At 32.6% G+C, this 54,421-nt stretch overlaps 5 protein-coding genes and 1 non-coding gene across 6 annotated transcripts; 4 read left to right on the top strand and 2 right to left on the bottom strand.

Moving 5' to 3' along the window:
* Positions 1-4,955: 4,955 nt before the first annotated feature.
* On the bottom strand, positions 4,956-7,018 carry LOC133287576 (small ribosomal subunit protein uS11-like). Its single transcript, XM_061485212.1, has 6 exons — positions 6,962-7,018; positions 6,349-6,468; positions 6,233-6,278; positions 5,656-5,741; positions 5,334-5,463; positions 4,956-5,216 (listed from the first exon to the last, which is right to left on the bottom strand). The coding sequence occupies exons 1-6, from the start codon at positions 6,962-6,964 to the stop codon at positions 5,149-5,151; spliced, it is 453 nt and encodes a 150-aa protein (XP_061341196.1). The 5' UTR covers positions 6,965-7,018; the 3' UTR covers positions 4,956-5,148.
* Positions 7,019-24,401: 17,383 nt separating this feature from the next.
* On the top strand, positions 24,402-25,986 carry LOC133287621 (cytochrome b561 domain-containing protein At4g18260-like). The gene is made up of 4 exons (XM_061485263.1): positions 24,402-24,536; positions 24,757-24,921; positions 25,383-25,531; positions 25,644-25,986. The coding sequence occupies exons 1-4, from the start codon at positions 24,402-24,404 to the stop codon at positions 25,984-25,986; spliced, it is 792 nt and encodes a 263-aa protein (XP_061341247.1).
* Positions 25,987-27,681: 1,695 nt separating this feature from the next.
* TRNAF-GAA (transfer RNA phenylalanine (anticodon GAA)) lies at positions 27,682-27,754 on the top strand. Its single transcript has one exon. It is a non-coding gene; the product is annotated as a tRNA-Phe (tRNA).
* Positions 27,755-28,483: 729 nt separating this feature from the next.
* Positions 28,484-33,323, bottom strand: LOC133287585 (urease accessory protein G). Its single transcript, XM_061485223.1, has 6 exons — positions 32,994-33,323; positions 32,426-32,486; positions 30,989-31,190; positions 30,712-30,833; positions 30,496-30,600; positions 28,484-28,835 (listed from the first exon to the last, which is right to left on the bottom strand). The coding sequence occupies exons 1-6, from the start codon at positions 33,269-33,271 to the stop codon at positions 28,752-28,754; spliced, it is 852 nt and encodes a 283-aa protein (XP_061341207.1). The 5' UTR covers positions 33,272-33,323; the 3' UTR covers positions 28,484-28,751.
* A 5,214-nt stretch (positions 33,324-38,537) lies between these two features.
* LOC133287604 (uncharacterized) lies at positions 38,538-39,923 on the top strand. The gene is made up of 3 exons (XM_061485242.1): positions 38,538-38,674; positions 38,942-39,308; positions 39,411-39,923. Exons 1-3 carry the CDS (start codon positions 38,538-38,540, stop codon positions 39,921-39,923), a joined length of 1,017 nt encoding a protein of 338 aa, XP_061341226.1.
* Positions 39,924-49,748: 9,825 nt separating this feature from the next.
* On the top strand, positions 49,749-51,784 carry LOC133287614 (uncharacterized protein At4g18257-like). The gene is made up of 3 exons (XM_061485255.1): positions 49,749-50,147; positions 50,266-50,580; positions 51,280-51,784. The coding sequence occupies exons 1-3, from the start codon at positions 49,861-49,863 to the stop codon at positions 51,452-51,454; spliced, it is 777 nt and encodes a 258-aa protein (XP_061341239.1). The 5' UTR covers positions 49,749-49,860; the 3' UTR covers positions 51,455-51,784.
* Positions 51,785-54,421: the final 2,637 nt, after the last annotated feature.

Below are 54,421 nucleotides of genomic sequence, written 5' to 3'. Positions count from 1 at the left end.
TGAAATAGTAGTAAGGTTGCTTCTTTATGTTCTGAAGGTCACTGGTTTCAAGTTTAGGAAACAACCTCTTTGCAAAAATACAAGGGTGAGACTGTGAACCGACCATCATCCTTACCCTTTCAAAGTCAAGGAATTGTGTGCACTGGGGTTCGCCCTTTTATTCTGCTACTATAAGTTTTACAATTTGATAAATTAACATAAAAGGTGATGATGGTAACATGATTTAGGAGAAGTATACGCAGAGAAAACAAGTTTGAAAGGTATCTTGTTCTCATAAGAATAGTACTAGGGATGCATCCGAGCAAACAGGAGGTGATTAGAATCATAGCTTAACTGAGCATCAAGTTATACCTGATTAAGAGGTGTTTACAGAATTTGTTTCTCACCCTTGACAGCAACCTATAATGTATCTCTTAGAAATTTTAATTTTGAATCCCTAATTATATTTAGGGGTGGCAATACGGGTCAACCCGACACGACACGTTTTTGACCCGTACACTATTTGACACGACCCTGACACAACCCGTTTTGTAAACGGGTCACAAAACACGAACCCTAACACGACCCGTTGCGAGTCACGGGTCGACACACACGACTCGCAAAATTTAAAATTTAAAAAAAAGTGGGATTTTTTGAAAAATAAATAAATTAAAAAAATAAAAAAATAAAATAAAAAAAGATTAGCTTCTGTTTCTTGAGATTTTTAGTTCCTTGTATTCTTTTCTATACTAAACAATGACTATATATATCAATATATAAATGAATAAAAATAATAATATAATAAAATATTTAATTGAAAATTAAAAAAATGACACTGTGCGGGTTGACACGCGAACCCGCGGGTTGACATGTGACTCGACACGAAAAAAAACGGGTCACATTTACACAACCCTGACATGACCCGCCCTGACCCGCGGGTTGACACGACATGTGATTTGGCAGGTCGGGTCACGGGTCAACTTGCGGGTCAATACCTGTATTGCCACTCCTAATTATATTGACCTTCAATGTGCTAATGTGTATATGTGTTTTGTTAAAGGATAAATAACTTTGTTAAAATATATCTTCTTAAGTGAGGAAATTACAATTTCTTTTAACCAAACATGTGCCAAATGTTGAACTGTGACAGTATTGGTTTTTCTTTAGCCTTTTGTCTTTACAACCATCATTTTTTTTTTCCAAAATATTGCAAAATCTCCTTAAATGCAACTAAATTGTTGCATATCCTCATTTTTTATAGCAAAACCAGTAATGGTGACAAACTGAATATATATGAATCATCTTACATTTGCTTCTGTTGCTTTCCTTTTATTACAGGATGGTAAATAATTGTCAAAGGATAAAGTGGACAGAGATGTATAAATTAAGGAAGATCAAGATAACATAAATATCATGGCATAAGTGGAATGAGTTATCTTGCAAAACCACTTTTAAAGACTGCTTCTTCTGTCTACATAGTTGTTAGTCTAGTTTCATTTGATTTTTATTCTAATCATTTCTCATTTTGATAACCTGCTGCGTTGGTCCAGACCGTGGGAATTCATCTACTTGTGCTGCTGAAGCATCAAAGCAATTTTATCATAGGTTGTACTGATCTGCTAGTTTCAACTTGGGACCCTAAGTGTGTTTGTGAGTTAACATTCATGGTTTGGTTGGACTATGATATTTTGTGGCTCTATCTTGTGAAATGAACACATGGCCATTTTCAGATTTATTAGACTTTGAAAGATAAAACTGTGAACTTTGTTGTGGTGATCCCAACTTTTTGAAGGATCCGTGTGGCAAAAATCCTTACGGGAAATATATTAATGGGAATGAAAGCTGTGCCTTTTATATTGATTGGAAATATCTTGGTTGACATTCTAATATTCACCAGTGTCGTCACTGGCTAGAAAGTTGTCACATTTACTTGTTTTCTCTGACATTCTAATATTCACCAGTGACATCCTATATAGTGCTAAATGAGCCAGGTAAATTGTTGTCAATGTATCACAAAACTGGATCGTTCTTTTAGTTTTTATCGTTGTGTTTTTATTCTGAACATACTATGTGATGCTTCCTTCTATTTGTTTCCGCACATGTAATATCTATGTATTATTTTCCCACAATATTTTACATATTTTACTCTAGCTTTCTATATCACCACACACCCATGCCTTGTTTAAGTCTGAGATTTTCTATAATGTAGTAATCCAAGTAATTATAATTTAATCCTTGTTAGACCATCATTGAACGAAGTTAATTGTGGTGCATTTCAGCATTTGTATCATCAAAAATTAAAAAGTATATATTGTGTTGTATCATCAGAGCAAATATTATTTGTTTTGAAAATATAAAAACGGGGCTTCACTTATTTGCTTAAGCTTTTAGGTAAGATGATTATTTATCATGGTATCAGAACCTATGTGGCGGTCACAAGGTTACAAATTCGATTCTCGTCACCTCCCACTTTTTAGTGGAATTAAGTCAGTATAAGGTAAAACTAAAAAAAAAAACATGTTAATATTCACTATTCAAGTTCAAAGGGCTCTTGCGTGAGCGAATGTATTAAAGAAATATAAAAACCATTGATGGAAACCTTCACTTATCAATTTAAGCTTTTAGGTGAGATAGTTATTTATCAATTTCTTTTATGCTTCATGTAAGATTGAGATGACCAATTATCTCTCTCATCATCTGGTCGCATGGGAAATATAATTTCTTTTAGCGATGATGCCAGCTCTACCTAGACATGGGCCAAGTGGTGAGGGATGGTTGGGGTCTGAGTTTTAGGCCCAGCGGAAACTAAACAGAGAAAAAAAAAAGTGGAAAATGTAGACATGCATTTTGTATTAATATCTTGTTTATGTTCACTTCTATCTCTTATTTTATTAAATATAACTCTTAGCAAATACATCCTTTAAATGTACATATTTATGTGTGTTCTATTACCTAGTAATTGTGTGTACTTTTTGTGTTGAATAATGCTGTTGGAATGAGGAATTAAATGATGAAATGAATTGTAGTTTTAATAGTGTAGTTTATCTCTCTTTTCTATTTATAGGTGTTGTACTTCAAGATAACTAAGGGCTTGCAGCAAGCACGGCACAGCATTTTTCGAATAGCACCCTTCCATAATCATCTACAGTTATGTGGGTTCAGAGAACCAAATATTGTATTAGATGCATATCTTGTATCATCTGTATTGGCTTTGCTAGGGAGCTACGTGGTTCTTGTTTCAGCATAATATCTTGATAAGGCTATTTGCTTATCTTCTGTAATTTGCATCGGATAGATTCATGTTCTGCATTATTTTATTCATTACATATATAGAAAATGTTTTGTGCACATTAGTTTCTATTGTGAAACTATAAACAAAAGTATCATCTTTGGGAGGGGTTTAAAATATCAATCTTGAAATAAATACCCAGAACTATAAACTACAGTCTCATGGTTATTTTAAAGTTTTTTGCACATGAAGATTTAAACAAACAGCATTCCCCGAGTAAGAGTCGTTGTAAAAGATAAAAAAATAGCCTTAATTTTTTTTTTTCTACTCTTGCTCCAATTTATTTTTCTTTTGGAATTTGCAACAAGCCACAATTAAAGTAATTACTCAATAATTTGTTTCACATTTATGAGTGAATTAATTTAAACGAGTCTCACTGAAACCATACCTTAAACGTGGGTGATTCCGAAGCTAAGACATTTTGTTTTTCTAAATCATTAAATGTGTACCAGAAAAAAAAGTTACAAAGACATCTCCTATGCGGACATCATCTTGAAATAAATACCCAGAACTATACATTTTAGGTAGATGGTCGTTGAACTTTCAGAAACTTGTAAACAGGTCCTTCCCTCCATTAACGCAAATCATCCGTTAGCATAGCACATGTGGCACATTATCATTTGCCACACATTTTCAGAGCAGGACTTTTCTTAACTATGGATATGTTCATCAACAAAATGCTCAAACTAAAGCTGGGAAACCCTATCCCTCGTGTTTCCAGATTTTCAATTGTTGATCCTTTGGAATTGATACCAATAAATAATGGAAGAAATCGAAATTGCCAAGGGAAGGAGAAAGAAAAGTTGAACTCCTAAAATGTGGTGTACTAATGCAAATGGATTTTAATTTTTAAATAGAAATCTAATTTAAAATAGAAAATATATGCATGCGATTTGTAACCATATCGACCGGAAGGTAAAAAGCATCTCAAATTAATAATTACATGCAATGATTTTGTCCTTTTTCTAGTCTCCGCTTTGATGATTTTTCTTACGATGTTTGCTACAAGCCAAGATTAAAGAAATTGTTTGTGGATGAAATAATTTAACTTTTCAACTCAGTCAAATCATGCCCATACCGAGTTATCCGTAAGATAACCCTACCCGTTACCAACTCCACTGAGTCTTCGCAGCTAAAACAACTCCTTTTAACAGATTCATAAGAGAGACAATATTTTTACTACCAAAATTTTTTACTACTAACTTACTACCTATCTGATCATCATTGAATCAAAGAGAGAGAATGCTAAAAAAATTTGAAAAAAAAAAAAAATATTAATTCAATGATGATTAGATAAGTAGTGAATTAGTAGTAGAAAATTTTAGTAATAAAAATATCCCTCCTCTCAAAATAAAACTCCAACTAAATTGAATATATAACTACAAACTTTCCATCAAAACTTAAATTCAAGGAGCGGAGATTCCCACTACTACCAATTGAAGCTGCTTCCAAATTTTTAATACAGCTGCGTATTTTGTGTTAAATCTCATCTGTTGATTTAAATCAGATCTTACAATTAAGATAGTAAAAGTTATAATCATAAGTCAGTGATATGAATACGAATAATTCTCCCATATTATTAATTATAATTGTAACAACACTTGGAGGGTTGGGATTAGTTACTAACATTAACGGGCATTTTATCAAATACGCAAAGAGATGGAAATCACGGAGCAACACAACTATCAATAGTAAACTACAATAAAATAAAATAAAAAAGAACTCAGTTAAAGTAGTTGACCAATACATTGAGTCAATAAATAACAATAAAGTTGCAAAATGAAAACTTTCAGCTAAACTTCAATGTGACACAATATAGTCTGGCAAGAGAAACAAAACACGGGTGACCAAAAAAGTAGCTCCAGCCATAATACCATAATTTAAAGCCGTCTACCCCTTCTACCACTCTTTCTCCGGGTGCTATCTGAGGGAATTGGTGTGACATCCTCTGAAAAATAAAAAATGAATAAACAACAGTAAGACATAAATCATAACAACTGGTAAGACATAGAACATAACTACTACTTAAAATTGGAGGCAAATTCTGATTACGAAAAAGGAATACCTATGCGCCCAATTTTCATACCGGACCGAGCCAAGGCACGGAGAGCAGATTGAGCTCCAGGACCAGGGGTTTTTGTCTTGTTTCCACCAGTTGCACGAAGCTTGATATGAAGAGCAGTTATGCCCAGCTCCTGCTCCAAATAAATGAGCCAATTTAACAGATTTTGACAGTTAATCAGGAAATAAATCCATATGAAATGACAATTGATACTGGGAAGAAAACAGGACATTTAAACTGTTGGAATTTATCAAATTCATAAAGATGAAAGAAGCATCTTGTCATGAAAACCAATATAAATAAAGAGGTAAAAAAATCTGATTACCTTGCATCTGGCAGCAACATCCTGTGCTGCAAGCATAGCAGCATATGGAGATGACTCATCTCTGTCAGCTTTAACCTTCATTCCACCTGGACATAAGCAAAGAAGCAAATTTCAAAAAAACAATAGAAGAAAATTATATCCACTGAAAAAAAAAATCAGAGACTTCAGAATGTTATCTAATATATAAATGGAAACTAGGTTTGGTTATGTTGATTGAGAAAATCAAAGTCATTAAGATAATAAATAATAAAATTGTCAAGAGCAGTATCTTCAACTTCAGGATCAAACTTATATTTACAATTAGTTGAAAGTAGAAACGGTTTCTTAAAAGTAGAGTTACTCAGCCCAAACACACAATCTTACAAAATAGATACATTGTCGGGAAGGAATTGCAAAGAGTGAAAAACAAAAAATTTCAATAAGAAAAACAAATGCACCGAATTTAATGTATAACTATTTCAATACAATGTAAAAAACAATTGAAAGTTTAACTGGAAAAACAAAATGTAGCCACTTTATGAGAATCTTTGGTGTATTACTTCCTGGCTTCATGCAATGTAAAGAGAAACAAGCTTACCAGTAATGCGGACAAGTGTTTCCCTCCCAGACAAATCAGTTACATGCTGCAATCATGCAAATCATCCGATCACAAGAATTCAAATGAAGGATTAAAAACAAGCTGGATATACTCACAATGAAGGTGTCATTAAATGATGCAAAGATGCGAGCCACACCAAAAACATGTTCACCATCTCTGACAGCAGGACCAAGAGTCACATTTTCCTCTTTTGGCTCTCTAACCTTTCTCCTTGACTGCAGGAGATAAACCACATCGTGTCAGATTTGAACTCAATAACATGCCCAAAGATTGAAAAAAACAAAACACAACCAAATTCTCAACGAAATTAACAAAATAAGTACTAAAAAAAATAGAAACGCTGCATCATTGTTTCACTATCATAAGCTATAACACCGCCCCTTTAATTTTGTTAGAACCAGTTATCAATGGAGTTTAGTTGACAAGTTAAAAACAAAAAATACCATCCAAATAATCAGATCTTGGAAGAACAAATAGGGAAAACACTCCAATAACAAAGTCGAATCAATTTTGATGCTCAATCACCATGACACAAACCTAGTCGACAAATTAAAATCAAAAGCCTCTAATGTTCACCAAAAACCAATAAAAAAAATCAAAAACAGAAATGCGAACAAAGCACATATGAAAAAAGACGGCATGCATAATCCACACGATTTGATGCGTCTAAACACACCAGAGACGTCACAATACAGTGTAGAAACATACCATGGTTGATGCTCTAGGGTTTATGGACGAAGCTTCAGAGTTCAGATCAGCTCGTGTGCTTTTGCAAATGGCGTTGCTTTCAATTTATATGAGACGATGGATTTAGGGTTTTGATTTTGGATCGAACAACGAATTCCTGTGGTTGGACATGGGCCCTTTAGGCCCAGCCTGTTAGCCCTATGAAACCCATAACAAAAAAATGTTACATACAGACACTAGAAATAACCTATTAGCAATTAGGTGGTGTTTTGTTGAAGTTTTTTTTAGGAGATACCTAGGCATCATAGATAGGGTTTCTTTGTTTTTCATGTTTGGTTCACAATATTACAAAATTTTGATAGGAAACACATTTCCTTAGACTTTAATATTTGTGTATAAAATGGAAGGAAAGTTACTATTCAATAAAACCACTTTGAACGTGGTATTGTGAGTTAGACTGCTAAATGAATAAAAGACAACCAAAAAGCTGACTGTAATATCCATATATAAATGCTCGAGACTTATGCTCAAACTACCCTTATCCATACTTTTGCATATGTCTTTTTTGAAGCATTTTCTAGGTGATAGAATGCAATTTCCAGTACTAATGGGTTGCTTTCGATGATAAATGCTCTTATTGTCTTGCTCCCTTATCTGTATGTGTACTTCTTCTTCTTCTTTTGCCAATTTCTTTTTCTGAAAATTAGATTGAAGTTAGATTCCAACAGAAGAACATGGAAAAAAGAGGACTTGTTTTGTGATCAAAATTGGGTTATTTGTTGGTTTACAGTGGTACACACAATTTTTTTATTTTCCCAAAATTTTAAAAATAAGGATATTTTTGTAATTGTCACTTATTTTCTCATCTATATTTTACCTCAAACCAAACATAGACTGTATAAATCTTACCTAATTTGCCCGGTAAAATTTTTTCCAACCAAACTCACTTTCCAACCATTTTCCTATCAATTACATTTCCTTAGTATTCAAAAATTTCTCCTCAACCAAACACCCTGAATTAAATTGATTATGTAAGAGTTTTATACTCAGAGTGGGATAATAGCTTCTTGAATTAATATATATATATGGAAAAAATATTTTTTCGGCAACTTGAGATAAGTTTATCTTCGGCCACCCCAAAACTACGTCGTTTTATTTATTTATTTCCTTATATTAATTGATTCACCTTTGAATGGTTATGATTTCTTTTTTTTTCTCTTCCTTCATTACCATTGATCCATCTTTGTACCGGAGATAAAATTATCTTAGGCAGCTTAGAAACGATAAGCTATATATATATATATATATATATATATATATATATATATATATATATATATATAGGTAAAGGATTTCTCCAGTCAATGGAGATAAATTATCTTCAGTAAGCCCAAAATGACGTCATTTTGTGACGGAAATCAATGTATTTTTATAATTCTAATTTATTACAGGTTATATTAGTCTTTTTCATTATTATTTTTTAATCTTACAATCCAAAGACGTTGTTTTTGACTCACTGGAAATAAAATTATCTCGAGAAATACTTTTTCATATATATATATATATATATATATATATATATATATATATATATATATATATATATATATATATATATATATATATATATATATATATATATATATATATATATATATATCGTAGATAAAGTATTCATAATATTACTTGAGATGTTAAATTGTTCACGACAGATGAAAAGTATTTATGAGGGTATGTTTGGATTCACTTATTTTTCTTTAAAATTATTTTTTAATATAAATTTTGAAAACTGATTTTAAAAATAAAAAATAAAAAATTGTTTGGATATTATTGAATCTAAAGTTTAAAAAAAAAAAATTTTTTTTTTTGGTAAAAAAAATAAGATAAGAATATCAATAATAAACTTTTATAATTACAAAATTATTGCAAAATAATTTAAATTAAAAAAAGTGTTATTAATAAATTTTATAATTATAAATTACTCCTATAAACAAAATAAAACTAATTTTTTTTGAAAATATCTTTAAATTATTCTCTAATTTTACTTTTAAAAACTAAGAAATAGTTATTAACTCAAGAGTCATTTTAACAAAACAACCATTATCAAATAATTTTTAAAAAAATAAATATTTGTTTTTAAAAAAAGAAATAAAATGCGGCCATATGAATTTCTGTTGTGGATGTTGCCGTAGAGTTTTAGGAAATTTAAAGCATGTTATAGCCAGAAGAAGGTTTTCCTTCCATCCTACAATTCTCGTGGCAATATGAGTTGAGCCCGGCGGATTAACTCACCAAAACGGACGGGTTGAGTTGAAGTTTTCAACGGGTTCAACCTGCCGCGAGGCTGGTTGACCCGCCGGGTTATAAGTTTTTATTTTTTTTACACTTAAGTAGTATTTCATTTGTCATTATATTTTTGTAATATTCAAAAAAAAATTATCTTAGTACTTCCTAAAAATATACATAATAACAATTTTATTTACTAAAAATGTTATCTATATATGGAGACAAATGAGTTTCCAAAGAATATTTAACTAAATATTAGTATACATTTAAAATTGAGACTCAAAAAATTAAGAGAAGTGTAAAATAAAATAAAATAATATTATAAAAAATCATAAAATATAATTTATTTTTGAATTTTAATTAAACTGTTTTTAAACTGGCGGGTTGGTGGGTTGACCCACCAACCTGCCATAAAACAGGATGGGTTCATTTTTCAGCCCATATTTAATGGCGGGCCAACCGCGCCACCCCGTTTTTGGCGGGTTGGTGGCGGGTCGGGGCGAGCCAACCCAAATTGTCACCCCTATCTTCAATTCCCTTGTTCATCCTTTCCACATTCTTAGTAAAGGTGGCATAGTTGGATATGGAAACTCTTTTCTTGTTAAAAAATGTATCAAATCTTCAATTTGTCTTTATTATTTTTTCATGAAAAAAATTTCATCTTCAACATAACTTGAAATTTTTTGCATAAATGAACAAATACTGAAAATAAAATAATAAATAAGCACTACAAGGATAAAAGTGGGGGATTATTTGTGATAAGAGCAATGTTATCAAAATTGGGTCGAACTGGAACCCGGTGTGGTGAACTGGTGAAATAACAGGTTCAAATGAAGCAACAGACTCGTCATGTAATGAACCTGGTGAAAACCGATTCGACTCAACCAGTTTTTATCAAAAATCGATGACACGGTCGATTCACAAATAAACCAGCGGGTCATGTATTTTTAAAAAAGAAAACTACGTTGTTCTGCACTTTTGCTCTAATTCACTTTGTAACTAGTGGACGACCAACAACTCCTAAAGGAAGATCTGGCTCTAAGCATTGGGACCACATTCTCGCACTTTCAGAGCGTTCTAGTTAGCTTTCGTGGTAAATAGAGTTATTCATTTTGGATCTATTCGATCTTCGTTTCAATTCCACAATGTTGCTTGTGAGTTTTTTTTTGGTTTATTGCTTGGTATGTCGATACCTAACATGTTTAATGTAAACCGATGAGGTAATATAATTCATTGATTTTAATTTGTTGATTTTTTTAGCATGATTCACACCATAATTCATGGGTTTGTGGTAGTTTTACTTAAATCATGCTTCCTTTTAGGCTATTAACTCTCTCATTTGAAACCATGACTTTTTGGGGGGAAAACAGTACATAGGATTTTTTGGCTAAGAAATGAGGTTAATCTAATAATTGAAAGACCATATTGTAAAGAGTATAAAGCATGAACTACAACATACCTACTTCTTACATCACAAGATGATTATTTAGTATTCTAAATTGAGAATCATGCTTTGAACATCTAGTAGGATCCATTGGCTCAAATTCTTGCTCACCACGATTATATGCACTCAAGAAGAACCAGTAAGGTTGTGTTTATGATAAATAATATATTCTTGATAACAAATATCACGCTTCACACTAGTGCTAATTTATGTTTTAAAGTTCTAAATGTTCATACAATCATATCCTGATAAATATTCATAGCTCATTTTGAAAAGTAATCATTTTTTCAGCCATACATAATTTGTTAATAGAGTTTTGAGGATTGATATTTAATTAGATTAGCAACAAAATGTTATCAGTCTCATGTTTGTTTCCCTGCCCCTTTTTTTGGGGGGGAGAGAAATTTAAGAAACATTATTAGCATATTACTTATTGCATGCACAGGCAGAGTCAAAGACAACTATGTTGAGTTAAGTTATCAGTTACGTAGCACTGAACAATGCCACATAGTTAGTGCTGATAAGTCTGGCATATTTTCTTCATAGTTTTTGGTATAGATAATTTGTTACTTGTCTATTGAAATTAACCTTGTAAATGCAATGCAAATTATTTTATTTCTTTTTAGGCAAAATACATAAAACCACCTTGTACTTAGATGCTTTTTTAAAAGACCACCTTTTTTTAATTGGAATAATTAACCCCCTTATATTATAACATTTCAACAATTAGACAAATTTAATCATTTTTAAACAAAAGTAACCTTGTCCCCAAATAAGAATACCCTTGTTCCCAAACACCCCCCCCCTCATCGATGAGGTGTTGGAGCCTGGAGGTGACCGGAGGTGCTAGAAACATTGATGGTGATGGCGAGGATTCGAATGGAGGTGATGTTGGTTCCAATAATGGCTGAGGACTAGTGTCTAACACCAGCATAGGTGACTTGGTTACCGGTGAAATCGTCGGCAAATATGGTGCAAATATGATATTTGTTATAATTTTTTTCTCGGTTTTCACTTGAAAGGTGAATCAGATATACATGAACATGAAGCAGCGACCAAATGTATAATAATATCTTTGAAGCAATTTACAGTGAGAACTAAAAGTTGCCACCACGACGTTATACCACGTGCTGCTACACTAATGGCTAGTTTCGTTCAACACTAGCTAACAATACTTTTTTTAAGGTAAAATTCCAGTGGTGGTGGGTTGGGGGTAAGGGTATTTTTGTCTGAAAATTACTAAATATGTTTAATTGTTGAAATGTTATAATACAAGGGGGTTAATTGTTCTATTTGAAAGTAGAAGGTGGTTTTTTAGAAAGCACCTAAGTACAAGGTGGCTTTATGTAATTTTTGCTTCTTCTTTTTTGCAATGTAGAATAACTTATTATATATTTATAGCCAGGGATGTCATCTACTGAGCTTGAAGCACCGATCTCACAAGAAATATCATTAACATTCATCCCAAAAGTATCATTACATAGGAAAAACTTATCCAAGTAGGGCACGTTGTAAACAACTTGAGGAGAATTGAAAAATTATTTTATTGTGTCTGTATTAATGTTGTAAAAATCGACTCGGACTAGCCGATATAACCTGAAAACTGGTGAATCGGTCAGGTGACCAGTCTGAGCCTTACAATGGATCGATTATGCAACTAAACTGGTATGAACTGAATTGAACCACGTTCACTAAGCATTTTTTTGTAAAACTCGACAACCGGTATGATGACTTTAACTCGGTTCGCTTTCAGCGAAAAGGAAGTGGACAGAGGTATGCAAGCTTCTCGTTCTATGTATGCAGTCACGTGGTTTTTAAAGAGTAATTTCTCTCACATTTAGAACGATGTAGTACTCCTTTTTTATTCTCCCATACTTCAGTACCACTGCCATTGGAAGGCTTGTCTAAATTTTTCCAGGCTTAGCTTCACTTTAACTTTAATGAAGGAATTGAAACAATAACTTGTTGGACAACATGTATGAATTCAAGTTGTTCGTCCATGTAAACCTATCAAGCCATTCATAGGTAGCTGACGGATGAGAAAAGTGACTTCCAATCATCACAATCTGCAACGCTGATAGAGAATCCCCTTCCAGCTATACCCGTTTAAATCCCCTGCTCCAAGTCAACACCAGGCCCACCAAGCATGCCCACAACTTTGCATCAATGACAGGTCTGGTTCCAAATTTTTGCAGATGTCATGGAAGTTTCTGTATCAAAGTTAAACGAGTTGAATTCGATAATATGTTAACAAAACAGTAAATACTTTTTATGTTGTATATTGAAAAAAAGGTAAATTTTTATGTTAATATACACCATATACAACGAATATGGTGTATATTGAAAATCGTCAGAAAGACACACATAAAACATTAATTCTTTTAAGATTTATAAAAAAATTAAATTAATTAAATTCATACATATTTAATAAATAAAGACATAGTTAACTAGAGCAATAAAAAATATCAATGCTATAAATAAGAATATAATTATTTAATAACATATGCTACATTGGGTTGTTGGTTAAATTGTACTATTTAAAATATAAATTTATATACATCTATCCAGGTCATGTAGTTAAACTAGTGATCCACTGGTTGAACCAATAACTCAGTGGCCCAATATCCGACCAAGTCGATGACTAGTTCGGGTTTAATAACAGTGGTCTGTATTGTGATAAGATAACTAGGGGGTGGCATCAATCGGCTTAAGTACCATTTGGCTGGAGAAAAAAGGCAGGCAGAAATATGCAAGAAGGTTCCAGTAGACATTCGCTTTTAAATGAAACAAAATATTGATGAGAGAAAGAACAAGAAAAGAAAAGTCCAAGAGGAAATCAGGATAGTAACCCATTTGATGAAGATCCAGTGAGAGTAGTGGATGATGAAGTGCAGGAAAATCCTTTAAGAAAAGCACCTTTTATATCTCAAAAGGGGAAGAATGTCAATCATATGGGCTCTTATTTTATGCTTAGAACAACTCTTGGAGATTAACCTACGTTAAAAAGTGTGATGTAAAGTAAAGAAGACATATAGAAATGTGACATTGCCATCTCCAAATCGATGATTGATATTAGTGTGCCATTTAATGTAGTCAATTCATCATATTATCAGCCAATGATTGATGTTATTTGTAGCATAGGTCCAGGATATAAAGGTTCAAATTTTCACAAAGTTCATGGTTATTTACTAAACAAGTGTGTTGGAGAAGTCAAGAAACTTGTTCAGAGTTATCGTACTATTTGGTAATAAACTGGGCGTACTATTATGGCAGATGGGTGGACTGATGTTGTACGAGAACTCTTATTAACTTTCTAGTTTATTGTCCTAAAGGAACTATTTTCCTAAAGTATATTGTTGCTTCTCATGCTTCCAAGACGACTGATTTACTATATAATATTTTCATAGAGGTGGTGTTAGAGGCTGGCCCTGAAAATGTTGTTCAAATTGTAACCGATAATGCTGCAAATTATGTTGATGCTGGAAGATTATTATAAGATGAGTTTCCTAAGATATTCTGGTCTCCTTATGCTGCTCATTGCATCAATTTGATGTTACATGACATTGGAAAGTTAGAGGATGTAAATGATGTTGTGTCACATACTGCTAAAATTACCAAATATATATATAACCATTATCATCCATTTCATTTGATGAAAAAATATACATGTGGAAGAGAAATACTTCATCTAGCTCCAACTCGTCTTGCGACTAATTTTATTTCCTTGCAAAGTATTTTGGCTCAAAAAGATGCACTAAGAGTTGAGGTGACATATAAGAGATTGGACTAACTCAGCTTATTTCAGGGATGCCAAAAGCAAGAAAATATGCAGAACAAATCTTAGATTCTCATTTTTGAAAAAAAAATGTGCTGATATTGTGAAACTTGTTGAGCACTTATGCAAGTGTTGTGTATTGTTGACAATGAAGATAAGCCCGCAATGGGTTTTCTTTATCAAGCTATATCCAAAGCTAGAGATGAGATGATAAGGACATTTCAAAGAAACAAAAGGAAGATGGATCCTTACTTGAACATCTTAGATAGTAGTTGGGATTCGCATCTTCACAAAAATCTTCATGCCACTGGTTATTGGTTGAATCCATGTTGTCGTTACAATGCTGAAGAATTGGAAAAACATAAGTTCACAATATTAGACCTTTTGGATGTCATTGAGAGATATGCTTTGATGTGATCCTAATTTAAATTATAAGTTGACAAGTGAGATGAGAATATTCAAAAATGCTAAGTTAGATTTTGGAAGGTAATTTTCTAAACGTGAACGAAATACCGTGATGCCAGGTAAAATTAATAGTTGATATCTTTCTTTTTTTGTGAGCATTCATTATTATTATTGTTGAACAGTATTAATACTATTTTGTTTTATCATATGCAATATTCTAGATCAATTGTGGGAATTTTATGGAAGTGGTGCACCAAATTTGCAAAGTTGGCTATTCATGTTTTAAGCCAAACTTGTAGTGCTTTGGGTTGTGAATGCAATTGGAGCGCATTGGAATATATTCATTCGAATAAGGGAAATAGATTAGAGCATTAAAAGCTTAATGATCTTGTCTATGTTCGTTACAATTTGAGGTTGCGCAAAGGTATTATGTTTGTTGACTATTCACTTTTTTATTTAAGTATTTCTCCAAGTATTTTCTAATGTTGAAAATTAGGCAAATTAATGAATATAGGAATCAACTAAATCATCAAAATTATGATCCAATAAATTTTGAAATATTTGAGGACCACTCTAATTGGGTACTGGATGAGTCACATCCATACTTAGCAACTGAAGAAATTGAGACTTTACGGAATGACCTTGCAAATATTTCCATTCAACCATCTCCAAATGATAATGGTGTGTTTATTTATTGCATTATGATTATAATTTTATCGTTTGATCACTTTATGTTAATTACTTACTTACATGAAAAAATTACATTTATTTTAGATCAATTAAATTTGGATGCCGATGACGAAGATGAGGCACAAAACAACACTATGGAAAATGTAAACCAAACTCAAGGCAATGTTGGCCAAGCTTCAGACTTATTTTATGAAGAAAGAAAACATGAATTTGACATAACTTTCACTTCCCCAGGCATAATTATATGTTTTTGTGATAGATTTTGATTTGATTGTTTTGTCTTAGTAACAATAGTAGTTGATATTGTAGACTTGTGGTTAGAGCCGTCAAAACGGGCCAGGGCCAAAAAGCCCGCATATCAAACAGCCCGTACGGGCCAAAAAATTATATAACCCCACGGGTTAGGGCCAGCCCGCGGGTCAAAAATAAACTATATTTTAACAACACTTTTGTTAAAAGCAAATACAATTGGTGCCATTTTTGGAACAATATTTGGTTGTGTTCTGGGAATTATCACATGGTTGTCAGTTACAAAAATAAAGTATGGCAGGATAAACCTTGATACAACTGGAAGAAATGCACCGATGCTTGCTGGAAACTTTGTCTCTATATTAACTGGAGGAATTGTTAATATAGATCAGGATTACAAAAAAGTTAATTGCAACCTTGTCTATATCAATTACAAACCTTGTCTCTATGAATATTCGAGTTAATTACAAAAAGACTGTATAATACTACAATTCTCATATTTGACAAATAGTAGTAATCATGCAACAGTAACTATGCATATGCACATTACAAAAAAAGAGCATAAAACAACCTATGAGTTCAAATTTGTGAGCTAATGTGGTTGTTACTTCGAGGGGTGGTAGGGGCCATAGAGCACCCAATTGAAGCTCCACTATATTATCAAAATCTTTGCTTAAGATGTCAATTCGTTGAAAAACCTATCAGAAAAACAAAGCATAAATGCAATAAATATTACACATTTTTTAAACTTATTATTGAATTACATTTTGGAGACAAAAGCATATGCATAGGAATCAAATCAAATTAGATCAAAAATTTCAATAATCTAACATGTTACTCAGCCTCAGCTGCAGGTCAAAATGAATATATTTCTTTCGGGCGAAAAAAATAAAGAGCAATCATCACAAATATGTTTTCATTAAACCAACAGTTGACAATGAGAATCAGAGGAACAAGGACATTTATGATAATCTACAACTTGGTCAACTTGAAGGTTTCCTACTCCAGAGAACATGCAATCACACAAAAACAAATTAACATAACATCTGTAGGACCAAGAACAAAAATATTTAGAAATGGAAGCCAAATAGATAAATTCAACCTATTACTACAATTACCACATAGTTTTCCCTTTTTTGAGTTTTAACTAATCCCACACTCAGCATGGCAATAGTTATAGTTACTCAAGAAATTCATCATTTAATTTGTCAACACAACAATCAATAAAGCAGTTTCAAACAACCCATTATTCCAAATTGCACTTTTATAGTCATCCAATAAGACTGAACCCATATAGATCAAGATCTCTCAAAACAACCTCGAATATTCATAGAATTCCCATAATTAACTCACATCACGACATACCAAGCAGTCTAATAAACTTAAATTTTACATCATGTTAATACTGTCAATTTGTAAGATTTGCAATTGATCATCAAGAACAGTTGGTATATGCACCCTATATATTCGAATTGGTCAAAAACAGAGTACATGATTTTAACAAAACATCAAACACAAAACAAGTAGTAATTATTACCTCAGAATACGACCATATTTACCAACTGGAGATGGGTTTTTTTCATCGAAATCTAAAATCTAAAATGAAAAATACTGACTCTGAACTACAGAAAGGACACTAGAATGCATATAATCATGCAAAAAATATCTTAGTCAAGCTAAGAAAATAAAGAATATTAACATGTGAATTAAATTGATTATTGAACATCCTGATATTGGAGCTAAAATACATCAAATCTTACTCTGTTAATCCACATACAAGATAAAGAAAAATAGAAAAAAATACAAAATTAGAAGAAGAAGAACGAAACCATACTCTGTGAAGAAGAAGAACGAATAAGAACTGGAAAGAAATTGAGTGAAGAAGAACTATCAACTACGAAGAAGAAGAAATCGGAAGAAGAAAACCACGACAAGAGAGAGAAATGAGAAATTGGGATTTCAGGGTTTAGAAGAAGAAAAAAGTGGGCTGGCCCGCGATTAACCCCACCCTAACCCAAAAGAAATGAGGGTTAATGGGGCTAGGGTCAAAAATAACCCTCCCATATCTGGGCTGAAAAAAAGGGCTAAAAATTAGGGTTGTAGGGCCCAGCCCGCGGGCTGGGGGCTGTATTGACAGCTCTACTTGTGGTGCATGTTGAATTTTTAAGGATAAAACATGTATTATATACTTGTCTGTTCATTTGTTGGATAATGTTGTGTGATTTGTTATTTTTCATATTAGAATATTTGAAAGTAATATCATTTTTGGCATGAATTTGAGTATGTTTACGGATTTTTAAATATAAAATATAGATTTGCATATACTTAACTGGGTCAACTGATTCAATCAATGATTTACTTGTTGAACCATTGACTCAATAATTCAGTATTCCAACCAGGTCAATGACCGAGTCGATTCTGATAACATTGGATAAGAGAACATTTTTTCGCTTGTCGCTGCAGGTATTTTGCCTTTGTATTGGACCCTAATGATCAGTCGAGAACATGCAAAGCAAAACTTGAAAGGGATAATTGAGGCGGAGAGGATCCAAATAGATGGTGCAAAAGTGGTTCATAATCCTCTTTTTGAATCATTTGGGAAGCCCAATACTTTTTTTTGTGGAAGCCCCTGGATCAGGGTTCTTCCAATTATTTTAGTTTAGGGCTTTAGGCAAAGGCCATGGAGAAGGTTCCAGACTTTAAGGGCCTGTTTGGTGTAATGTATAAGGCTTGATAGTATAAGCTTATACTATACGTTATGACATTTTTAGTTGTTTGGTGTGACCATTGTATAGTATAAGCTTATACAGCAGGATCCCTTTATACATCAAAATGACGTATAACTTAATCAGGCCTAGGAGGGTAGGATTAGGCCTGATAAGGGGTTGATGTATTAGCCAATGCAATTCTTAAGAATTAATATATTATTTTAATATTAATATATTAAAATAATTTTTTTTCAATATATAAATTTTTAAAATATCAGAGATTTTTTTTATAAAAATTAATATATTTTTTGGACACACCGATCAACAGATTTCTATAAAAACTAATATCATCTGATATATTTAGAAGAATTATATAAACTCATTATTAAAAGGTTTTTTTATTAAAAATATTTATTTTTATCCTATCTAGTATTATACAGTGCATTACCAAATATTGGATGACATTATCTTATACAATATCATGCCAAACGTTGGATAATATTAAAATTTAATCAGATCTTATATAATCAGACCTTATACAATACTGTGTACCAAACATGCTTTGAGGAACCATGCTACCCTCTAACTTTGAAAGTAGCACATTGTTACGAACAAAATAAATAAAAATAGGAGAATGACTTTATTGAGGAAGCCTAACCTCAAATGGCTTTACTGAGGAAGCCTGACCTCTTGCACAAATGCTTTTTGGGATAACTTTTCTGATCTTGATATGATAATTTTTATTTCAATGTTTAAATAGATAATATGAGTCAATCATAAAAGTAACTACCTACTAATATCAAATATATTAATATCTAAACAAGAAAAATAACCACTCACTACTTAAATAACCCAATAATTCAGAAAATAATAAAAATAACATAAATAAAATCGTAACATTCTCTCCCCCTAAAATTACTCTTGTCCTCAAGAGTAAGTTAAATATCAAGTGACTGAATCATCTTCAATATCCACTCCTCCTTCACTTTCGTCCATCATCGCCTCTGCTTGGATGGTGAACAATTGTTTGCAGTGATGGCTGGAGTGAATGTGTCATTACAGCGAAAGCACCACCCCATTTGTTGGCGCTCAAATATCTCTTCAAAGGTCAAACAGCGACCGGGAGTCGAACCGGTGGAAGAGGCGCCACTGTCGAAAGATGCAGCACTGTTGGTAGGAGTGGATAAAGATGACCCCTTGGTGTTACTTACTGTTATGGTTTGTTGCACATTCTGAGTAGGAAATATGATCTTCTGATTGCGGATCTCGTATAGTTTTGCCAGCCCAATAGCAGATAAGAGGGTGTTGGGCCTGTTAGCCACCAAGACGTCCAACCGGTTGGATAATTGGTTGAACATCTCATTGAATTGCTCCAACAAAGACTGGATCGTGTCTTCCAATTTCGGAACACGTTTGTACATGCCTGAACTCTGATACCAATTGTTACGAACAAAATAAATAAAAATAGGAGAATGACTTTATTGAGAAAATCTGACCTCAAATGACTTTATTGAGGAAGCCTGACCTCTTGCACAAGTGCTTTTTGGAATAACTTTTCTAATCTTTATATGATAATTTTTATTTCAATGTTTAAATAGATAATATGAGTCAATCACAAAAGTAACTACCCACTAACATCAAATACACTCCATTAATAACAAAACAAGAAAAATAACTACCCATTACTTAAATAATTCAATAATTCAAAAAATAATAAAATAACATAAATAAAATCGTAACACACATCTTCATAGGGGCGAAAAATGACATGACATCATGTTGGATATAATAATTTTATATAATTATATAGAAATAATATGGTTTTATTAAAATTTGACATTTGTAGAGAGGAAATAATCATGTTTCTAGAAGGACATAAAAGAAAGAGTGATATTAGGTAGCTCTTGTTATCTCATGTGGGGTGGGACTCATTTCACCTTATGAATGTCGGGCAAACAAATTTGAATGATAACATAGCAGAATATTTTATTTTAATTAATATTACACGGATTTAACTCATTCAGAAGTCTCTTTTTTCTGTGCTTTTTGTCCCTTCTCTTTTCTTTTCAGTATTTCCTACTTCAAGATTAATGTCCATAATCTGCTGATTTTGGTACAAGTCAAGAACTTATCATAGGTATAGCAACGAAAATATTAAGATAGGATGACTTTCTAACTAGTATCAAATCAATATTCATAAATTTTGAAGCGGAGTATATTAAATATCCGTTTAAAAAGTATAATACCTATATAAAAATAAAAATAAAAATTCCAATCTCTCACTCCCGAGACTTTATCCTAGAAAAAGGAACCTGATGAAAATTTTATGAAATATTAATTTACGGTGATATTGACTTGATGCCAAATCTTTGAAAATAATGCAACCGTAATGATTGCCATTATTATTCCAACTTTGTCCTATTCAGTAGAATTATCAATTGATAATAGATGTACAATGTTCTGCCACAAACCATTTCTTATTTAAATTAGAGTAATGTTCTTTTTTGGTGTAGAGAGTAATGTTCTAACCCACTAGGGCTAGTCTAGTGGTGGTGGGGTGTGTGTAGTGTTTAGTGGGTGTGTGTTGCAGTTCGATTCCCATGTACTTCAAAAAAAAAAAAAAGTAATGTTCTTTGTTATTTAATTACAATTTATTTTATTTTATTATAATTTAAGTATATATAGTAATTACAGAATCAATTGACGAGAGATTATTTCAACTTAATCAATAGTTTCGAGTTCAAGTTAATAAATTTCTTCATTAATTAAAGATGAATTAAGTGAGAATGATATAAATGGAAAGACTTATAAACTTAATATCCAATAAATTAAAATATAATGTAATTTTTTTTTATGGTTCGGTTTTCTACTTAATTCATTGATAAAGTTCCTCCCTTTTGTCATAATAATTTTAATTTTTTTATATATTTATAATCTAATTTTTTTATTTAAATCTAATGTGAGATTATTTATACTCACAAAATATATGAGTAACATTATTCTTTTTAGAGTTGCTCTAAACTCGAGCTATATAGTGCCCGTTTCATATACCACACAGGCAATTCAAGAAATAGAAATAATTGTTAAGAATCACTTTAATCAAAAATTTTAAGTATTAGATAAGGGTCTTTTAATGATTTATATTATTCTCTAATATCTCTCATGCAAGAGCTCTTTGGACTTGAAGTGTAGATATTGCACAGGTTTAATTTTTGGTTTACCTTTTGTGTTTTTTATTTATTTCCACAAGTTGGGGTGGTGAGGATAGAACTCGTAACCTTATGGTTACTTAAGCTTTGATACCATGTTAAGAATCACTTCAACCTAAAACTTCTCTTTAAAGTAGGTATTAGGTAGGAGCCTTTTTAATGATTTATATTATTCTCTGATAATAATTATGAACAAATAGCTTTTCTCTTGACAATTATTCAGTAAGTAGTGAATAATCATTGTTATTCATTCCAATAAACATCACTAATCAAACAATAGATCAACCTGGCCACTTAAGCATTTGCCAATTTAAAATTGGGTCAAGCTTTTAATCAAGATGCCACTGATCTAGAAACACCACATGTGAGGTTAACAGAAACTAAAGATGAAAATGGATTTAGCGTAGCAAAAATGATGAAAAAAATATATATCATTTTAAAGAATATAAAGTTGTTATTTTAAATGAGAGAAAAAGATAGATCATGGAAAAGAGAATGAGTGAAATTTTTTTTGAAGGTGTGAGTCTCACTTCTTCATGAGAGTGAAATGACACAAAGTGTGTCATTTAAAATGACACACTTTTTTCCCCAAAAATGATGATTATTATTATTATTGCTAAATATTTTAACTTCGTCAAATGTGAAATGTATTATTTTGCTTAAAAAAAATGGAGGATTTTGTACAATCAGTATGCAGTTATGTACGTGTGAAACATAATATCTCTGTTAATGTTTGCATTCGTTGAAGGAGAGGTAAGAGAGCGGGTAATCCGCCCCATCAACCCTTCTAGATAGTAAAAAGATAAAAAAAAATTAAAAATTGTATTTCTCATAAATATAACAGATATGAAATACAAATCAAGGATGTTTAATATTTTTATTTACAAAATAAATAAATCAGTCTAACTAACAGATCAACTCATCTTACCGTGAGTTTAACCCATGACAAATCAAACGGGCGAACTCAATTGGTGACACCTTTTTTTACCACCCCAACGTGCAAGTACCAACTTTCAAAAAGTTACATGAAAATGTTGGCATCCTCGGTCCGTTTTCTTAAATATACTTAAAGAGGTGAGTCTACATGTTTTTCTTTCTCTTTCATCATTCCACTTTCTTTCTCTCTTTTGATATGAGAGTTGGAAACAACACTTACATTATGTTACATAACACTAATAAAATCCATATATGTCATGTGGATATTAGAGAAGGGTTTAATATTTCTTATGTCATGTGATAAATTTATTTCTTATATATACATAAAAATATATGAGGCTTGTATGACTCGTATGAAGAGAAGAAAAAAAAAGCATTATTAGCCTTACATATTTTTATATATGTATAAAAAATAAATTTATCTCTTATAACACTATAATAATTAAGAGAAAAATATTTATTCTTGTAAATGATATAATTTATATCCTTTCATTTTCACAAAGAGGTGAGACTCGCACCTTTATTTCTTTGTCAATTCTCTCTATCCCCTCTTTTATCTATCTTTTTCTCTCTCTTAAAATGACACAACCTTACGTTGCTTAAAATAAGACGTACTTTTTTTCAATAATTAAACCCTATTAGTGAATGCCCCTCGGAAGAAAGAGGTTTAGTACGCAAAAGATGACTGAACCACCACGTACACTCATTGGTCATGGGCGTTTTTAACATGAAATTGGCCATGTTAAATAATCATGAGACGTTGAGGTGGATGTTACGTTGGTGTCCAGTCGTTCTATCATGACTATTCCAAGGCTTATTCAACCAAAAAAGGGTTCTAAGAATAATTTAAATTGATATATTATTAACTTTATATTTATGCGGATTGTTGATTATAATTTATATGATTTGGCTTATTATAAACCTTACTATAATCAGATAAAAAAACATTAAGATACAATATAATATTTATTTTAGTGTGTGAGCGTAGCATTGTTGAAGTCTAAATACTCATGACATAAACAGTAAAAGAAAAAAAAAATGTACTATATGGGTAACACTGTCTCTGTAAAATCTGAAATCAAGTTAAGGCTATGTGGGATTGTGGGTATATGTAATTTGTTTTAAACTAAGTTAGACACAAAATCATGCACGTTAATTATTTTGGATTAAAGGAAATGCCCTGAAAAAGTTAAAGTAAACAAATGATTGAAGTAAAGAATACAATGGTTATGTCTCTTGATTTTATCCACCTTAATTACCATTACAAATTGTCCCCCCTCAAATCAAGCACAGCATGTATCCATAGGATTTTGACCCTTTTGTTTATCAATTCAACGCGTCCATGACAATATGACAATATGACATGGTATGCAAATGTCAACCAACCCCACATTTGAATTGAGATAGTATATATACACACCCTAACTTTTCCATTTTACTTTCTTCTGAATAAAAGCTAATATTTGCATTCAACTAACTCATGTTGGAAGAACCCATCGATTTTATGGCAATTACAGCATGTTGGCCTTTACTTAGTATATTCACATTGAATATCACCACTTTTTAAAGCTTCTTTATACATACAAAAAGTGGATGAAGTCCCTTCACCACATTTTAAAAGCTCTATTTGCCACCCCAGAAATCAATTATATCCTAAAGCATCTTTAGCTTAAAAACTGAGAGACAGAGAGATAGAGAAGATATAGGGTAGTGATTACTGATTAGTAGGTTTGTCTTGCTATCTTATTGTGCTATGATAATGCATATTTCTTGCAAACCAATGAACTTTGTTATAGTTTCGTTTTATGTTTTTGTTCTTCCATTCACTGACTGCACAGCCTTTGAGGAGGTGAATCATCTTGGTAGCAAAAGCACAAATAACGAAGCTTACAAGGTACACCAATTTCGTTGGAGTTTTCTATATAATTTCTTCATCTTCATCTGCTTCCTCTTTCTCAATGCTCCTAACTTTTTAAGCAGTCAGAAAATGTAACTACCTATCTTTATCTCTTCTCTTATTTTCTTATCTAAAGCAACCAAACAATTTATAATGACAAGTTTAAGGACTGGGAAACAAAACTTACATAATTAACTACTTCCGGTTAATATAGCAGGTAAATCATCAGAAAACATCTGATATTGCACTGCATGGATTGCTTCTGTGGGCATCAATGGGGTTCTTAATGCCTCTTGGGATACTTACAATCAGAGGGTCCAGTAAAGCGGAACCTGGATCAAGAAAGAGTAGAGTCCTCTTCTATCTCCATGTTGCTTTTCAGGTCACATATCTCTTCTGTTTGTTCTTCATTTCATATCAGCATTAGTTACATTCTTAATCTTAATTATTGATTCCACTTGCATCGAACAATTCATGTTACTAATAAATTAAAGCCATTAAATGCAAGTAGATCAACGGTTATATATATATATATATAAAAAGATGTGAGCTGGAGTATAAGATGCTTCTTGAAAGTTACATTATGTAATCATTGAAGTTTTCATCTATGTTCTACAAAATAATCATAACTTACTTTAACTTTAGTAGTGGAGTGTCAAAAGCTTTTTCTAATGATGTATTATCTTTTAAGCCACCGGTTTTCTATTACTTGGATTTGTTTCAATTAACAACAATATTATGATTATCATTTGATCAACTGAACTAGTTGGGAGTTATTATACATTTAAAGTAGATGTGGCCTTTCTTTCCTCATTGGATAGAGTATAACATTTCATTTAACAGATGCTTTCAGTGCTTCTTGCCACTGTTGGAGCTGCTGTGTCTCTGAAAAAGTTTGAGAATTCATTTGATAACAACCACCAAAGATTAGGCCTGGCACTTTACGTTGCTATATTGATGCAAGGCTTCATTGGATTTTTCAGACCACACAGGTTCATTCACAATATTGTCACTTTGTCTAGTAGCAGCACCCATTTTCTCTGTAAGGGGTAACTTTATATTGTTTTAACCTTAATGTTCCACAATTTCTAATTGAATTTGCAGGGGAAAGAAAGAGAGGAGTTATTGGTACTTAATACACTGGATACTAGGGACAATAGTTTCTCTTGTGGGGATCATCAACATTTACACAGGTTTAAATGCTTACCATAAGAGAACCTTAAAAGGGACAAGGCTTTGGACTATCCTTTTCACAATGGAAATCACATTCATTGGATTGGTTTACCTCTTTCAAGACAAATTGGAATATATGAAAAAGCAAAGAGTGATTTCAGGAAGTGAATCAACTTTGACATCTAACCAAGATATTCCTCAAAGGCAAAATCAAAAAGAGATGTTACCAGTTGCATGTGGAAAGAAAAATGCACTTGGAAATTTGTTTGACTAATTAACATGGGACTCTCTTTTAGTTTACATTTTTTCTAAAGCTTCCCTTAGCTAGTGGTATTGGTTTGTTTTCACTTTAGTTTTTGGTGCCTGCACTTTATGCAAGTGGGAATTGATTTTATGAAAGGTAAGCTGATAGAGTGCATTCATCAAAAAGTGAAGTTTGATTGGTGAATGTTACCCCCCCCCCCCCCCCCCCCCCCCCCCCCCCCCCCCCTTTTTTTTTTCTTCCCGCATTTTTTAATGTATATTGTTTCACACTGTATTATGTATATTATAAGTGTGCGTGTGGATAGTGACCACAAAATGTATAGATAATCGTTTTAGCAGTGTGTGAACTTATCATAAGTTTTGGAGAAAATTAAGTATGATTTTTGAAACACATGATTAGCAGCAATTATATGTATTTGTTTGTGTTTTTAAATTATGCAACACAATGAATATTTTTAAGGGGTGACAGATTTGCTATGCTTCAAACGAAAGTATGTGGTGTTGTTAATCTACTTGCTCTGCATATTCACGAGTAACGGAGTTAGGAATCATTAATTCTTTCGTCTCAAGCTGCACGCAATGCACTTTTCTTTTTTCAGGGTTTTTTATGCCGTTTATGTGCACTAAGCACACGTTATTTTGTACAGATATTATCGTGTTTTTATAATTTTAATTTATTTCAGAGTTATTATAGTTTTTATAAAGCTTTAATGTTTTTATAGTGAATATAGATAAATTATCTATATTCACTCCCAAAATGATGTTGTTTTGGGTTAAAAAATTATAATAAAAAAATTATTATAATCCTGAAATAATTTATAATTACAAAAATACTTTAATTTTTATCTCAAAATAACGTTATTTTGGACTAAGTGTATATAAATTATCTACATTAAGACTTTAAATAGTAAAAATAATAAACTGAAATTAAATGATTGAAGTCAACAATTAAAGTACGTATTTCCTAAACAAGATCGAACTCCTTCCAACTTTCTTTCTTTTTTTAACTTGTATTGAAAATTCTTATGTAATTCATATAAAAATAAGAGTAAACATCATTTTTGGTCTCTAACAAAAAATACGGTCCCTACTTTAGTTCCTTACAAAAATAAATTAGTCAGTTAGTCCCTAACAAATTCAAAGTAGACCCATTTTAGTCCTTTTGAGGGATTAATATAGGTCTTTTTTGAATTTGTGACAGACCACGATTTCAACTAAATGGATCCACTTTGAATTTGTTAGGGACTAATTGACTAATTTATTTTTGTAAGGGACTAAAGTGGAAACCATGTTTTTTTGTTAGGAACCAAAAATGATATTTACTCTAAAAATAGAATCCCTTAAATAGGCGTAAAAAAAATAAATTAAAAAATTAAAAAAATAAATAAATAAATAAATATCAAAGTGTTGGGAAAAAAAAAAAGGTGATTGTCCTTGTTGGTTGTTACAGTACACAGTTCTACTTCCAACCATCAATGATACGATATCCTAAGCCACCGTCCTCGTCCATTACTGCCAATAAGTGTCCCCCACCGACATTCATCCGTTCAACCCTTCAATCATTTTCCTTTTCTCTTCAATCTGATATTTTTTCGTTTTATAATAAATTTTTTTTTTAGTAGGTTATAATAATTCCTTTTTGCTACCTTTACGCAAAACTCTCAGAAATGGTGAAATATAATATGATTGTTAAAATAGACACGTTGCGGGGATAGCTCAGTTGGGAGAGCGTCAGACTGAAGATCTGAAGGTCGCGTGTTCGATCCACGCTCACCGCATTTTATCAATTTTTTACTTGAATATTAGACCGGGATAATATCTTCTTATTGATTCATTCCCTCATTTAAATAATTAATGATAAAATGACAGAAAGATTTCATTTTCATTTGAAAATTTTGTTACAAACTGGAAGAAGTTGTGGACTACAAACTTCAAATTGCTTAAAAGTGAAAAGGAAAAGAATAAATTAATAAAGGAGAGATGAGATGAATGAAAATCTTGCACTTGCAAAGGAGATAAGTCAGCTAGTCCCAACTCCACTCAGTTGACGGACACACCAAATCCCTTTGCCAAACACTGGTTCAAGAACATTGAAGAATTACTTCATGTACTCACTCTACTTGTGATAATCACTTCATGTCTATGCAACTGGGAATGTGAAGCATTAATATATTATTTGCAACATAAATTATAACAGGATACAATTTTGATGTTTAGTGAAACAACTTTTATACCTTCTTTACTTATAAAAGTAAATAATATATACAACCGAAGTAATGTACTTACAAAATAACTTAGGAGATTTATATTAAATCAAGATTTTTAACTTCTTAAAGTTGTAATTGATCTGCCAATACAGCACCTTCCTACAGGTGCACCGTAATAAACTCCACAATGTAAAGCTTAAAAATTAAAAAGGGGGGCGAAAATAGAGTGGAATGAGCAAATTTTAATGCTCAATTTCAACTAACTTGATTTGCCAAGTTCCGAGTTAACTATGCTTCGGTCTTTCTTTCAACCATATCACAATTTTATTGGATTAACTAATAACATGTTTCTGAAGTTGTTAATGTAACATGCACGAATAGACACAACATAATGGTCTGCTCCAAATACGAACATCATGTTTCTGAAGTTAAAAGTGACATGCACGAATAGATACAACATAAGGGGCCAGGTCCAAGTAGTGAAGATCATGTTTCCTAAGTTATTACTGTAACGTGCATGAAAGCCGAAAGGACCCAACATAAGAGGAGAACATTTTTCGAAGAAATATCAATGACGTTTCGTCTTTGTTGCTGCTTCCCATGCCTGTAAGACATGATTCACAATTTCCTCTACCCCAATCTTATGCTTCACCTGCACATAGAAACGAAAATCAAGTTAAGGAGAGGAGTAAAAAATTTGAAGGATTATGGTAAATCCTAATATAAGACCAAAATAAAGATATGTGGATGCTCAGAAAAGGTGATTAGGATGCTAAAAATTGTAAAGCTGGACAAAGATTCCAATGCTATAAGGTGAGTGGTGGGTTTAACAAGTCATAGCTCACAACAAGCTATGTTATTGCCGCCTTTACAATGTTGCAAGTGAACTGCACAAGCTTCTGTAAACTATATATATATATATATATATATATATATATATATATATATATATATATATATGAAAAAGAGTCTTCATGGTTCGGACAATGCAATAGTTATAGACGCATAAGTAAAACTTGAGTAAGAGAAATGATTCATATAAACATTGATGCACTTTTATAAATCAAATAAGATAAACAGACAGAAAAGTTTAATATGCTCTTGTCATCCAGAAAGGTACAGATTCATCTTATAGCATAATTCAATATTATATTTGTAATGGATTTGATCCAAGTATTTCAGAAATTGTACACTGTTTTGAAGTTCACAATATATGGGCGAATTACACACACCTTCTATGGTATACCCCAAGTTTCAGTTAAAAAATACTCACACCCTTGCCTGCTTATTTCCGACTCATAAAACAAATCTAAGATTTTACGACACAACACATAGCTCAATCAATTTACCATCTGATGAAAAATCTGAGGGTGGATCAATATCAATGGTTAGCGAACAACTCAGTTGTTTAAACAAGGGAAAAATGCAATCCAAATCCAAAGACAAAGTCAAAAAGGTGAGGTGTTTATTGGTTATACTCCTATACATGATTTTAAGGTTAGGCATTTACTTGGTACATATGGTTCCTTCTTGCTAACTACTGACAAAAGCATGTGTTGTCTTTATTTTATTTTAAATCATTCGCTTAAGTGTGATAAACTTCCAGAACCTACAAGCAAGCTCAGTAACTTGAAAAATAACATGGGAAAGAAGGCATTCATTTTTTCTTGGAAGTTGATACTTCTCTTTCAAATTTATTACTTGTACCAATTCTTTTATACTCAAAAGTTAATACAGAGCTAAAAAAGAATGAAATTGATTCAGAGATAAAGCTACAAACCTGATATCTACCAACCAAATTAAATCCAACATGCTAGTGTTTGATGGACAATATGCTTAGGCTAGCTACTCAGCTGTTAGGTGAACTATCAGACAGCCTATTTTTGTAGTCTTTGTTGGGATTTATAATGCCTATAGATGAGTATATTTCTACAAGATGCATATATGAGCTTTTGAATTTGCTAGTGCAGGTCAACTCTCAAATAGTATAATTCTACAAGATGCATAGATGAGTATATTTCTGAATCTGTATATTTTAAGCAATCATTAACTAGCAGATAAGTTAGTAGAGACTCTTGTTTTGTTTTCTGTAAAGGAAACATGTGGTTAAGGGTTAAAGATGACCAGACAGTATTGTTAGGGGGATATTAACTGCTGGATATATTTAATGCCACAAAGGTTGCAAGCATAGGAAAAAATAAGGACAGCAGGTCTAAGTGAAAAACTGAAGCTAGAGAATACCATGGGGTTTATGTGTAATAGACCATAATATAAAAACACTACTAACCCAATAAACAATGTACTTAACTAACCTGCGCAAAGACAAATGGCCCCCCATCTCTCATGCGAAGAGCATCCCGCTGCATGACTGCCAAGTCAGCCCCAACTGCTTGTGCAAGATCAGTCTTGTTTATCACCTGGAATTAAGTCCAATGAGTTCCAGACTCATATTTAAAAATCACATGCCAAGAATTGCATTGATGAATTTATGAGAGCCACAGTGTCACAACTATGCATATAGCACGTACAAGGAGATCAGCTTGTGTGATTCCAGGACCACCTTTTCGAGGAATTTTATCACCACCGGATACATCTATTATGTAAATGATATAGTCAGCCAGTTCCCTGCTGAAATTGGCGGCCAGGTTATCTGCAGAAGAAACTCTAGTGAATATCCAAAGTTTTTAGAACCAAACTTAATTTTAAAAGTGAGGACATATTTAAGTGTAATAAAATATTATAAGCGATTTTGCTTCAGATTTTAACTCAATTTGAAACAGACACTAATTATTTAAGTAAAAATACCTCCCCCAGATTCACAAAGAAGTATGTCTGCTTTGAACAAGTTTGAAAGCTCCTCCAGCGGCCCAAGATTAATACTGATGTCCTCCCGAATTGCAGCATGCGGACAGCCCCCAGTTTCTACAGCACGTATCCTTTCCTCTGGAAGTGCATTGTGTTTCACCAAGAACTCACCATCTTCTTTAGTGAATATATCATTTGTCACCTGAAATAAACACATTTCATCAATTCAAAAATGTGCACAAATGAAGTTAGGACCAAAATAGTTGCAGTCTTTCTTTTCTAGTGTATAAATATGTCCATTATTCACACCCTGGAACATATTTGGACTGCTAGTAACCTTATATTCATCCTTTAAACTGGAATATATTAAGAAATTTTGGAATCCAACCATAAACAATCACAGCCAGAAGGAAAGTGCAGCATAGAATCAAAGCTTGGAAAAGATATTCTTAAGAAGTGATACATAGCTCTAAAAGTTTTAAAAAAGCAATCAGTTTTACCGTCTGATGGGCCTGAAAGTGGGGAGTGAATTAGTTAGTTTTCTAGGAAAATCTTCTAGAATATTCTTAGAGGAGGGGATAAAAAGAGGGGGGATTTGTGGAGTAGGGGTAGGCAAGTATTCTGTTATTTTGGGATTGGGTGGCCATTGAGGCAAGGTGTCTCAGTAGCTAGGTGTAACAGGGGAGTAAGGGAACCTGTTAGTCCATTTCAATTGTTAATTCTGTTAGCGTAATCTGTCTTTCAGTGTAACAGTTGAAGTTGTTCTTGAATGAAATACAATAGTTTGTTTCTGTGAAGTCTCCATTTGGGATCGTGAAACTGTTTTCTGTTAAATTGAAAATAGGGTTCATTCACTGTCTCTTTGTTGTTCTTTGGTACAATGTCTTGTTCTCATAATTGTTTAAGGATAACTTTTTAAAATCTAAGGTGCATACAGAAAATAAACAAAGTTCTTTTAAATGAACTCTCTGCAAAACTCTAACCTCCATAAGTTGGCGACAGTGAAAAAGACCACCTGAATGCCAACATCCACTTCAATTTAATGGTGTATGTAGGCATGGAACAAAATTCAGCAACCACTTCAACAGGTTGCAGCATGACTAAACTGTGGTAAAAAATCTGATTCCCAAGGTAGATTAATTTCTAATTACCCTGAATAAATGTCAACAAACTTTTCTGAACCATTGCATCCTACGTTCTAGAAGATCCATATGTTGTCAAGTCTTCCATAAGAACATGAAAAACAGAACTTAATGGTTATCTCAAAACCCAAAATTCAACATTGATACTATTTTTGTGGTGATTCTATATCCAAAAACAACCAGTTTATAAACCTAGAATTGGAAGAGAACATAATCCTTAAATCATTCATGATCTCAACATTGAAAAATACAATATTTAGAGAGAAAAAGAATTAAGCTTTATAATGACACTTACAGCTGCGAGACTGTACTTATCCCGCAAATATTCACAAAGGGCCAACATTAAAGCTGTTTTCCTGCATGTTGTAACCATGACCCATCAAAATCCGTTACACACATTGAATACAATGAAATTTCAGGGAGACAAGTGAAAATCTAAGAGAGCACAGACAGAAAATCTTTACCCATCGTTTTCCATGCATCATTATATTTGAATAGGAATTAATTGATATGGAAGTTAAACCCAAAGTACCCAACAAAACTACAATGTGGATAAAAAAGAATCACAGGACTATCCTTAACAAGAAGAGCATCTACAATATAAAATATCAACGTCCACTTTACTATAATAATTTGAAAAAATAAACCTCAAATTATAAGTTTTGGCAAAGCTAATTAATTAAATTTGAGCTTGCCATAAAATTTTCTGAAACATAAAAAAGATAAAAAATTATATAATAAATTAGTGTGAAGTAATTTAATGATTTATAGACAAAGGAGATGTATGATCAATTATATGTTGATAAAATACACAATTTGAAGCAAGGTACAAAAATAAGGAAGGGAAAAGAGAAGATACAGACCCAGTACCCACTGGTCCACCAATACCAACAGTGAAAGCTCTTTCATTGAAATCCCTGTTGAGAAGGGGTTGAGCTCTTCTCCTGAAGTAACCTGGTGAGTATATGGGTTCGTGAGAATGCGGTGCTAGACCATCGTGGCTGTGGTACACCTTCCCATCTGAACCTACCCAAGATTTTGAACCTGCATCTCCATCTTCGTGGTGGTGATGATGATGATCATGTTCAGGCTCGTCATCATGGTGGTGGTGATGATGTTCATGCTCAGCTGCAGAAGCCATTCACTGTGAGTGCTACTAAACTGTGAAGTGCGATAATAGGAACGATAAGACTCTTTTGTACACTTGGTATAAAGTATAAACACAAGATTCAATATATACAAATGTTTTATGCAACGGATTATTCCACTTAATTTTATCTCCAATATAAAAGTGTACGAAATTATGTGAAGTCATTTAAAAGGAAAAAAAAATTACATATACTTTTATAAATATAATATGAAAAACAATAATCTATACTTCTTCTAGATTTATGTCCTTTTAATTATGAAAAATTATACTCTTATGATACATAAGATTTATCTCTTATGTTACACTCACACGTAAAAAGATATATTTCTTTCTTTTTTTCTTTTTAAAAACATTGGTGAACTTCACTCAATTTATCTCACAACGTAAAATAATTTTTTTCTTATAACATAAAAAAAGTAAAGCTCTTTAATTATTATCATTGTTCGATAAATAGAATATACTTTTTCATGTTACATAAGAAAAAAATATCTTCTATACGCTCGTCAAAAGAAGTACCTTGAATTGGTTTTTTTCAAAAATATGTGAGATTCACATATTTTGTGTCTGTGACTTCAAAGAAATTATTTTATATGATACGAGAGATATTTTCTCCTCCGTAAGTATAAATAAACAATTTTTGGGAAAATAAATTTGTTGCTGCTTGGTAAATATTAAATAGTATTGGACTCGTGAATTTTAATTTACTAATTACTGGCGTGAATAATGTTTTCTAACATCTCAATTACGGTTAGAAAATATTTCTGCAACAAATTTTTCATATAATATTTTTCTATGAATAATGTTTTTCTTTTTAATTATTGATATCTATGCTCCTTTTTTGGTGAAATTGCGAAAGTAATTTTACCTTTTTAAACTTGTCCTAAATTCATTTTGGATGACTCTAGTATTTAATTCCTTATTTTATTTTAGTAAGTAACCTTTGATTATTTTTTTGGATACACAGTAACCTTTTGATTTTTTTTTTTTGGTACATACCTTTTGATTTCATTTGTGAGAAAAGTGCTTTTTCTATAAAAATAATAAATAAAATTATCATTGATAATCTCAAAATAATATCGTTTGAGATTTAGAATAAAAAATATAGTATTTTAAAAAAAAAATTACTTTTCTTTTATAATATATTTTTACTAAAATACCATTTATTTTTTATTATAAATCTCAAAACAATTCTATTTTAAGTTGTGGAAAATAAGTTTATCTGAAAAATATTAATCTCTTTATTTATTACCCATTATTTTGTTTAAAAAGAATTACCCATTATTTGTTTAAAAGATAGAACAATTGGGACGTGTTTGACTGTGTTATGATTTTTTTGTTCTTAAAATTATTTTATAGAATAGTTAAAAAAAAATAGTTATTTTCTATTTTTTTTGTTTTAGAAATTAAAAATCAAAACAAAAAATAAAAAAAAACTCAAATATATTATCTAAATTTGATTCTAAAAATAAAAATATAGTTACAATTTTTAAAACTTTTTTTATAAAACAAATCTTATTAAACGAATTTTTTTTTTAAACTAAAACACTATTTTTAAAGGGTTTTATTAATCTCCTTCCATAGTGGTAGAGAGAAAATGAGTGGGTCCCACCATTACAAGAAAAAAGAAAAAGAAAAAAAAAATGGGGTGCGAAAATCGAAGTAAGAGAAAATGAGATAAGTTACCTCATGTAAAAGGAGTGTAATATTTTCCATTTTTAAAAATAGTAATCTAACTTAGAGGGAGGATATTTTGACTACCAAAAGTTTTCACTACCACCTTACTACCTATCTAATCACCGTTGGATTAACATTTTCTCTCTCTTCAAAAATTTTTTAACATTCTCTCTCTTTGATCCAATGGTGATTTGATAAATAGTAAGGTGGTAGTGGACACTTTTAGTAATCAAAATATCCCCCCTCTCTAACTTAGCCCAAGTTTTGCGTGTTTTTGTTTTTATTTATTATCTTGAAGTGTGTACCAAATTTTTAATAGTACAAACAAACTGACAGGTTATGTGATCATATTTCGGGATTTTTTAAAGTTTCCTTTTATATTTTTGGGTGATCCCTTTCCAATTTTTGGAAAGATGTGCTTTCCTCTAAATCTCTTACTTCTTTACAAATTTTCTCTCACTCTCTTGTCTTTTACAAAAATGGGACCATGTGTACAGGACCACTAAAACAAACCTCGATCATATGACTTAGCGCTATCGTGCTCTGCGCATGTGACACTGAGTCTATCAAGAAAACAAGAAAAGAAACAGCATTTGCAAATTTGTCTTTATGGTAAGAGACATCTCAATGTTCACGTTCATGCTTAGAAGCGATAGCTGAGTAAAACATAATTATTAGAGGAATTTATAATAACGGGTCAATAGATTCCATTTTTTTTAAAAAAAAAATTTATATATAATGAGTATAAGAATAAAAAGAATGAATCTATATTATACTATTTTTTTCTTTTAAATCTATATGTAATATAAGACCAAAACATGGTGAACTCGAGGGGTTTGAGCATCAAAGCCATTATCGCAGTTGTGAGCCCAAGCATAAAAAGGAACGAAATAGCTTCGGAAAATCAATCACCTTTGACTTAAATAAAAACATATTCATTGAGTAAATTTGTTTTAAAAGTGAATGAAATATAACTGTTACTTTAATCTAGAATTACGGTAAAATTGTATTTCTTTAGGGCCTGTTTGGCAGAGGAATGTTTGTAAACATACCAGGAAAATTAAAATGAGTTTCGTACTTGACCACATTTGGTAGGAGTTTTTGATATGAGTTGCTCGGGTATCCAGTTTGTCTTGGAATTGCTCTTATGACTAAAGGGGTGGTATTTGTGAAATACCAGATCTAAGAAAATGTTGTCTAATATTTTGGGACAGTTGTACCCTTCGTTTGTGATAGGTGGTCTTCATAACTGGTCTCTCTTTCTTCATCAGAAAAAGTCATGGATCTTCTACTGTGAGCAATGTTGTTGAAAAAAGCACTTCTACTCACCTCATTCAAAATCGGAAGCCATTTTCGTCGAAGGGCACAAGCTGATATCCCGTGAGTTTTCTTGTCTGAGGCACCACGAGCTGTCTCCATTGTTTGTGTTTGTGATTTATGTGGGGTTATTTTTGTTTTCGAACCTTATTTGCAAAACTTTCGTATTTTGTGCTCTCGGTTGATGGTTATTTTGAGCGTACTTTGGCTCCTTCACCCAACCCAACGCTCTCAGTTGCAACAACCATGTTGAAGTCAATCTTTCCTTTCACCTCATTTTCTCACTGTTTGTCTCCTCTATTCGAAGTGTAATTTGTACAAATCTGAAATGAAGGGGGTTTAGCTATTGTGTGATATTGGTGACCTTATTTTATTTTATTAACATTTTTGTTTCATTTTTTTTATAAAGTAATTTATTACTTTTTTTTGTTGATCTATATTTAATTTATGTACTAGGTATGAGTGTTGGGCATGCATTGCATTTTTTTGTGTGTAGAACATTAGCTTCGTACCTGTATGTCATTGTAGAATAATGATTCAAAGTCATTGTCTTGTCTTTTGTTTTGTTGGCTGCGCAATCCATCCCCACTGGTTCCAAAACAATGGTCGATGCCATTGGTGTTCCCCCATCCTTTTTTTTATTTAAAGTTTATATGGATTCAGAGTGTTTATGATTATTACAAATTGAAGTTAATTATTGCATGTTTGAAGCTTGACTTGTGTATTAGCAAAGGTATTTTATGGTAACCTTAGTCCTATGTTGGTGACCTTAATTAATGGATTAACCCTTATATGTAGTTTACTCACTCATCATATGTTGGAAAAAAATGTGGGTATTGCATCTGTTGGAGATTTACTCATTTTTAATGTTCCTTATTTTGATCTGTTTGTTGAGTTTTTTTTTTTGATTCACGGTGCTATTATATTTTATATGTTGTGTATATTTCAGTGTTGTTAATTGTACATTGTAGCATGGATTAATTTAGTAAATGATAAGAATTTCCTAATTTATCATTTTTGTGTTAGATTATAGCGATGAATGCAGAAACGGAGTGCATTGTAATAGTGGTACTCATTACTCATTTGGAGTGTTTGAATCGAATTACTTTGTTCTTGATGGGTGTATGTGCTCTGCTATTAAACAAGTTTGAAAAAAAGGAGAATTAGTAGGAAGAGAGTTAAATGGGATTTTCATAGTAGGTCTAAGATAAGGGAAGTCATTTTCCATAGAATAGTTTATATTAGTGACACTGCTTGTATAGAGAATACAAGGATGGACAGGAGGTGCTTTTATAAATTGTGAGTTACTGAAGATAATTGGGATGCTTCAACCGACTAAGAACATGGGGGTAGAAGAGCTTGTTGCCATATTCCTTCATATTTTAGCCCATGATGTTAAGAAAAGGATAATTAAAAGGCAATTCATGAGGTCTGGTGAAACCATAAGTAGACAATTCACAAAGGTTTTGCAGGCTGTTTTAAGATGTCATATTGTTTTACTTAAACGACCTGAGCCGATCCCTGAAATTTCAACTGATGACAAATGGAAAGGGTTCAAGGTAACATAGAAGTGTACATTATGTTCATTTCGTAATCATGACAAGACAATAATAATATTTTTGTCTCTTCATTATTATTAATTTTGTTTTGAATTATAGAATTATCTAGGAGCTCTAGACGGGACACACATCAAGATAAATGCCCTACAAGCTGATAAGCCTAGATATCGGACTAGGAAGGGTGAAATAGCAACCAATGTATTAAGAGTTTGTTCTCAAGATTGTTAATTTATTTATGTATTTCCTGGATGGGAAGGATCAGCTGCAGATTCAAGGGTCCTTAGAGATGTCATATCTAGTACGAATGGTTTAAGGGTGCCAAAAGGTATTTGAGATATATTAATGTGTTCCTAATTTACACATAGTGTACATATAAAGTTTATTAAATTGTGTCTGAAGTGTTGGAAATCATTTTATTAGGGTTCTATTATTTGTATGACGCCGATTACATGAATGGGGAATGATTTCTTACACCCTATAGAGGCCAAAGATATCATCTTTCTGAGTGGCGATATGGAGAACAACCAACATCACCAAAGGAATTTTTTAACATGAAACACTCTTATGTTAGGAACGTCATAGAGCGTTGTTTTGGGATGCTGAAGGGGCGTTGGGCCATTCCAAGATCAAATTCATATTACCCTGTTAAAACACAATGCAGGATTATAACCGCTTGTTGCTTAATTCATAACCATATAAGAAGAGAAATGGCATTTAATCCTTTCGAAGTCAATGTTGTGGACACGCAAGAAGCTCAAGATGATTTTGAAGACACTGAGTTGATAACTCACGTAGAGGCCTCTACTACATGGACAGTTTGGAGGGATAATATGGCCACTCAGATGTTTAACATGTGGAGGAAACGTGTTTGATTCGGGTGTTTATGTTGTGATAGTTGTGATAGTTGTAATGTTTATAATTTTATATTGTCCTATTTTGGATTAAATGACAATAATCATTTTCGTTTAACTATGTAATAGTTGCAATGTTTATTTTTTTAATGTAGTTTTAGTTTGGATTATATGACAATGACAATTTTTCGTTTTACAATGTATTAATAATCACTATGCAGGTTAATACGTTTTACAATTTTTCCCTATTACATATCCAGATACAGCCATTTAGCATTGCAAATGGCTGAAAATAATCAACCATCAAGGAAAAGAGTCAACCATACTTGGTCAGGGGAAGAGGACAAAATACTAGTTGAATGTCTGCTTGAAATCGATGAACTGTGGAAAGGAGATAATGGTTTCAGGCCTGGATTTGCAACTCAATTAGAGAAGATGATGGGTTACAGGATACCTGTATGTACTTTGAAAGGTACTCCTCATATCACATCAAGAATTAAACTGTTAAAGAGGCACTACAATGCCATATGTGAAATGATTGGATCAGTTAGAGGCAGTGGCTTCGGTTGGAACGATAAAGACAAAATGATAGCTGTTGAAAAGGAAATTTACAATGAATGGGTTAAGGTAAGGTGAAAATGTTAAAGATATGTATTCAATTCTTTCATTTCATTTTATTCGTATCTTTGAATTGGTTTATACAATATGAAATGTGTAAATATTTTTCAGATCCACCCAAATGCTAGAGGCCTTTACATGAAGCCATTCCCTCACTTCGATCAATTAGGACTAATATTTGGGAAAGACGGTGCAACTAGGAATGATGTAGAGGGGCCACAAGATGCTGTGGATGAAATTGAGAAAGAAGTGGTTGCTGCTGCTGAGAGTGGGATTGGAGCAGATTACATCTTTGAGTGGTTAGGTGACACAATGCAAACATCTCATTATGAGATGACAGTTGTGGACAGTGCCACCCAAGATGCACCATCACAGTCCCCTGTGTCAACCTTTGTTGCTAAAAAAGGTAAGAAACGCGGCAGATCTGATGAAGAATTGGTGGTTTTGGTTGCTGATGCTATGAAGGATCTAAACCAGAATTACAAAAACAGTAATGAGAATATCAGTAAGTTGGTTCCTTGTTTTAAATATCAAGCTGAGGATCGAGACAAAAGGAAATCAATTCTTGAAGAATTGAAAAAGATTGAAGGGTTGAGTGTGCCACTGCCTCAAGGGTTCACATAGCTATGATAATGGGTAGGGACAGTAGCATAACTGATATTTTCATGGCAAGTTCACAAGAAGATAGAGAGGTAATGGTGGCTTCTTTGTTGGGAATTCATTAATACTGCATGACCACCAATCTTTTTGGAAGCCAATTGATATATATGGCTCGTTATGGTAACCTTGGATGAATTTTTTGATGATGTCTTGTATATCCTTTTAACATGATCTGATGTTAAAAAAATTTGTAAGCAACAAGCCATGTTGTTAACTGTGTCCATATATGGATGATTGTACTCATATGATGTAAATCTTCATGTATATTTTGTTAGCTCGTATCCATGTTGTAAGCTCTGTCCATGTATGGATGATTGTACTCATATGAGGTTAATGTTTATGTATATTATGGATCTTAAACTGTCCTAAGTTATGGAACAAATGGATGTATATCGCCATGCATTTATTAATATGCTGAATTATGTTATAGGTTATGACTATGTCACTCTGTTCGCAACGAATATCCACTTGTTCAGACATCTTCTTCATATGATATTCAGTTGGTGGTTTACAAGGAAATTCCTTAAACATTAAGATGGATGAGTGCAACTTTTTTTTAAAAAAAAAATAGTGCTAATGAGTTGCATTGTGGTTTATCAGATTGCAGATGATGGATAATGCAGCAAGTGGAAGGAAAGAAATTAGTCACATTCCCTAATGTTGGTTTGCATATGATAATGCAAAATTTGGTGGTTTGCAGGTGATGGATGGTGGTTTAAATGCAGCTTTGGGGATGAAGAATAGAAGGGGTTGTATCTTGCTTCCCTAAAGTTTCATTAACAACAAGTGATAGGATTGCCATATGATTATGTCACAGCAAAGGCACATTATGATATTCATAATGATTAACAATGTAATGGGAAACCACCAACTTTATGGATTGGCATGTTGTGTTGTAGCTATAAAATTAGTCCTGATTGCGCCAGTATATCTCAAATGATCAACAATGTAATAGAAACAATTTGATGTAATGTCTTTATGCGTGTGATACATTGATCTTGTTAAATGTTTGCTTGCAAAAAATTACATTAACCTGGTTATTTATTTTCGACCCTTTCCTAGCAACCTCTATCTGTCATCAATACATGCATAATGGTCAGTTTTTGGCACGAAGCTGTGCACTTCGCTCCATTAAGTTACTGATGCTTGCATTGATTATGTCATAGAAACTTGTCTAGTGACTGATTATTTCTTCACGAAACTAGACAAATAATCACCCATGTAATTTTTTATTGGAAAAGGAATGAAAAAGATGGATGGGATCTGGGAATATGAAATGAGTAAATAGTTCAACAAAGAGAAACTGCACATCAATAAAATTCAACCTTATATGGTTGTCATTTTTTATTTTCAAATATTTGAGTTACAGAAAAAATATATCTGAAAGAAAAAGTGGTTGCAAGCTCCTCTATCCATATATGCGTGTGATACATCAACTCCCTTGCTTGATCAAAGTCACTGCCCTTGTTTGATCAAAGGCACTGCCCACTCAACAACGTTTGGGAGTGTAAAATCTTTGTCATAAGCCTTCCTTCCACTTAGAATATCAAGTAATACAATCCCGAAGTTGTAAACATCACTTTCCAAGTCCCCAATAAGATCTTTGTCACTTGAAGTAAGAAGTCATTAGTCTGAAATTCTAGCCCCCCACTCTGAATCCAAAAGAATGTTTGAACTATTGAGATCCTTATGAACAATTGGAGGCAATAGTTCCTTGTGAAGGTACTCAATGCCCTTTGTAGCCTGCATAGCTATCTTCAGCATGAGACTCCCATCTGCCAATACAGCTTTGTAAACAAAGCCATAACTTCTCCGACCAAGTTAATCTTCTTTCCTTTAAAAATTCTTCCATTCACTTGTCTGTAGTTGATGGGACGTAAATTCGTTCCCATCTAAGCCCATTTTGATGACAAAATACCATGCGTTCCCTCATCTGATGAGCAACTTCAGCATGAAAATCACTTGTTTTACACATTTGTGACAAAAACACAGTGGGTGAACGGATGGTAACGTATTCCTTTAAAATATATTAAAAGGGGAACGGACTGAGATGCATTTAATGCACTTGCTCCATTCATTTAATGCTTCTGTACACTTTGCAGGTAACGTAGAGTTAAAGACTTCTAAAAAGCAAGGCGGTGCACCAACTGAGCAGCTGGAAACGTGAAGAGCAGAGAATCAAGAGTTCTCATTGGCTGAAAACAGAAGCAAAACATGGGAAGACCTGCAAAATACGACTAATCATCACCAAATCCTGTTCCATTCAGCAATTCATGCAAGCTTCGCACTCTGCTGCCACAGTTTCGTCCCCTCATTCAAGCAACTAGCTCCAAAGGAATTACAGTCTTGCAATTCCTCTTCCAGCTATAAATAGGACCTCCCTCACACAAAAACATCATCGAATCCTGGAGGGTTTGCAGTCCGAAAGGAAGAGATCACTTAGTAGTAATTAGTAACTTAGTTTAATTTTCGGTTGTAACTATAGTTAAATGACAACCCCTCTTCCCTTCTCTGTAAACAACCATCAAGACTCCTCACGAGCAAATACCCATCTTTCTCCATTTTTTGTTTCTTTTTGTAATCTGTCTTTTAAATTAATATAAGTGTTTTTCTCTTCGTTCCAATCGTTATCTCTTGACTGAATCTCGGGTCTTTGTGATCTCAGTTGAGAATAATTATGTTTAAACTATCAGCCATGAGCTGAACTATCTGTGGAACGGGTAAACTGTGAAACTCTTAAAGAACTGTTTTCAAAACTCTTGATCGAAGCTTTTTGTATTTCTTTGGCTAAGTAAGCTATATTCATTTTGCGCCAATGGAAATTGGGTACATACTGAGAAAGGAATTTCCATAAGAAGGGATTTCAGACAGCTTAGCCATTGGGGGAAGGTAGATGTCATGGCAAAAACGCTACTGGTCACCTTAGGAATAAGGGGTCAACTCGTCCATTTTAAGGTTCTGAACTAAGTACCTGTTGGAGTCAAGGAAGCCATAGGAATATGGAAACTTGTGAGCCATCTAGACCATGAGCTAAGGAATCAGAGTTGGCAGGCAAAGAAACTGGAACAAAGCCAAAAGGTGCTAAGTCTTGAGCAGAGAAAACAGCCCCTTTAAGAGTGCAGCAGTGAATCTGTTCCTTCTGTTAAACTATTTTAACCACCACCCTGTTGTCTCTTGATTATAGTTATTTCTGTTTTAGTAATTTTATTTTATTTTATTTTATTTAGTACTTATAAAAACTCCAATAATTGTTATCTCACCTTCTTCTAAACAGGAAAGATCACATACATAACGCAACGAGCAACTGTTTGCCATCAGGTTGAACCTACTGTTCCTGAGGAACATTGTCAAGACAGTAGGGAACGTTTGACCAGACAGTTCATTTACTAACTTTTCTTCTCATTTTCACTCTTTATAAACAGTGATAAAATAATAATTAGCACTCTATCCTCATGGGAACGATAATTTGGGCATTAATACTCCATTGATTACTTGATGCGTGCACTTGCGCACTTGGGTTGGAACTGAGGGACGAATCTGTGTTCTGCAAGAACAGAAGAACGTCCCCTATCAGAACTTATATTTTTCCACCATCAGCAAACCACCCAACAGTAGTCTGTACTGATCATGGATGAATGGAAGTATAATGTTTACTTCTCATCTTTCTAGCTTGCTTAACAAATCTTCCATTGGCAGCAGCTCCTTCACAATTTGCTGCTAGTCAGGCATACCCTGCAAACACAGTAGCATTTACAAGTGTTGTACTGATAATGGCAGAGTATGAGAAACAATATTGCAATCAAGGGAGAAAAAAAATTCCCTTTATATCAAACTGCTTTGTCGATAGTTTATAGTTGAGAAGTAATGTTGAATGATAAAATCCCTTAATGCAATTCTAGCTAGTAAAATGAAAAATACACCTATAGCTGACGACTAAGATTTAAAATGAATTCAAAGTACATCAGATGCTGCACGATCACCAAGCTTTGCAAACAAGTCATTACATGAAGAAATGCATGCCAAATGATGAATTGGTTTTTCTAAAAATTTGATTCCTTTGGCCTTGTGCTTTTGTTTTCATTGACATGCAGCAAGCTAATAAATGACAATTCTACATCACTGGGAAGAAAAGTAAAACAAGATTGCGCTGAAAATGGCACTTATTTTCCCTGATCTTCGAACCCGCCCATCTAAGCGTAGTATTATGTACACCTCTTCACCAAATGAAACTCCTTCAAACTTCTTCTGATCTCTTATCCACCTAGTTAAGTTAGCACATATAAGCATGCAACTATTAGCAACTCCTCTGTCACTCCCTCTATCCTGCACTTCTTAGATGACATTAACCCACCCTTAACTATCTATGTTGATGATAATTCTCGCCTTATTTAATGAAGAAATAGATTAAAATATAGACAACATATCAGAGCATATTACCGTTCCCATTCTGCCGGTGATACAACCTCAGCCTTGAATCTAATTTCAGCTTGCAACTTCAATTTTGCAGTTACAGACTCTGTTCGCTTCTCAAAATCTTAAATGCAAAGTTTTATGGGTTAGTGTCTTCTCATCAAAGAAACAAATGCTCATCGATAGATAGAAAAGGAATCATTAAGGCATATGGTTATAAGTCTTACTCCAATGGATGGAAGAGTTTCAACAGCCTTTGGCCGAAGACCAAAACCTTTCTTCTCAAATTTTGTTTCCCTACCTTCTCCCCAGATGACAGGAACTAACAGAACACCACGTTTAAGGAGCTCAGTGCGAAATATCTCTGCTCTTTGCAAAGCCAAAGATACTGTTTCTTTTTTCCCTACTAATATAACCTGAAAAATCCAAGCTTCAGTTAAAGCATGGATAATTCACATTGAAAAGGAAAAGAAAAAAAGGGAGTAAATAAAGAGAAAATAGAAAAGAAACTTTGCAAAGAGAAAGAACAAACAGTCATAACTATAAAATTATATTAGTCTATTAAATGTGGCAAAAGACACCCACAAGTCAAAATCAAAGTTTATTTTTGACTTGGACCGTGAACCAATTTCATGTGCACCAATATATGATGTGGTTAGAAACAGCAAGGCAGAAAGCAAAGTTTTTTTTTAAGACACATATATAATAAGCACCCTACCTTGACAGAGTATATACCCCAAATAAAATTTACAAATAGAATGAAATAAAACCTTGACAAGGAGGTAGAAAGTTAAAGAGCCATAGAACTATGCACAGAAAGAATTTAACTGCAAAAACAGATGTCATTGAGTCTAGCCACAGATGAGCACTCTCTCACTAAAGCTGTTGCTTCTTCACAATAGCATGCTCTATACTATAATATATTTTCTAAGGAATTTTGGAATCGGGTAACAACAAGACTTGTTATGCTCAACCTAAACTTCGATGCTAGCTCTTGGCCAATTTATTGCCCAAGGTATAACCTCCAAGTTCAAATATGTTCAGTCAATGCCTTTTACTAAGCAATAAGCATAACAATAAATAAAAAAATCATTTATGTTTATTTAATAAGAAAAGGTAACAGAAGGGCAAAGACCAACAAGACTTACCTCCGAATGTTACAAACAAAGGATTTTAGCCCAACCTACAAAGATGCGATCAAGTCCCTCAATTCTCCCAATTGCACTGGAAACAAATCCAAAATGGTCAGAATAGAGGAACAACTTTGAACATCATGTAAAATGTAGATAACATATGCACATCCACATCAGACTACATGGTCAACTTACCCAACAGAAAGTTCAACAAAAGACAAGTTATGGTATGGACTTGCTGTCTGGGACCTACTATGCATGTTAATTGATATATGAAACCCACAACACTTACAAGCATATAGAGAAAATAAGTTTTACAAAAAAAATATTGCATGGTCTTGTAGATTGTCGCTAGATCAAACAAATAAGAGGCTTACAAGCATCCATTTGACAACAATATGAAATGGAAACCACTATATATGCCAAATAAGACGACACATACACATAAACCACTATACATAGTACACATCAAAAGATTCAACAACATTACAAATATAAATTGCATTACAACTTCGTAATGCACAAAATTAAGCATACCATTAACTTACAACATCATCAACACTTTTACATATTATATAATACAATCCCAAGTAGTATAATAAGTACAATCACCGACACCACCAATAGTTTGAGCAAAACCAGCAGATTTTTCAACAAACTATCCTTTTGGATGCAGTTAAAGCAAGTGGGTTCATCTAGCCACTGAAAGAATTTACACGCCTCCCTTGTTCTGTAATTGGGGCATCCGAAGAACATCCTTTCTGGATTCGCGTTTGTTCGTGACTTTCGCAACACCGTTGTCACTCCACAGTCGCACGTCTTGAACTTCAATGTGGATGAAGTTGCAGAATGGCCGAAATTTTCACTTTGACACCAATGTTTGGCATTGTCATCTCCACCCATGCTTTCTCAATGATTGAAGGACTTCTATGTTACTTGATGCTTCATCACAATGTACACAGGTCAGAAAATATATCCAAAAAGCACATGGTAAAAAAATCTCATTTATGCCAAAAGCTTACTCACACCTAATCGTTAAAATTTTCAAACAACAATCCAACATCAAAAAAATCGTTTGTATAAACATGCTGGCAGTTTACGAATGGAATACACTGATATAACGAAGCCCTGCATTCGGAAGTACCAAGCACCCCTATCTTCTTTTAGGGCTATTAATCCACAAAAAATAAAAACAAACCTCAGCAACTTTTGACCTTTCCAACCGTAATGAAGCGCTTCGGAGTGAAAATGAAACTTGTTTGGATATGATTTTTTTATTCCACTGGAAAAATAAAAAATGACATTGTAAGACACAGTAACTCCATATTGATGAAAGAACGTTGCAAACGAAAGAGACACCAAAAAATGGGGATATGGGAACGCACAACAAACGTACCAGGAGGATGAAGTCCAATACATAAATCACGATCTATGAATATTCAAGACGAATGCTAATACAATGGTCGAAGAGTTCGCCCAGAAGAAATACTCATTTTCGCGCAATGGTGATTTTTGTTTCTAAATCGTGTCCACATAAGTAAGTTATGAGGTCATTTTCGCAAAACTCTCCCATATTCCCACCAATATTTTATCATCAACCAAACAACACCTCATCAAAATTAACTAAAATTTCCAATAATATTTTTCGCCTACCAAACAACTTTTTCATAACATTACCAGGAAACAGATATTCGAACTTTATTCCCAGTAATCGTGATTCCCGAGTAAAAAAAAAAATTCTCCTCTACCAAACGCCCCTAGGTTTGGTATGAGTTTTTTCTCAAGATACCGAGATATTTTAGAATGGTATTTCAAGTTATTCATGTTTGGTACAAGTTTTTAAAAAATTCACCCAGTAAACTAATTTGCCCACAATTTCTTATTTATTTGAAAATTGTGATGAAAATCACTGTTTAAGAATATCACTTTGAAGGTGGTATTTTGAGATTACCGGAAAAATGAAAAAAGGAGCACGAAGTAGATGACGAAAATGACTCTCTTCTAACCTTATTCGTGTACTGTGCAATATTATTTAGTCAAGGGTTGCTTTCGTAAGTTTACCATATTTTTCCAGCAATATTTTACCTCAACCAAACATAGACTTAGGAAACTTAAACCAATTTTCTCGATAATATTTCGGCCTACCAGACAACTTTTTTTTTTTAATTTTCTTAGAAAACTCATTTTATGACCATATTTTCAGTAATTGTAATTCCCTGGTAAAAAAAAATTTCTTCTCTACCAAACACCCTTATTAAAGTGAATGAAACATTGTGTCACAGCCATTATTATCGAACAAAATTTTATCTATAACACCCAATATAACTGTTACTTTTATGTAGAATTATGGTAAAAAATTGTATTTCCTTTATATTAAAAGCAAAAATTCATTTACAAAAAAAAAAAAAGCAAAAATTCAAAATCAAGGAAAACCCCTCAGATTTAGGAATTTCATCTTAGATCCCCTAAATTAAGTTATATATGGTTATTTTTTCTTCTTCTTCTTTCGCTTTCTCCTTACCATAATTTTCTATCACAAACACCTACGCAAAACACCACACCTTCATCACTCTCTCTTCTCAACCTACTTCCTTTCTTATTCTAGTTGTAGTCAAGGAACCATTTCCCTCCTCAAAGCTTCGCCATTCACCCAATCTTCATCTCCTTGTATTAATTTGGCAGGTGTTTCTCTTTATCTTTCTCTCTCGGCTGGCTGACGTGAACAATAACTTGACATTTATCGAAGGTGTTCCCCACACTTTTCATCACCCTTGTTTCTTAGGTTCCCACTTCCTCATCTCATTCAACAAATTATCCATTTTTCAGTATTATCACTGAGGCGTTCTTCATGTAAGTCATCTCTTCCACCTTTCGATTATACTGATACTCCAATTCCTCTTGTCTTGAGACTTATTGATTTTCAGCATACAATCGCCAAGGTATTTCATAATTTCTTTCTGAGTGTCCTTAGCCTTTCTGTAATGTTACTTCACTCCTTCCTCCTCTAAAAGTTGTTCCAACTGTTGAAAACTGCTCTCTGAATGTTTGGGTTTCAAAAATCTAAAATTTAAAAATTCAATAATTAATTTTAAAAAAATAGCAAATATTTGAAACGCTAGATGTTCTGTTCCAAGTTGGGTTCAATTGGTGAAAACTAACCACCCTAAAACTTTGTTCCTGCTATGGGAACGAAGAAACTAATTTCAAAACAGCAAATATCTAAGAAAATACTGGGTTGCCTCCTAGTCTGCGCTGTACTTTTAGTCTTTAGCAAGACTTGTTACCTACCTTTCACTAAATAGGATAAAAAAAGGGGAACATTTCTTGATCATTTCTTTGCAACATTCTCATACCTCATATAGATTTTCTCCGTGAAACATGCGAAAGTTGGACAACTCTACCCTTACTTCCATAATGCGAGACATGGGAAAGAACCTTTTCTATGAATCGATTAGAAAGTTCTTCCCAAGAATGAATTGAATAAGGAGGAAGAGATTTCAGCCAATCTCTAGATTTCAGCCAATTTTAGTCTTATTCTCAGCCCGTCTTTAGCTTTAAAATTATTATAAATATGTAAGAAATTATCGAGGTGAGCATATAAATCTTTCTACTTTCCCCTTGTTTTTTAAAGCTCATTATTGATAGATTTCTCCTGTGAATTTTTAATCAGAAAAATATTTTCGCAGTTACTGCAGATAAGTTATCTATATTTACTCTCAAAACGACGTCATTTTGGTATTGAAAAATTAAATAAGTATAATTATGAAGATTATAATAATGCTGAAATAAAATAAAATTATAAAAATTTCATGATTTTTCGTCCCAAAATGATGTCGTATTAGGCTTACTGCAGATAATTTACCAGCAGTAAATGCAGAAAAAATGAACCCATTTTTAATATAAGTAATATATTTACACTTTTAATATATAAATACTATATTCGGTTGGTTCCCGATTAAACCAATAACCAATGAGTTTTAAAACATTTCTTTAAAGTCTTTTTGTGCTCCAATAAAATGCCATAGAATTAAGGTATAACAATTTTTAACTACATCAAAACAATAATCAATTTCTTTTTTTTTAGGTTGCCTTGCAAGATTTACATAATAATTAGTCGGAACTCAAGGACTGAATTAATTTAAATTATTTTGTATAAAAAGGTTGCGCTCAATATAATATGATTTTAATTTTTAACCAATCCCAAATGTACATATAGAAGCAAACCGGTGGGGTAAAGGGACGAAGAAGGAAACCCAAATAATCGAAATTGAAGAAAGAAACCCTAATAATCGAAATTGAAGAAAGAAACCCTAATAATCGAAATTGATTGCAGAATCGGAGAGAGGAAAAGGCCAAGGATGATGACGGAGGAGGAGGAGGGGAGTAAGAAGAAGAGGGTGGTGACGGAATCGCTGGGATGGCTAACGGAGTCGTCGATAATGCCGAAGAAGCACCGAGCCATAGCGGGCGTCGGGGCATCGTCGATCCTGGAATTGAAAGCCGAGCTCTACAAATCTCAGGAAGATTCCAAGAAATCAAGGGAATTAGCAGGCCCTGATGTCGAGTACCAACGCGCTAAGAACAAGATTACATCCAAAGATCCCTTCTCCGCTAAGAACTCTGGTGTCGATGCACGTGCTCACAAGTATTACCCCGTTTTTTCCCCCCTTTTAATTCATCAATTCTGTGGTTGCTTTCAATAATTATCAACGCGTTACTTTAAATAATAGCTAATTCGTCTTTGTTGTTGAACCAACTTTTAGGGACAAACTTGAGTTGAAAGCAGTTAATGATGGTTCAGTTAGTTATGCAGCATTGGAGAGAAAGGCTAAGTTGTATGATAAGTTAGTGAAGGGAGAATTATCTGATGAAGAGGATGAAGAAAAGTATTGTGTAGATTTTTTCCGCAAGGGCATTGAGCATGATGATCATGATGGTGATGTCTCTCAGACTCAGAATGTGATGCTACAAAATGAAGAGCCTGATAATGATGCTTCTGTGCTGTTTAACTTGAAACCCTTCGGACCTGGACGAACAGCTGGAACAGTTGACAGTACTGAGCATAAGCGCAATATTAGGTGAGGGATTCATCTTTTTTTCCCTTAGCGAACCATGTTATTTTTATGAAAAAACAATGTTCTTAGACTAGATAGCTATGAAAAGGTTTTAAATCTGCTTGGCAACAGTGATAAGAATTATAAGAGTGTAGTGTGTTGTTGAATCTTTGGCAGTTGGAATCAGGGGTATAAGAACTATCTTTTGCTGGGTATCTCTGCAGGCTTTGGTTTGAGATTTTCTTTTGGCGGTAGTTATATCAATGTTGTCCTGTATAGTATCTTATGCAGAAATTGTTTACTCTTTCAGAGCTTTTTTCTATTTTGGCCCGGGTAGGGGTGAGGGTGAGTTTTTGAATGGAACAGTGGTTCAGGTTCAATTATTGGGTTGATGATATTAAATTGACAATATTATAATTATAATGTAGTGTTGTGATCTATTAAGGTATTACATTACTAGGAGTTTAAGTAACACTTCGTTCTAGGGTGAGCATGTTGAATAAATTAAGTACAATAACCTGTTTATGTTTTTCAGTTGGTCAGGGAGGCCACTAACGGTGTGTCCTTTTGATTCATTTGTCTTTTTTTTTTTTTTTTTTTTGTGGTGGGGGTGGGGGCTTTTGCTATGTTTTGATTTTTGCCATGATTTTTCTGGGTTAAGTACTTTATTAATATTTTGAACCTATGGCTAATCCAGTCCCTTTAATTGGTTTTGATTTGTAGGGAAGTTCATGAAGAAGCTAATAGAGCAAGGGAAAAGGCTTCTGAAATTAAACATCGCAGACAGGAGCAGGTAGCTGCTCATCGTGAGAAACTTAAACAAGCTTATCTTCGGAAGAAGCTGGAGCAACTGAAAGCCACTTCCATTGGATCAGGACCTGAGATTAAGCACACATGATGACTGCACCAATTGTTGTGCGTAATTTATGAAGGCCAATGTATGTGAAACCAAGACTTGGCATGAGGTGAAAGCAGACCAAGAACTGTCATTATTCAGTGAAGCTGCAGCATTGGTGTATGAATGTCTGACTGCTTGTGATGAAAAACAACTGCCTCAACCCTCAAGAAACAAAAAATGAGAGTAAAAGAAAAAGGGGAAAATGGAGGCAAAAGAAACAACACTTTTTACCCCCTTTGTATATAATGTAATTTGACCATTGCTGTTCACATGAAATATTGATTTGACCTTTGAAAAGCACTGGCTTTCACTCTCTTTCCTCGGTTTTGTTGGCCATACCATAAACTAGAGCAGGATTCGTTTCTCATCCTTTTAACTTATTTTACGCATATCCAGTGATTAGAAGCTTTACAGCACTCGGTTTGAAGGTTGGAAGATTGGTAACAAACCAACTGAACTGCCAAAGAAATAATGTCAAATTTCACCGAAGGTATTAAGTTAGGTCTTTAGATAATTTAGTTTGTTTACTTGCTCTTTCCGTTGTTATAGATGTCAGTAATTTGTAGTTTATTATAAGGGTTTTATTAATCTCATTTTAAAGGAGATAAATTATCTTATGTCGTAAAGACAAATTTATGGGCTCTATCATCTGAAAAATAAAAAAAAATAAAAAGAAAGATATGTACAATTATCGAAGGATATGTAGGGGGAAAAATTTATCTCATGTATCATGAGAATATTTTTTTCCTTATTATAATTGATGGCTGTTTGGATTTATTTAACTTTTTTTAAGAAAAATCCTTTTTAATTAAAAATATTTTTAAAAGATTATTTCAGCAGATAAAATATTTATAATAATTGAATAATTTTTTTATAAAAAAAGCTGTTTCAGTATAGTTTTTTCTTCTAGGGAAATAAAAATATAGTTTATTAAAAATATATTTATAATAATTGAATAGTAACCCTCAAAACTACGTCGTTTTGAATTAATGAAAAATATTTTCATATTTTTATTTATTTTTTTATCATATGAATTTTACCGAAACACTCTTCGTTAATTTTTCTAAGATTATGAAAACGTTCTTTATTAATTTAAAACGACATAATTTTGGGGATAACAGTAGATAACTTATCTCCTGTGACTGGAGAAATATTTTACCCAAAAATTATATCATAAAACCAAGGCATTAATGTTATGTTTCTACAGTGAATGTAGATAAATTATTTATATCCACTCTCAAAATGACGTCGTTTTGAATTGAAAGATTAAAAATTATAATGAGAAAGAGTATTATAACACTGAAATAAATTATAATTTCAAAATAACGACGTCACTTTGGGTTAAATGTAGATAAGTTATTTACATACTTTACCCAAAAATTATATTATAAAACCAAGGCTTTAATGTTATGTTCTACAGTGAATGTAGATAGAATGTAGATAAATTATTTATATTCACTCCCAAAACGACGTCGTTTTGAATTGAAAGATTGAAAAATTATAATGAGAAAGACTATTATAACACTGAAATAAATTATAATTTCAAAAATAACGACGTCACTTTGGGTTCAATGTAGATAAGTTATTTATATTAACAAGGCTTTTTGACCCTTTTGCCCCTTATTAATTAATTAATAATCATTTTGCCCCTTACTCAGAACTATCTACCAATCTGCTCCTCTTTAATCGATTAAATGGTCAAAACTGGAAAAAAATTGTTGACTTGAAGATTTAATCGATTAAATCTTCAAGTTAATCGATTAAATCTCCCTCTTAATTAATTTAATCGATTAAAACATATTTAATCGATTAAATAAATCAAATGAGCGTGAAAGCATTGATACCAACTCGTAAAATAGCAACTCTTAATAAAACGCAATCAGCTCTTATTAAATACAAAACACAATCAACTCCTATTATTAAATACAAAACGCAATCGGCTCCTATTAAATACAAAACACAATCAGCTCCAATTAAATACAAAACGCAATCAGCTCCTATTAAATACAAAACGCAATCAGCTTCTATTAATTACAAATCGCAATTAACTCCTATTACATTAAATTCAAAATTCAAAATTCAAATAACATCCAATACACGAAAAACTGATTGAAGATTCTGCTAAGTATTACATTAAATTCAAGATTCGCAATCAACTCCTTTTGTTTATGGAGGATATTTGACCAAAATGGATACTGATTACGTTTTGTATTTAATAGGAAGTGATTGCGTTTTGTATTTAATAGGAGGTGATTGTGTTTTGTATTTAATAATAGGAGGTGATTGTGTTTGTATTTAATAATAGGAGTTGATTGTGTTTTGTATTTAATAAGAGCTGGTTGCGTTTTATTAAGAGTTGTCATTTTACGAGTTGGTATCAATGCTTTCATGCTCATTTGAGATATTTAATCGATTAAATATAAGTTTTAATCGATTAAATTAATTAAGAGGGAGATTTAATCGATTAACTTGAAGATTTAATCGATTAAATCTTCAAGTCAATCATTTTTTCCAGTTTTGACCATTTAATCGATTAAATCTTTAATTTAATCGATTAAAGAAGGGCAGATTGGTAGATAGTTCTGAGTAAGGGGCAAAAAAATTATTAATTAATTAATAAGGGACAAAAGGGTCAAATAACCATATTAACAATGTGCTTGTTTGGATTTTCTTTTTTTAAGCTAGAAGCTACTTATAAGCATAAGTTAAGCCAAACAGGTTTTGAGAAAAGTTCTTATAATGAAAAACTCTTTTTTTATAATGAAAAAGAAAGCTAACAGCTAAAAGCTCTTAGAAGGAGCTTTTTTTTTTTTTAAGTTTTTATCTATTTTTCTTGAATTATGTGCTTTTTAAAAAAATGAAGAATTATAAAAATAAATAGAGATAATTTTATTGAAATATCTGCTTTTAAACTAAATTTTTTATGTAATTATCAAACAACTATTGTCTTCTTTTTTTAAGCTTTCT

Source organism: Gastrolobium bilobum, unplaced genomic scaffold (genome assembly GCF_033153095.1).
Source record: "Gastrolobium bilobum isolate Gb01-03AN ecotype WA unplaced genomic scaffold, APGP_CSIRO_Gbil_v1 utg2365, whole genome shotgun sequence".
In the NCBI taxonomy this organism is placed as follows: domain Eukaryota; kingdom Viridiplantae; phylum Streptophyta; class Magnoliopsida; order Fabales; family Fabaceae; genus Gastrolobium; species Gastrolobium bilobum.
This window is presented reverse-complemented; position numbering and strand designations above follow the sequence as displayed.

Excerpts from the sequence above, each read along its gene's own strand:
- LOC133287576 (XM_061485212.1), bottom strand. Across the intron at positions 6,279-6,348 it reads CATTTAATGACACCTTCATT|CATGTAACTGATTTGTCTGG; the intron begins GTGAGTATATCC and ends GCATGATTGCAG. Across the intron at positions 5,464-5,655 it reads ATGTTGCTGCCAGATGCAAG|GAGCTGGGCATAACTGCTCT; the intron begins GTAATCAGATTT and ends TATTTGGAGCAG.
- LOC133287604 (XM_061485242.1), top strand. The coding sequence starts at position 38,538 with ATGGCATTTAATCCTTTCGAAGTCAATGTTGTGGACACGCAAGAAGCT. Across the intron at positions 38,675-38,941 it reads GATAATATGGCCACTCAGAT|ATACAGCCATTTAGCATTGC; the intron begins GTTTAACATGTG and ends TTACATATCCAG. Across the intron at positions 39,309-39,410 it reads TTTACAATGAATGGGTTAAG|ATCCACCCAAATGCTAGAGG; the intron begins GTAAGGTGAAAA and ends AATATTTTTCAG.
- LOC133287614 (XM_061485255.1), top strand. The coding sequence starts at position 49,861 with ATGATGACGGAGGAGGAGGAGGGGAGTAAGAAGAAGAGGGTGGTGACG. Across the intron at positions 50,148-50,265 it reads GTCGATGCACGTGCTCACAA|GGACAAACTTGAGTTGAAAG; the intron begins GTATTACCCCGT and ends ACCAACTTTTAG. Across the intron at positions 50,581-51,279 it reads GAGCATAAGCGCAATATTAG|GGAAGTTCATGAAGAAGCTA; the intron begins GTGAGGGATTCA and ends TTTGATTTGTAG.
- LOC133287621 (XM_061485263.1), top strand. The coding sequence starts at position 24,402 with ATGCATATTTCTTGCAAACCAATGAACTTTGTTATAGTTTCGTTTTAT. Across the intron at positions 24,537-24,756 it reads CAAATAACGAAGCTTACAAG|GTAAATCATCAGAAAACATC; the intron begins GTACACCAATTT and ends TTAATATAGCAG. Across the intron at positions 25,532-25,643 it reads GGATTTTTCAGACCACACAG|GGGAAAGAAAGAGAGGAGTT; the intron begins GTTCATTCACAA and ends TTGAATTTGCAG.
- LOC133287585 (XM_061485223.1), bottom strand. The coding sequence starts at position 33,271 with ATGGCTTCTGCAGCTGAGCATGAACATCATCACCACCACCATGATGAC. Across the intron at positions 30,834-30,988 it reads TCTTTGTGAATCTGGGGGAG|ATAACCTGGCCGCCAATTTC; the intron begins GTATTTTTACTT and ends TTTCTTCTGCAG. Across the intron at positions 28,836-30,495 it reads GGCCATTTGTCTTTGCGCAG|GTGAAGCATAAGATTGGGGT; the intron begins GTTAGTTAAGTA and ends TTCTATGTGCAG.